Source organism: Eriocheir sinensis, chromosome 2 (genome assembly GCF_024679095.1).
Source record: "Eriocheir sinensis breed Jianghai 21 chromosome 2, ASM2467909v1, whole genome shotgun sequence".
Lineage (NCBI taxonomy): Eukaryota > Metazoa > Arthropoda > Malacostraca > Decapoda > Varunidae > Eriocheir > Eriocheir sinensis.
The window spans coordinates 296987-369075 of NC_066510.1; the positions used below are offsets into that span (position 1 = coordinate 296987).

The following is a 72089-nucleotide window of genomic DNA, read 5'->3' on the forward strand; positions in this document are numbered from 1 at the left end:
TGTCGATATGTGTGATAAATGAGATAACCTACACCCCTTGTATGTCGGTAAATGTGATAAATGAGATAACCTGAACCCCTTGTGTGTCGGTAAATGTGAGAAATGAGATAACCTGGACCCCTTGTATGTCGGTAAATGTGATAAATGAGATAACCTGAACCCCTTGTATGTCGGTAAATGAGAAATGAGATAACCTACACCCCTTGTACGTCGGTAAATGTGATAAATGAGGTAACTTGAACCCCTTGTATGTCGGTAAATGTGATAAATGAGATAACCTGAACCCCTTATATGTCGGTAAAGGTGATAAATGAGATAACCTACACCTCTTATAAGTCGGTAAATGTGATAAATGAGAGAACTTGCACCCCTTGTATCTCGGTAAATGTGATTAATGAGATACCCTAAACCCATTAAATGTCGGTAAATGTGATAAATGAGGTACCCTACACCCCTTGTATGTCGGTAAATGTGATAAATGAGGTACCCTACACCCCTTGTATGTCGGTAAATGTGATAAATGAGGTAACTTTTTGTTTTGTTTACATCTCAGCCTATAGCGCCAGTAGGCTTTCTTCAGAAGCCTGGTGGTCGGCCTAAGGTCGTCATGGCGCAGGCAATTTTTATAGTGGCGCTAGTTATGCTTGGCTCATGCTGCCCCCTGGAACTCATTTTTGATTCGCTTGTGGGGTTTCTTCTAGAAAGCGGGATGATAGGTGGTCTTCTGGACAGCCTGTGGGTAGTCTTAAGCCACGTGTATGTCGGTAAATGTGATAAATGAAGTAACCTGAAACCTTGTATGTCAGTATATATGATAAATGAGATAACCTACACTCTCTTCTGATTGATGATCATGTTTCTCGGATTCTCTCCATTTAATGGTAGGCTATCTTAATTATGGGGCCCACGTCATTCCTGAATTTGGTCATTTCCCATAAAAGCTGCCTTGCTGTCTTGCTGCCATCTTGCCTGGACAAACTACGATATCAACACTGTGTTTGTAAACATCGGGTTCTGCGCATGCGCAGATCAGGATGGGATGTCTTAGGATACGTGGATGGCAGATGACACAACACCGGCTCACTTAAAATCAAAACCTTAATGCTTATGTTCTTCTTGTAAGTAATTTATTTATGGACCAATATCTTTTATTCAGAAAGCTATTTAATCAGGAAGGATCGGAGACAATTAATGATCACTATCGCTCGTTTTTATTGAATAGTAAAAAAATTTTTTCCTAGATATCGATGATAAAATATTAAAAAAATGAAAAATGTTTGTCAAAAAATCTAGATCAACTTCAAACAAAAGATAAAATAGCGAACATAATTCCTTTTTCATACTTTCAGAAAACGAATAAAAAGAGTAGACTTCAATAAATGCCTAAAATGAGAAGTTAAGATAACATTTTTGTCTTTACCATGTCCTGTATACCTAAAGAAAGAGGAAAAATAAAGATATTTATAAGCAAATAATTAAGTTATTACTTATTTGAAATTATTACTTACAGAACGCCAAAAATAGGTGTTTCTTGTAATTATCATTTAAAAAAATAATAGTAATTATTATAAGTTTTAATGATCGGATGATCGGAATGGTGATCGGAATAGCAATACTTAAATAATGATCGGATGATCGGAATCGGATCAATTGCCCAAACTGATCGGATGATCGGGGATCGGAACAGCAAAAAAGTGATCGGTGCCCACCACTGAGATATATATATATATATATATATATATATATATATATATATATATATATATATATATATATATATATATGTTTATTTTTTTTATTTGAGACCCCGTGTTCTATCGTTTCTTCAAATATCTTTTAAACAAACACTTGGATCAATGTGACATTTTGGCACAGCTTGGTTGACACCGCTCGACTGCAGTGCAATGCCAAATGCGTTTAATTAAAGAGTTTACTCTTGGCTTTCAAGGACAAGTTGGCGAGAGCCGAGTAGGCATTCGGACACTGGATCTCAGTGAGGTTGTGACGTGTATAACAACCACTCTTCCTCCACGCCAGTCTTCCCCTCCCTCCCTCCTATACCGTATCCCCCCTTTCCTCTCTCTCTCTCTCTCCCTCTGCGTTGTATACATGAGATATGAAGTCATGGACATATTAATTGTCTATAAAGGCAGATAATCCGAAAGTATATGCCGAGTATATTTGGATGGTTTATGCAAACTATCATGGCCGCTGTCCTACTTTGACCGTTATACGGTGTTTGGTAGATAAGAGATAACGAGGTAACCCCCCCATAAAACACTTATGCAACAACCAATTACGGTGAACCAGCAATCACTACCGTTTGCAGAAAAATACACCCTATCATGCGTAGCAATATATACTTTCGAGTTATGTCATTATGGACGAGTAACATCGGTATGGCTTCATATCTCCTATACAACGAGAGAGAGAGAGAGAGAGAGAGAGAGAGAGAGAGAGAGAGAGAGAGAGAGAGAGAGAGAGAGAGAGAGAGAGATTGATTTGATTTGATAAATTTATTACGCCTCATGGCGACAAACAAAATAGAAGTTCAATATCCACAGATGTCTCGTAGGACACGTTGAGATACACACACACACACACACACACACACACGCACACACTAACACACACACACACACACACACACACACACACACACACACACACACACACACACACACACACACACACACACACACACACACACAATACAAGAGACTGAAAGATTCACATTTAATATCCCCCAAAATAAGGAAATCTTATGAGCATTAAGTCCAGATTATCATCCTGAAGTAGATATTTACAAACATTAGTTAAATCCTGTCCCTGCGGTAATAGGGCTTTCACTGTGGGGCAGGCAAGACAATAATGTTGAAGGGTGTTAGCGTTCACTTGGTCACATAGTTTGCATGTAGAATAGTGTGGCATATCCTCGACCTGGGAGATCTGCCACACTGGTCGATAACCCAACCTAATCCTCGCACTCACGACATTGTGTCTACGGACCATGAGGCCATGACGACGATATTTGTGTTTTGTGTCCATGAAGGCGTCGTAATGTCGGATGGATACACTGTCAGCACGCTCAGAGTTTCTGCGATTCACCACACGGGCGTTGACGTCTGACATCAGCGTATTCCTGTAGCACCGGAAGGAGAGCGGAACACGCACTGCAGGAAGGTTAAGGCCACACGCAGCCTTAGCGAGACCGTCCACATTATCATTGGCCGTGAGTCCAACATGAGACGGCACCCACAAAAAGGACACAAGCAACGCTCTGTCCCGTGCGGTGGCCAGCCGACGTAGGATATCTTGAACCACGTGATCGTAAGCGGGTCTCGGAGATGAAAGGGCGAGAAGGGCAGACTTGGAGTCGCAGATGATCACCCCACCAGTCCCCTGTCAGTAAGGAGGTAACAGCATCCAACAAGCCGTTCAGCTCACAGTAGGTGGAAGACGTCGAATTGGGTAAACGACGGCCAACCCACCCATCTCGGCGGCGCCACAGTGGGTAGAACACAGCACACGCCGCACTCCCGTCCGCCTGCAGTGAGCCGTCAACGTATAGATGGTGTGCAGCAGGAACCGAAGCAGACACACTGGCGATGGCCTCAAGGGACAACTGCTTCTGTAGGAGAGTATGGTCAGTTTTAGATGTACAAGTGAAGGAGATGCGTGGATTAGGTACTCGCCAGGGTGGCAAACCAGGAACAACCTCGACTGCAGGGACATCAATGGCGAGCCTTCGGAGATCAGCACATACCACGCGGACAAGTGTGCGTCCGCCTGGCCGAAGTGGAGGTCGGCGCGTGTTCGGGTCGAGTGCCGCTCGGATGACATGAGTGTAGTGAGGAGCAAGATGGGGAAGATGCAAACACTTGATGCTGAAGTACGTGACATTCATGTAGATCCTATCAACAAGTGGAGTCAAAGTTAGCTCTGACAGCATATTGACTATTCTGGTCGAAGTTGGGCAACCCAGGATAAACCGCATGACTTTGTTTTGAAATTTTTCAAGTGGTTGCAGTGATGCCCTGGAAAGCTGGCAGAGCGCAGGGGAAAGATAGTCGACAACTGATCGAAGAAACACTATGTAGATGATCTTGGCTACAGGGATAGAGACTCCTTTCATGTTGTTTGCAAGCCACTTGACAGGGATGAAGCGCTGCTCTAGTCTGTCCAGTAGCTCCTTAACGATGGGATGGATACGTTGTTGTGCAGGCATAGCTGGGGTGATGCGCACGGGTGAACCTAAGTAGGTATACTGTGTGCAATGAGGGACAATACTGCCTCCCACGGTGAAGACAGGGAGCGTCTGAGGGTTGCGTGTAGAGAAAATCCTACTCTTCTCAGGGGAAATAACGAGGCCACAAGCAGTTGAGGATGCATAGAATGCATGAAGGAAGTGCTGAAGATCCATGGGTGAGTAGGCGTGGATGCAGATGTCGTCAGCATAACAAGTAATTGCAATGCCAGGGCTGTCAGGAAGGAGAGAAAGAAGGCGATGCATGAGGACGTTGAAGAGAAATGGACTTAGTACGCCACCCTGTGGAGTACCCAAATCGAAGTTTTAGAGGTACTGCACGCGCCCTAAAGGACCCGAGCAGTTTTGTTGCTGAGGTAGCTGCGTATCCATCTCAACAAACTTCCTTTAACACCAAAGGCCACAAGCTGATCAAGTATGACTTCTCTACTCGCAATATCAAAAGCACTCTTAAGATCGATAAATGCTGCAACACTGGTGGGTGAAAGGCGGGAATAAAGCTCATACAGGCAGTGGTGCGTCCCCCGCTGAGGCAGGAAACCATACAGTCGCGGCGAAAGCTTGTTTTGCAGGCGGAACATCAGACGGTTAAGGAAGATCCGTTCAAGCACCTTACTGAAGCACGATGTCAGGGAAATGGGGCGGAATTTATCAGTACCGGGTTTGGGTATGGGCACTATGGTGCTAGAGGTCCACGCCCGAGGTACACAACCCTTCCGAAAACACGAGTTAAAAAGCTGCAGCAGGGGATCGCCAGGAACTTTCTGGAGAAGACGTAGGACAGAGTAAGTGATCCCGTCATCACCAGGTGCTGATGACGTACCTCGAGTCAGGGCACGCTGCAGCTCATCAGACGTGATGGGAACGTCATCCTCCTCATCTGTCCGCAACAGAGCGTCCACCAGGCGGAGAGAACGAAGGCTTGCCTGGGAGGAGAGTGCAGCTTGTACAGGTACTGGAAGGTTGCCAGGTCGTGATTGTGCAGACCAGGAGTCAATAAGGGACTCGGCATATTCCGTTGGACTGTGATGGAGAGCAGTGCAAGGCTTTTTCTTAACAATCTTGTTAATCTTGTGCCACATGGAACCCACGCTGGTGAGATGATTGATGCTATCAGTAAAGTTGTGCCACGAGTCAGTCTGGGCATGCTGTTGGAGAGTCATCAGCTCGTCTCGGGACGTCTGGTACTGGTGAAGATGGGCAGGGGTTGGGTCTCTCTGAAAAGCAAGGCCGTGCTCCACCGCCTTCCTTTCTGCCTGAAGCACACGCTCATCGAGTGGCCCGATACGAACCCCAAGTCGACGGGGGAGATGAGGCCGGGTGACATACCGGGTGTAAAAGTCATGGGTGGACTTCACCAGCGAGGAATACAACTCATCAGGGGAGCTGGTGTTAAATGTAGGAAGCATAGTAGTCATGTAGGAGATATGTTGGACAGTATTTTGGAGGTATCTGGATGCGGGTTCGGGCGTGAGAGGGAGGGGGTGTTGCTGGTACGGAGTATCGGAGGCCCAGAGCAACGTGGTCGGAGAACAGCACGGGGATGGAGAAACACTTGACACGTGGAGCTACCAGTCCTGACGTAAAGATGTGGTCCAGGGTACCTCCACGGGAGTGGGTGGCGCCGCCAGTATCCCATCGTGTGAGTCGGTATCGTCTGACGAAATCAAGGAGTCGAGGCCCATTCCGGTTCGGAGCTGGAGAAGAGTCACCAAGTTCAGGATGGCGGGCATTAAAATCACCCATGTACACAATGCCACCAAGTGTTGGAAGGGGCAAGGCCGCCAAGTTTATTCTTCCCGGGGCAGAATAGACATTACATAAACGAATCTTGCCGTGTCCCATCGCTACCTCCAGGAATTGAAAGGTCATGTCTGCTTCAACGGAGGTACGAAGCAGCTGGTGTGGTACTGAGGAGTGTACATATGTGACGAGACCGTTTCGAACTGGGTGGACGTAAGAAACGTAGCCAGTAAGTGAGGGAGCTTGTCTGTCACCAAGAAGAGGACCAACAAAGGCCTCCTGAATGAATATGACTGTCGGGGAGTGCTCGTTAACATATCCCTTCAAAGCTGAGAGTCTTGCCAGATCTCTTAAACCGCAGGCGTTCCAGGAGATGACATGAAGCTCAATATTACGTGCGAACTCTACCCTTCGGTACACGGAAGCCAGACGTGGAAGATGTGGTGGGGCGCGCACGAACACGCTGTGCCCCGCCCAGGGGGAAGGAAGGTGTCAACGACTCCATACCCTTCTTCTCTAGGTGGGAAATGATGGCGTCAAACTTCTCGGTGAGTGTGGTGACCGTAGCAATCATTGCCTGTTGCCCTTCAACAAGTGTGGTGAGTGTGGTGTCTGTGGAGACTTGTTTGGCGGCGAGATCAACAAGGCTAGTCTGGAGTGCATCACACCGCTCCGCGAGTGAATTGCAACGAGTCGTTAGAGCAGCAACAGCCTCACGAAGCTCACGAATCTGTGCTGACTCCGAGGAGACAGAAGCTTCATAATGCGAGGTTTGAGGCAACGAGGCTGGCGGAGGAGGAGGAGGAGGAGGCGAGGCTGCTGGTTGCCTCGCCGAGCGCTTGATACAGCCGTGCCATACATTAACTCCCTGCTTGTTACACCGAGGACACTTCCAGTTGATGTTCGTAGATGCGGGCAGGTCGGGTTGTTCGGTGGCTGCGGTGGCTGAAGGTGAGACAGGAGGCGGCTGAGGAGCGACGCGGTTTGAGCAGGTGCGAGAGTCGTGGTCACTAGCGCACCATGCACATTTCTCTGACGCACTGCAGTAGCGGGAGATGTGTCCGAATTCCCAGCATCGGAAACACAATGGGCGGTCGTCACTAATTCTGCGGATGCCACAGTCGGGGAGGCAGGGGAGGAAACTGAAGGAAAAGCTGGAGGGAGGCGGATCAGTCAGGCTCCAAGAGACAACAATGCGGTTGATAGGTAAACCGTCTTGACGAAAACGTCGGGCAGAGTGAACACCAGGGAGTTCCAGGGCGAGGGAGGGATCAACACCGACAGGGTACCGAGTTATCAGATAGTTGGGATATTTCCTGGGCCTCTCAGGGGAGTCTTGCACATCAAGAATGACAGAGACAAACTCACCCTTTGCTACTCGCTCCACGATGTCCTGGCGGCACCTTGCAATATAGACGAACCGTGATGTCACAGATGCCATCTTCACCTCGGCGATATCCCGCTCAAGCTGGAATGTTTTCTTGACCTCCGCAAGGCAACGAAGCTTAATCTCCACTGGTAAACGCTCCCTAAAAGCAAGCTTCACGTAATCAGCACGGGGAGCAAATGCTGGTAGGGGAGGTTTGATAGGAGCAGCAGCTGAGGTGCGTTGAGGAGGCGGCGGCAGCAGAGAGGTGGGTGTGGAGGGTTCACTGTGTTTTGGTGTCTTGGTAGCGGGTAGGTGTGTCTCGCTGTCACTGTCTGTTGTCTCACCCATAGACCGCTTGCCCGGGTTGGCACGACGGGAGCCGTCAAGTTTGGAAGCAGCTTCAACAGAATCACTTGACACTGACGAGGGTAGAAGTGGCCAGTGTTTCACGCTTGCGTCCTCGTCTTCACTGAGTGCAAGATCCATCTGCACGTCAGCAACAGTGCCGGGGCCAGAGTACTCCATGACGGCAACGATGAACTGTTGCAAGGGGCAAACAGCCACACGTCTTCACCCAACCGAAGGTTGGGTTAGACTGAGAGAGAGAGAGAGAGAGAGAGAGAGAGAGAGAGAGAGAGAGAGAGAGAGAGAGAGAGGAAAAGGGGGATACTGCATAGGAGGGAGGCAAGGAGGGAGGGAGGGGAAGACTGGAGTAGGGGAAGACTGGAGTGGAGGAAGAGTGGTTGTTATACACGTCACAAGTACGTTACATATCCCTTGACCGAATGCCTGCTCTGCTCTCGCCAACATCTAGAAAGCCAAGAGTAAACTTTTTAATTAAACACAGTTGGCATTGCACTGTAGTCATAAATTAGCGGACTGTCAAACAAGCTGTGCCAAAATGTCACACTGATCCAGTTGTTTGTTTATAAGATATTTGCGAAAAACGATATAACACGGGGTCTGAAATACACAGTAAATATGCTTATATATTTATTTCTTGCAATCGAAATTATAATAATTATGATTTTCAGACACCAACAAGTGAAATGAATGGAAAAGAGGTGCCCACTATGAACAAAGATGGAATTTCCCGCACTGCTTTGGCGCACTGGATGGAAAACACATCAGCGTTCAGGCACCACCGTCTTCTGATAGCGACTACTATAATTACAAGGGATTCTTCAGTATCATATTGTTTGCTATCGTTGACAGTTTGTACAACTTCCTATATGTAAATGTAGGTAGTCAGGGTAGACTATCAGACGCAGGTGTCTTTTCACACACTAGTTTCATTCAGGCCCTTCGCGATGGTACTTTGAACTTACCGTCCTCACATTCACTTCCAGGACGTGACATTGCTACACCTTATGTTTTTGTGGGCGATGACGCTTTTTCCTTATCACCAAACATTATGAAACCCTACCCAGGCGAAAACAGTCCATGCTCAAACGAGAGGATATTTAACTATCGCTTAACCAGAGCTAGACGAGTCGTTGAGAATGTGTTTGGAATTGTTTCGGCTGTGTTCAGAGTTCTACGTATACCAATCAATGCTGGTGCAACCTGATTCTGCTAAGAAAATCACATTAGCATGTGCACATTTATACAATTTCCTAAGACGCAGTACAGCATCCCAACAATTATACACTCCTCCACGTACTTTTGATTCAAGTGATATGGATTATGACACACTTATTCCGGGTTCATGGAAGCAAGATGAACTTCCATCTGTGGAATCAACCCTGTTACCACTGGAGGCAACACAGGAAAATAGCAACGTGGATGCTAGAAACGTTCGTAGGGAATTCACAGAATACTTCATCAGTGATGTGTGTCATTTTAGCTGGCAAAACAGATACTCCTAAAATATCTTACACTAGTTGTTCTAGTAATAATGTTTTTTTTTTTTCTGTAACCACAGTAATGTACTGTATATGGAACTGAATAAAATAACTTAAAACAATAATGAACATGTCTTACCTGCTGCATTCCAGCGTCATATGTCCTGCGTGGCGTGTTTGTCTGCCAGAAATAACATGTTGTTAAATGCAAACCAATGGCTCTTATAAAAATCATCAGCTCCATTGCCAGATTTTTTCTCTTGTGTTTTTTTCAAATCCCTTCTGAATTGTGTAACAAGGTTCTTTTTTTTTCAACCTCATCTCTCGGCACATCTAGAATTTCTGCCAACTCACGCCACGCATCTGCCCTATTAAATCTGTGTTTATAATGTACATGGGTGGGATCCCAGGGCAAGGTGCGCTCCCGGTAACATTCTATAAGATGTACCGTCTGGTCTCTTGTCCACTCCATGTTCTTGAATTCCTGTGGGGTAGCGTAGCACTGACGCCCATCGCTGTTGGTGTGGGTTTGTGTGGGTCTGGTCACATATCTCCACACCATTACCTCGTTCACACTAGGGCTACCAACATATCGCCCAACAGTTTTACCAACATGTCTTCAACAATTTGTTGTTGAATGACTTAATAACTTGTTGCCCAACATGTTCGTTTCGATGTTGCCAACATGTTTTGTCGCCAGTGTGGACGCACCTAAGGCGGGCCAGAACAGTCTCCCTATTGCGACTTCTTATGTGGGAATACGACCAGGGACGCACAGCCCTGGTTGTGACTTCCCCCATCTTTGTCGTGGGAATGACAGCCGCCCACCTGCGCTGCCACACTCTCTGGAGTGCAGACCGCACGGTGGGATGCAAATCCTTAAATGGAAGAGCGCACTGTGAGGGAGATCGAGAAGCAGCGTCCCGCGCCACCTCATTGGCCTCCTCATTACCACGCACAGAGACGTGGGCAGGTACCCACACTGAACCACCCGTCTTACCCCAACCCTCCCACCAAAGGAGCGTGTTGTCCACCGAGGGGAACTACACCCTGCCCCGCGTTGGACTCAACTTCCAGATGAAAGGACACGGGAAGTATACGGGACACCGCGCACGGCAAACACGTGGTTAGACAATACCCCTGCCCTTGGTGGTAAAAGGGTGGGCGCAGGCAACATCACCAGTAGGCCTCCTCTACCGGTGATGAGGGGGGGAGCACTTGATCCACGAGGTCAGCGGACATCGAGCCCTATTGAGGTAGGCAAGCCGCCGACCTCGCTTCAAGCCTCGTCACCACGACAAGGTCACCCCCCTTCGACGGACCGGATGATCGGACTTGACTGTTTTATACAAAGATGTCTTTTCTTTCCTTGTATAATATATTGTCAACGCAAATCGTTATGCTTGGGGCTTATATGAGCAGATCTGAGAGTTCTTTGTACATATGAATACTCATATATATTACTGAATAAATAATTTGAATATGTATCCCACGTAGCCAACGACATCATCATTTCCAATCAATCAGCTACGATGAGCATGAGCCTCATCAAAATTTATATTTTGTGGATGGACATACTAAATAAAACGGATTATAGTAGCATAAGTAGCATTATCACTAGCAGTGCAGCAGTAAAGGTGGCATTAGCAGTGATGTGGAAGTTGTAATAACTATAAAAGTAGGCTAATGATGAAAAGTGGTTAATCGTGCTGACGAAGTTGAATTTCGGCATACTGCTGCCGAACAGCTTCAGGAACCACCGCCCTGCCTACTCCTCAGACTCGTGGCTGCCCTCGCTGTTGGGCTGGGAACGCCTGGTGCTGGGGTCATGGATGCTAGCCATGCTTGTTGTGACTCAGAGCTATACGGGAAACCTCATGTCCCTGCTGGCGGTGCGCTACATCCCGATGCCGCTCCAGACGCTGCGTGCTCTGCTAGATGACGTCGCCACCACAATGATCTGGGAGCACGACACCGCTTACGTCGACAACTTCCGTGTGAGTTCCTACCTAACAGAATGAGTTTTCCTGTAATTATCCCCACTCGCCGACGTTTTTTCCTTTTTTTTTTTTTATATAAGGGAATAAATAATGCAGTTGTTATTTTTTACAATACTTTATATTTGATCGATTATAATATGAATGAAACAGTAATGCTATCTAATTAATTTATTATTATTTACTATATCAATTGTTATTCATTCCACGCTTATTAATTAATCACACGATGGTGTCATGATAACGGAAAGAAACAACTGCCATAGGACAACTATTATTAATAACATGCTAAAGCGTGGTATAGTCATATATACACTAAGACCCAGCCACATTTTCTGAGCCTTGTGCAAGCCTCTAACTACTAATTAATGGTGAGCATACAGCCGGGGGGGCGTCGCTTCACTCATTCGCCGCCTTTACTCCCGACGGTCTCCCCGAGCAAGTTCCCACGCAATTGCTCCATCCATCATGAGTCGTTCCCGGCAGGATCAATCGACTTACCCCATCCATGAGTTACGTGGACGTCCCTTTAACTTACTCCACTCAGGGTTGTCTCATACAGAAACAACCCTGTGAGCAGAATCGAGGTCCAGGAGGCGTACTACGTGCCCGAATAGCCGGGTTTGGCCTTCTTGGACTCAGCTAGAAGCAGTCCTCGATTCAGTTCCAGCAAAAATGTCATTCCAGCCATACTTCATGATCTTGCAAAGGCACTGGGTACCAAAGCATCGACACGCCTCTCCAAATCACTATTCGGTGTCCATGTCTCACAGCCATACCGTAAGCCTCGCAAATTCTACCGTTATGCTATCATTTCAGACAGCGGAAATGGGCATCATGCTGGAAGTGAAGCAAGCCGAGGCGGCGGGCAGGATCAAGTACGTTTTGGCGACGGAGTACCTCGAAACCTTGCAACAGTTAGTGCGACCAGGGACTCATGCTTTCGTAGGCGAGGACCTCACCGAGCGGGTGCTCATGGCTCAGCAGTTCTCACAGACAGGCAAGACAGTATAAGGCAGTGGTCTTCAAAGTATGGGTACCAGAGTTGGAAAAAAAATCATGAATTTTTTTTTGAAAAAAAAATCGATTTATTTTATTTAAATCGGATTTTTAAAAATTTAAATCGATTTTTTATTTAAATGATTTTGGGGGGCATTAATTCTTGTTTGTTTACACTGATTATTTCTTTCAGTCTTATGAGGCCATTTTCTTGTATTAAACTTGGCAATGTTAAATGAAACCAGTTTAATACACATTACCCATGATGAGTTTTCACATAAAAATCATAATTAGGACTAATAGTTTATTTTTTTTTTATGATTTTGAATATTTTTCTTGTAAGAGATGGCAATGATTCACTGGTGCCTGATTTGCTGCAGGACCAGTACAGGACAAGTAGACTTGATACTTTTCATCTACAACTGCTTCACATGTTCTTCTTATATATATATATATATATATATATATATATATATATATATATATATATATATATATATATATATATATAATATCATAGATGAGCTCAAGGAGGGCACTCAGAGCCAAAATAAGATGGCGCCACTACAAACCTTCGCCTGCGCCACAACGGGCTGGGTCTACCATCAGGCCCCCAACAGTGATAAAACCCTAACGGCGCAATAGGCATCGACGTAAATATATATATATATATATATATATATATATATATATATATATATATATATATATATATATATATATATATATATATATAATCTAAATCATTAGATATTTCACTTTTGATATAACACTTAAAACATTTTAAATATGGTATATTTAATTTTGATTTAAATTATGATTTTTTTACTCTGATTTAAATCGATTTAAATTACTTGATTTAAATCATTTGATTTATATCAAAACAACCCGGATGGGTATAGACGTTGGACATAAGACTGGATCATTACTGACAATATTTCATGGATCATTATAGATAACTATATTTTGCATAAATATAAAAGCCGCTTGGCGCTATTCTAGCAAATAGGTGGTAGAGGAACCGAAAAAGTGTCAAAATCGGATGGAAAGGTGTCTCGATACTCCCCGATTGAAAGCGTTTAAGTCACTACCAAGAGAAAATTCATAAAAAAAGATGTTCCGGAGTTTGCCGGCCAGAGATATGAAGTATTGGTGATAATGGTGAGTAGTAACAAATGTACGGAAGTGGGGATAGCCTCAGCAGGGGGGACTGGAAGTGGGGGTTGGGGGGTCAGCGGGGGGGTTACGGAAGAGGGGGTATCTGGACACCCCTACCCCCCTCCCATCTTCTCTTTTACACCAACCCCCTCACCCCCACCCCAACCCCACCCCTCTCGGGCTAGCGTACGGAAGCGGGAGGGTGACAGGAGTAGGGGTGCCCAGCAGGGAGGGGAGGGGGTGTGACGGGAGAGGGGGTACTTGAAGGGTTAAGATAAGATCGTGGGCCTCAAATGGCCACGAGATTATAATCACGGAAAAGGTTAAAGACATTAGGTTAATGACCAGGCTGGAATACGAATTTACTCTCTAATGCAAGTCCGAAAATAAAATAAAAAATCGCCATTGAACGTAAGACTCGATAAATTATTTAAGTTTTTTCTAGGTGTATTGTATCATTATCTTCTTATTTCTCATTTCTCAACTTGTTTCTTCTTATTTCTTTCCTCAACTTATATATATAATTTTTTTACTCCGGTTATTTGGTGCCATCTAACCATAAACACTGCAGCACCAAGTCTTTTTTTTCTGATTTTGCATTAATTAATGTCTTATATCTCATTTCTTAACTTCTTTCTTCTTATTTCTTTTCTCAACTTGCATTTCTTTATATTTTCTGCCTGCTCTTCGGTGTCATATGTCCTTAGACGTTGCCGCATCGAGTTTACCTTTTTCCCTAGATCAAGATAGCGCTCAAACGAAGGCAACCCAGAAATACCTCAGTGGGTCAGCGAAGGGAAGGGAGGGAGAGCGATGTGAGAGGGAGAGTGGTACGGAAGAGACGAGGGAAAAGACATAAAGTGAAAGAAAAGGATCATGCGTGTGTGTGTGTGTGTGTGTGTGTGTGTGTGTGTGTGTTCCATTCCCCTCTGATTCTTGAGAAATCTGCGGCTAGCTCGAAATTTTGTGGGCCAACTTTTTTAGCCGAATATATGTTCCGAAGCGGAATTTAGTGAGGATTCTTATGGTATCTTCAAATTCCTCATACGTCTATTAGTTCCCGAGTTACACCGAAAAAACTGTATATTTTTTTTCTCTCGTCAGATTAGCCTAACCAATAAAGATGACTCAAAGCTCCTCATCTATGTTCCCTAGAAAGATTGCCATATGTTACTATTAAGAAACTTATCCCAACAACTGCAAATTTGACGCATTTTCATCGAAAACTTAATTTTTAATAATTTTTTATTTACTTTTATGGCGCGTTTCGCGTCATCGCCCGCCAGAACCTTTTATCCTTGATGACACGAAATGCGTCATCGTGCGCGAGAGGGTAAAATAAGTCAGATTTATCTCAAATTCACTGTCTGGGCAGACAAATATTCGGAAAAGAGAAGGCAAACCAGTTTATATATATATATATATATATATATATATATATATATATATATATATATATATATATATATATATATATATATATATATATATATATATATATATATATATATATCCTTATGGATATCTTCTTGTTGATTTGGGTATAAATACTCCTGAATCCCTACAGTTTCGCTCAACTCTCCCTTCCATCATACCTTTGTCCCTCCTCTTCTCTCCTCCCTCCCTCCCTCCCTCCTCCCTTCTCTTTCCTTCCTCGTGTTATTAAATCATTCAGATTTCTCTCAAATTCACTGTATGGGCAGACAAATTTTCGGCAAAAACAAGTCAAACTCTGACTATACAGCATAGATATATATATATATATATATATATATATATATATATATATATATATATATATATATATATATATATATATATATACACACAAACTGGCAATATATATATATATATATATATATATATATATATATATATATATATATATATATATATATATATATATATATATATATATATATATATATATATATATATATATATATATATATATATATATATATATATATATATATATATATATATATATGCTGTATATTCACGTCCTTATGGATATCTTCTTGTTGATTTGGGTATAAATACTCCTGAATCCCTACAGTTTCGCTCAAACATTGTTGGAGAGCCTCCCAGGTGAACGCGTATTCCAATGGTGATCTCCAGGAAAAAGAAACGCTTACACGTTCTATACTCCCAACATAACGAACCCTATGGTTTAAGCTCTCAGCTACTTCTGATCTTACTCTCTTAAGCCTTTGCAGCTGCTTTCTTAAACTCTCGAAATCCGCCTTCCTGAAGTCAGGTATTAAGTGTTGTTTCTGCTGACTCTATCATCCTATTTAATATTAAATCTAATTTCCTTATAATCACTGTTACCCAATGAACCCCCAACCTCAATGTTGCTTATTATGTCCTCTTTATTATTTAACAACAAATCCAAAATATTTTCTTCCCTCGTTGGTGTTCTAATTAACTGCTTTTAAGGAAACTATCCTACGGCGGGAAATGAAAAAGAACCATGCAGCATGGAAAAACTGCATGGAAATTTGTGTGTCTGTGAGAACAAGACAACGTTTGCTGAGCATCCAATGATGATCACAAGACTAAGATTCCCACCTGCGGGATATACTGTGAAATTTATTAATAATGCTAAAGCATATGAGCCATCTTATTTAGCATTCTATGTCTTTGAGAGTATTCTCGTAAAGCCTTCTTCGAATGGGTGTAAAGAGACATCACTTTGCCATAGCGTATGCTTACATCATAGTGAATAGAAACGGAGAAACAGTAAAAAGCGGATCCTATTGTGGAAGTAATGCTGTAAACCATTTTAGCTGAACCCACACTGTTTTGCATATAGAACGAACTTACATTAGCTGAACTCACACTGTTTTGTATATAGAACGAACTTACATTAGCTGAACTCACACTGTTTTGTATATAGAACGAACTTACATTAGCTGAACTCAAACTGTTTTGTATATAGAACAAACTTACATTAGCTGAACTCACACTGTTTTGTATATAGAACGATCTTACATTAGCTGAACTCACACTGTTTTGTATATAGAACGAACTTACATTAGCTGAACTCACACTGTTTTGTATATAGAACGAACTTACATTAGCTGAACTCACACTGTTTTGTATATAGAACGAACTTACATTAGCTGAACTCACACTGTTTTGTATATAGAACGAACTTACATTAGCTGAACTCACACTGTTTTGTATATAGAACGGTCTTACATTAGCTGAACTCACACTGTTTTGTATATAGAACGAACTTACATTAGCTGAACTCACACTGTTTTGTATATAGAACGAACTTACATTAGCTGAACTCACACTGTTTTGAATATAGAACGAACTTACATTAGCTGAACCCGCACTGTTTTGTATATAGAACGAACTTACATTAGCTGAACTCACACTGTTGAATGAACTTACATTAGCTGAACTCACACTGTTTTGTATAAAGAACGAACTTACATTAGCTGAACTCACACTGTTTTGAATATAGAACGATCTTACATTAGCTGAACCCACACTCCTGGAAGAACTTAAAATTTTCTAAAGGCTACAATAAAATCAATATGACCGATGAAGATACGGCACGTCACAATGAAGGAACTCACTGTCTTCTCTGTAAATACGGGTTTTAAAAGGTAAAGGAGTAAAACATCATGACCATGAAAAATCAGGAAGCAATTACATTGAACCTTATTGTAATAGATGCAACCTTCAAATGAAAAAAATCACAAATTGCAGCGCACTCTCATTGCACATAATGCGGATTACGACATGACGTTAATCCCGCGTGAATTAACGCTACCTGACTTTGAAAATCAAACTAAGACCAAAACATTCAGTTCACAAATACCATGAAGTCATCATAAATGACTTGAGATTTACTGACGCGTATGTCTTTATGTCTGGTTCACTCGCGGCTTTAGCGAACCAATTCATCATCAATGGGAACGAACCGATATACACACAACAGATGTTGAAAGATGTGCCAGCACCTGCGTTACCATTATTGATCAAGGGAAAGCAGGTTTTTTGTTATGACTATATGGATTCGATGGACCAAAAATTTAGGGTAGGGGCAATGCAAATGCTGATGATTCCTCAACCGTATAGGAAATAATTACAAATTACGACTTTAAATATTTTTATTCTCTCTAGTTTTTGGTGGTATATAGTTACATCCATAATGCTTAAAGGGTCACATAATCCGAGTTGCTTAATATCTGACTCCTACCAAGAGGTGTGTCATTTGCAAATGGGTTTTACTTTTATTTTTTTAACGTCGCAGCCTATTGCGCCGGTAGGCTTGTTCCCGGTGGGGCCTGATGGTTGACCCAGCCCGTTCTGGCGCAGGCGAGTGTTTATAGTGGCCCCATCTTGTTTTGGACCATGCTGCTCCCCTGAACTCATCTTTGAGACTCTTTGGAGAGATAATCTAGAGTCCGGGTTGATGGGTGGTCTTCAGGGCAGCATGTGGGTAGTCTTAGGCCACTCGGCGGTGACTGAAAAAAAACTCAGTTGTGCGGCGGTTAGGATTCGAACCCGCGTCCCTCCTGGAGCTCCTGAACGCGGGGCCGGCACGCTAACCACTCAGCCACCGCCTAAGAAAACTTATGTTAACTATCGCCTGCTCCTTAGACATTTTTCTTTTCCATGATGATATCCATTGTATACGCTAAAAAAAAAAGATATACAAAGAGTTTAAGCAGGGTTTGCTAGTGTCTAATAGTGTACGCTATCGAGGTATGAACGAATTTTGATGGGTATATGGTATATAGTAAACCCTTACCAGGGGTATAACACATACCTTCAATACCCTCACACATGGAGTGTACTCAAGGCAAAATTTAAGATGTTAACGTCATGAAATCCTTCTCTATAAACTACACTCTAGACGATTCAGGTCATATTCCTCCCACTCCTCCCTCTCTGACACCATTATGCCTGTTATGAAGAATCGTAAGAGCGATGTTTTCTATATCCTCTCTGGACTTTACAATTCTCAGAAGGCTTATGGAGCCGATGGAGTGCCTCCATTTTTTTTAATAATGTATGCACTGTGTAGGTACTGTGAATTACCAATTGCTCTTGAAGCGCATGTTTTTTTAGAGAGAAAATGCTTCCATCTATTATATGTTCCTTTCAATGGAGATTAAAATGATAAATTGCGAGCCTAATGAGAGAAATATTACTTCAAACATGTGTTATCAAGATCCAAACTAATTTTGATGAGGCAGGAGTAGGTTACAGCTCTATTTTGTCAATTAACCCGTAAGCTGCGGGACAGTTTTTAAGAAAAAGACCCTCATGGCTTGTTATTACAGGGCAGTTGCAACGCGGCGGTACAACCGCCGCGGTGGCAATTTCAATGTTCGTCTATATAATCTGGTCCCATTTTCAGAAAAGAGGCCCCAGTAAAGTTGTTAAGGCATTTCTTGTTAAAATTTGATAGCCAATTGATCCTAAAGGATTTGGGCCTGCTGAATCCAAAAATCAAGGTTAGCAAACAGTATTTTGAATATTAACGGCCCAAAGTGACAAAAAAAAAAATGACCGGCATAAAATTCTAAATGCCAATAATGGCTCATCTTTCTGATAAAAAATCTTAACTCCTTTTTTTTCCCATGATTTATGACACTGAGGAACCCAAATAAATTGTAAAAAAATATTTGAAGGTACCCTTGATCACTTTCAGCGGCATTGCGCTTTTTTTTAAACCAAAATTACAAATCATTAAAATCGATAATTATATGTTTCATCTTGGTTTTTTGATTCATATTTTTATGCCAGCTTGTAGATATGCTTACCTCTAGCACACTCTTTTTTCCATTTGCAGGCAGTGTGCAGATACAGTTGTGAAACATCACAAGAATCATGCACCTCATTAATATTACTACAAGTACCTGTCCTGCCTTGACATAACGGAGATTAAAACAGTGTTTGGGTTTTATGGTGAAGGGAAAATGGAGCCAGTTTCTGATCTTAAAAGACCTGTGAAAGACTTGTTGTTAATGTGCATCATCTGTCAGGCCCAGAAGAAGGAAACACTTGTAAATGCTGAACCATAGGGACTTCAAACACTGCAAGACAGTGCCACCAAGAGGCACAAATTGAAGGACCAGAAGAACAAAGATGTTATAGATAGGATTTTTAATCTTACTGCATCAGAGTCTCCTACATGGCATAAATCCTGCTATTGTGCATTCACAGACAAAAGCAAGATATCAAGACTAGAAGCCTCCGGATCAAAAGCAAATCAAAGAGATAATTGTTCTAGTAGCTATGGTGCTTCAAAATTACGGAGTTCATCTGGACGACTTAATTGGGACCGGTGTTTATTCTGCCAATTTTCTTCCAAAGAAAGCCTCCATTCTATATGTACCTTCAACATAAGCCAAAAAGTAATGGAAGCTGCAAAATTTGACCTAATGGCTGCTGAGGGAAAATACCATTTGAAGTGCTACATACAGTTCCAGAGAAACACAATAAAGAATCAAAACACTGCTGAGTCATCTGCCTTAGCAATGGCATGGTTGAAGAATGAGCTATCTGCTGCTCAGGGTCACATTCTTGAAGTCAATGAAATTTGGTCTAGATATTGTCAGCTATGTTCAAGTTGTCAGCTATGGCTCCAGTGATCTATGGATGAAGTCAGGAACAGACAAGAAACCAAAGTTAATTCCGGTGAAAGATATCATACATAAACATCAATTGGACATTACAGGTGCTCAGCTACTCCTGGCATTCCACGCGATCACATGGTGTGACACAACGTCTTTTCTCTCTGGCCACAGCAAGAAGACAGTAGGGATGGGCAGGACCCGTTAATTTGAGTACCGGTAGTGCCCGTACCGAAAACCCGGGTACCGTTAGTACCGGTACCGATACTGGTACCCAAAGGAGTATTTTTTTTTAATCTTAATGACGTCTTATGAAATTCCTAAATATATTTTCTGTAAAGAAATCTCTCTCTCTCTCTCTCTCTCTCTCTCTCTCTCTCTCTCTCTCTCTCTCTCTCTCTCTACTTGCAACAATAAACTATCAATCAATCAATCAATCAATCAATCTCTCTCTCTCTCTCTCTCTCTCTCTCTCTCTCTCTCTCTCTCTCTCTCTCTCTCCTGAATGAAGCATGTATACGTAGTTATTATGGATGTACTCATAGTGGAGGAGGCGGTGGCTGAATGGTTAGCGTGACGGCCCCGCGTTCAGGAGTTCCAGGAGGGACGCGGGTTCGAATCCTGGCCGCCGCAAAGCTGAGGTTTTTCAGTCAATGCCGAGTGGCCTAAGACTATCCACATGCTGGCCTGAAGACCACCCATCAGCCTAGGCTCTAGATAACCTCTCCAAAGAGAGGCTCAAAGATGAGTTCCGGGGGGCAGCATGAACCAACACAAGATGGCGCCACTATAATCACTCGCCTGCGCCAGAACGGGCTGGGCCGACCATCAAGCCCCACCGGGAAGAAGCCTTGGGCCGACCATCAGGCCCCACCGGGAAGAAGCTTACCGGCGCAATAGTCCGCAAAAAAAAACAATAAAAAAAAAAAATATATAATAAATAATATATATATATATATATATATATATATATATATATATATATATATATATATATATATATTTATTTATTTATTTATTTTAGCATCCTAAAAAAAAAGAATCGGACATGAAGAATTATCCAATAAATAAATCCAATAATAAAATAATGGAGACGGGAGCTATGATGGAAACGAAAAGCAGGGCAAAATGGTGTGAACTTGGGAAGACGGTCAGCGAGGCAGTGACTCAGCAGCCAGCACAACATTCAAGGCTTAATTTGTCTCCACAGGGCCCATACCGCATGGCGACTGGCTAGCTTCGCGCGCCGCCGAGGGTCACCAAGATCCAACCGGTACAGGCACTAGTGGCAATGGTCAGTGCCGAGTGATCATGAGTCTTCTCAGCACTGGACACCGGTACCAAGTGCCGACTGAATCGATTATTCTCGGCACTTGATACCGGTACCGTGTGCCGACTGAATCGATTCTTCTGGGCACTTGGTACCGGTGCCGAGTGCCGACTGAATCGATTCTTCTCGGCACTTGGTACCGGTACCCAGTGCCGAGAAGACTCGTGATCACTCGGCACTGACCATTGCCACCAGTGCCGGTGCCGGTTGGATCTGAGTGACCCTCGGCGGCGCGTGGTCTCGCCAGTCGCCATGCGGTATGGCCCCTGAGGAGACAAATTTAGCCTTGAATGTTGTGCTGGCTGCTGAGTTACTGCCTCCTCGACTGTCTTCCCAAGTTCCCACCATTTTGTCATGCTTTTCGTTTCCATCATAGCTCCCGTCACCATTATTTTGTTATTTGATTTATTTATTGGATAATTCTTCATGTCCGATTTTTTTTTTAGTATGCATTATTGTTATTAGACTATGAGTACATCCATAATAACTACGCATACATGCTATTTTTTTTCGAAAAAAATATTCACTTCATTCAGGGGAGAGAGAGAGAGAGAGAGAGAGAGAGAGAGGAAAAAGTCCACTGTGTGTGTGTGTGTGTGTGTGTGTGTGTGTGTGTGTGTGTGTGTGTGTGTGTGTGTGTGTACGAAGTGTGATGGCAGCTGCCCCCGCCTTTCCGCAGACTGCTGTGACGTGCAACCTATGTCTTGGACAGAAGTGTATGTGTATGTGGGTGCGTGCGTGTGTGTATTGCGTTGGGGGTGGGAACTAAGGTCCCGTGTTGATGGCAGCCGCATTTCCGCGGACTACGGTCATGCTGATCCTCTGCCGGAGCCAGCAGGTCTCACGCGGCTCTCCCGTCAGCTCCGTCATCCTGCGTCCTATTTCTTGGAGCAGCTTGGCGAATGCGGGGCCCAGGGTACCCATGGTCTCTATCGCTAACGGCGCGAAGCGATAGCGCTGGGCGAGTTCGGCGTACCGATGTCGTTTTTGTCGTTCTGCCGATCGGGCGGCTGCTCCTGGATTGGTGGCGCTCTCCATAATGTGTGTGCTCCGGAAAGTGTTCGTGCATGTTACGTCCCATAGCAAGGATCGGCCGCCGCTGAATGGGTACATTGTGACCCCGTCCGGTTTTCGCCCGTCACCCGATCTAGTCCGCGTGGCTCCAGCAGTGTGGGTACTCCGGCTGTGGTCAGGCTGCGGCGGACGATATCGTTGAGAGCGGCGTGGCGAGGTAGTCTGCCTGGGTCGCGGTGGCAGGAGAGCTGATGATGGCCGAGGTTGTCCGCCATGTGACCACATCTGCACTGGTGTGGCAGACAGGCCGGCGCTCCGAGGCGGAGAGCCACACCGACGCGCACTGCTTCGTCGGGGAGTAGCAAGCCAAGGCTCTCCGCGGGAATGGCTCGACACCATTCCCGCGGATCTAGGCCTAGATCTGCTGCCGTCAGGGTTAGGAAGAGGAGGGAAAGAAGTGAAGTTGGAGAAGATATTTTTGGCTAGATGCCAGAAGTCTCTGGAAAAATTAGAAAAAGGAAGGTTTTTGACATTTACTATGGGTGAAAGAGCTTTTGGTAAGTTGAAGGATAGATCTTGCACGATTCCGGGCGGAAATGTAAAGATCATGGTTAGCAGGAGTGAGAAGGCTCTGGTACCTTTTGAATAGTGTATGCTTTAGGTGAACTAATTATTTATTCATCTTCAAACACTTATTTTATTTTATTTTAGTCGTTGTTACTTAAAACCTCCGGAATTGTTCACACGCTCACTATTTTTGTTTGTTTTTTGCAGGCCGATGTGACTTCTACACGTCGCGAGAGTCCTTCATGTCCTTCCTTTACTGCATGATCGGCCCCAAGCACAGCCCCCTCGTGCAGAGCATCAGCAAACGGTGAGATACTTTACGAACCGTAGAGGAGATTTCTTTAAAGTTAGTGTCCGCAGTACAAAATCCGCGAACGTCTATGATAGCTTAATATTTTGGACTTTTTCATCATTAATAGATAATTAGATGTCACTGAGTGAGAGCCACACAAGAGTGTACACGTCCTGACCTCACGGGTCAATATATGTCACATGGCGCTCTCCGCAGCGGCCACAGGGTCAGCCTGTTGACTTTTTTTTTTTTACAACAAAGGAGACAGCTCAAGGGCACAACAAAAAAACAATAATAAAGAAAGCCCGTTACTCGCTGCTCCCAAAAAAGAATCAAAAGAGGTGGCCGAAAGAAAGGTCAATTTCGGGAGGAGAGGTGTCCTGACACCCTCCTTTTGAAAGAGGAAATACAGATGAGGGAAGATTGTTCCAGAGTTTACCAGCGTGAGGGATGAAAGAGTGAAGATGCTGGTTAACTCTTGCATAAGGGGTTTGGACAGTATAGGAATGAGCATGAATACAAAGTCGTGTGCAGCGGGGCCGCGGGAGGGGGGGGAGGCATGCAGTTAGCAAGTTCAGAAGAGCAGTCAGCGTGGAAATATCGATAGAAGATAGAAAAAGAGGCAACATCGCGGCGGAATTTAAGAGGTAGAAGACTATCAGTAGGAGGAGGAGAGCTGATGAGACGAAGAGCCTTAGACTCCACTCTGTCTAGAAGAGCTGTGTGAGTGGAGCCTCCCCACACGTGAGATGCATACTCCATACGAGGGCGGACAAGGCCCCTGTATATGGATAGCAACTGCTCGGGGGAGAAGAACTGGCGGAGACGATACAGAACGCCCAACCTCGAGGAAGCTGATTTAGCGAGAGAGGAGATATGAAGTTTCCAGTTGAGATTTTGAGTTAAGGATAGACCGAGGATGTTTAGTGTTGAAGACGGTGACAGCTGAGTGTTGTCGAAGAATATGGGATAGGTGTTTGGAAGATTGTGTCGAGTTGATAGGTGGAGAAATTGAGTTTTTGAGGCATTGAAGGACACAAGGTTCCTTCTTGCCCCAATCGGAAATGATAGCAAGGTCTGAGGTTAAGCGTTCTGCAGCCTCCAGTCTGGATTCGTGTATTTCCTGTTGAGAGAGTCTTCTATTGAAAGAAGTTGAATAATGCAGAGTGGAGTCGTCGGCGTATGAGGGGACAGGACAGTTTGTCATGGAAAGAAGATCATTGATGAATAACAGGAAGAGAGTGGGTGATAGGACAGAGCCCTGTGGAACGCCACTGTTGATAGGTTTAGGGGAAGAGCAGTGACCGTCTACTACCGCAGAGATAGAACGGCCGTAAAGGAAACTGGAGATAAAGGAACAGAGAAATGGATAGAATCCGAAGGAGGGCAGTTTAGAAAGCAAAGACTGGTGCCAGACTCTATTGAAGGCTTTCATCTCCTTGGCTCCCCAATCCCTCCCCTTTTTCCATTTTTCAAGGAACTCATTATTCCAAAGAACACTCGTGAGGTGTTGAGACGTTATACAGACAACATTATACGGACAGACATTTAGTGCAGTGTGTTAGTGGTGCCACGAAGGGTAGAGGGGTGTGTGTGTCGCCACCGCCCCGTCATCTGTCCCGGTCCTGCCAACACGCTCAGGCTCTGAAAGACACATTCTCAGTCACCCAGCAGCAAGGGAAGGTCATTTCAAGTAGCAGTGCAGTATGGTAGCATCGTCACTCGGGAAGAGCAAGTTGCACGCCACTTTTATCAAGGCTCTGTACTTGTTCCCACAGTTGCGACATCCAGCCGGGTAGCAACCATCACCGGTGTCTCGCCGGCCCAGGAGCTTAGCACCTCATTACTAAGCCTGGGTACCTGAGTGACCTCCCAGATACTGCCCACCTGCATTCCCACCATCAACTGTCACCTGAACCCAGCGTCTGATCTGAGGATTAACACCTTACCGTCCTCTGGAAGAGACCGCCCCTCATCTCCTCCCGACATCACCAACATCGTTGTATTCAGCAAAATATATCTCCTCTTTCTCTGTAGGCACACCGCAGACGTTGTTGTTGTGCCGCCATCCTGCTATAGTCCATCGACTCTAACTTGAGCCCTGTGGCTTGGCCTAGAGAAACCCCCATTTTTTACAGACCTAGCGATGACCTGCGCATGGCGATCTGTCTCACTGTTAGTCTGTACGTTATCTATTTATGGAATATATACATATTCATAATACGACTGCATGGTGTTATGAATGGCTTGGGATTAGAAGGAAAGACAACGACTTAGTAAACCTTCCATATCACTTGGCAACGTGGATCATGCGACGATGTCGCCTGACGGACCTTGGCAACAGGTGCCAGGCCGCACCATTCAGCGTTACGCCATAATGGACAACAAGTAGATCTTACTCTCGCGCACTGCACAGCCATGCAAAAGAGAGAGAGAGAGAGAGAACGAGGTAGCGACCCTCCCTGAGGAGAGTAATGGATTGATGTGGCACCAACGCGGTCTCGTGAGGAATACCTGAGTTGCGCCCATTGGCTCAAGTTAAAATCGATAGACTATAACAGCTGTTTGCTAGGAGGTAAAAGTGCTCCCTGCCGCTGTTACCCTAACAGTGTTGTTAAGGCCTTAACAAGCTTTGTGAATATCTGTTAGCGCTTAACAGAAAAATGTTAAGGCTAACAGGAATTTGTTAGTCTCAACAGCTGTTTGCTAGTTGTAACAAGTTGTGCGTATACGGGGCTGTGATGAATGAACTACACACACACACACACACACACACACACACACACACACACACACACGCGTCATGGAGGTGGGCGGAGCTTATGAGCCAGCCGGCGAATCAGCGATGAGTGCGGCGCGGGGTTACAAAACCATTCCTACCTTCCTAAATATCCCTCCGGGCAGCATTATTCGGAACTGTATACTGGCTCGGCCCCATACCCACAACCAGCTGCAGAACGCTTAACCTCAGGCCTTACTATCCTTTCAGATTGGGGTAAAAGGAACCTTGTGTCCTTCAATGCCTCAAAAACCCAATTTATCCACTATCAACTCGATAGAATCTTCCAAACACCTATCCCCTATTCTTCGACAACATTCAGCTGCCACCATCTTTAACACTAAACATCCTCGGTCTATCCGTAACTCAAAATCTTAAATGGAAACTTCACATCTCCTCTCCTCGAGGCTGGGCGTTCTGTATCGGCTCCGTCAGTTCTTCTCCCCTGCATAGTTGCTATCCATATACAGGGGCCTTGTCCGTCCCCGTATGGAGTATGCCTCTCAGGTGGGTGTGTGTGTGTGTGGGGGGGGGGGGGGGGGGGCTCCACTCATACAGGTCTGTTGGACAGAGTGGAGTCTAAGGCTCTTCGTCTCATCAGCTCTCCTCCTCTAACTGATAGTCTTCTACCTCTTAAATTCCGCCGCCATGTTGCGCCTCTTTTTATCTTTTTTTTTTTTTTTTTTTTTTTTTACAACAAAGGAGGCAGCTCAAGGGCATAAAAAACTAAAACAATAATAAAAAAAAGCCCGCTACTCGCTGCTCCTAAAAAAGAAACAAAAGAGGTGTCCAAAAGCAAGGTCAAATTCGGGAGGAGAGATGTCCTGATACCCTCCTCTTGAAAGAGTTCAAGTCGTAGGCAGGAGGAAATACAGATGAAGGAAGATTGTTCCAGAGTTTACCAGCGTGAGGGATGAAAGAGTGAAGATGCTGGTTAACTCTTGCATAAGGGGTTTGGACAGTATAGGGATGAGCATGAGTAGAAAGTCGTGTGCAGCGGGGCCGCGGGAGTGGGGGAGGCATGCAGTTAGCAAGTTCAGAAGAGCAGTCAGCGTGGAAATATCGATAGAAGATAGAAAGAGAGGCAACATCGCGGCGGAATTTAAGAGGTAGAAGACTATCAGTATGAGGAGGAGAGCTGATGAGACGAAGAGCCTTAGCCTCCACTCTGTCCAGAAGAGCTGTGTGAGTGGAGCCCCCCCACCCATGAGATGCATACTCCATACGAGGGCGGACAAGGCTCCTGTATATGGACAGCAACTGTGCGGGGGAAAATAACTGGCGGAGACGGTACAGAACGCTCAGCCTCGAGGAAGCTGATTTAGTAAGAGATGAGATATGAAGTTTCCAGTTGAGATTTTGAGTTAAGGATAGACCGAGGATGTTTAGTGTTGAGGAAGGTAATAGCTGGGTGTTGTCAAAGAATAGGGGATAGTTGTTTGGAAGATTGCGTCGAGTGGATAGGTGGAGAAACTGTGTTTTTGAGGCGTTGAAGGACACCAGGTTCCTCTTGCCTCAATCGGAAATAATAGTAAGGTCTGAGGCTAAGCGTTCTGCAGCCTCCAGCCTTGAGTCGTTAAGTTCCTGTAGGGTGGGTCTTCTATTAAAAGAAGTTGAGTAATGCAGAATGGAATCATCGGCGTAGGAATGGATAGGACAGTTCGTTTTAGAAAGAAGATCATCAATGAACAACAGAAAGAGTGTGGGAGATAGGACAGAACCCTGTGGGACACCACTGTTAATAGATTTAGGGGAAGAACAGTGACCGTCCACCACAGTAGAAATAGAACGGTCAGAAAGGAAACTGGAGATAAAGGTACAGAGAGAAGGATAGAAACCGTAAGAGGGTAGTTTGGAAAGCAAAGATTTGTGCCAGACCCTATCAAAAGCTTTTGATATGTCCAGCGCAATAGCAAAGGTTTCACCGAAACGGCTAAGAGAGGATGACCAAGTGTCAGTTAAGAAGGCTAGGAGATCACCAGTAGAACGCCCCTTGCGGAACCCATACTGGCGATCAGATAGAAGGTCAGAAGTGGAAAGGTGCTTTTGAATCTTCTGGTTAAGGATTGATTCAAAAACTTTAGATAGACAAGAAAGTAAAGCTATAGGACGGTAGTTTGAGGGATTGGAACGGTCACCCTTCTTAGGCACAGGCTGTATGAAAGCATACTTCCAGCAGGAAGGAAAGGTAGATGTTGACAGGCAGAGGCGAAAGAGTTTGACCAGGCAGGGTGACAGCACGGAGGCACAGTTTTTAAGAACAATAGGAGGCACTCCATCAGTTCTATCGTTATTTTCACGCTGACTGCTCTTCTGAACTTCCTAACTGCATGCCTCCCCCCCTTCCGCGGCCACGCTGCACACGACTTTCTTCTAAAGCTCATCCCTTTACTCTAAGTCTATATACACCAAGTCAAGTAATACGCAGGTTTGTGGGAGGAGACACTTCCGAGGTGTGGTTTATGCGTGACACTGCTTGGAGCCAAACTAGAGAATGTAGAAACAGGGATTTAGAGAAAACGAGGAAAGGCGGACTAATTTAAATCAATCACTTCAACATGCCCTCCCTCACACCCCACACCGCCGTTTGTAGTCATTGAAATTACAGTCACGCAATAGCACAATAAAAATACATATTTTTTCGTCAGTGGCTTGCCTAAACGCGCTGTGAAAGAGGGCGATAATGCACATCCAGAGTGCACACACGGCCCCAACTTTAGTCACCCCTGAACTGGCGGGTATTTTTTTTTTTTTTTTTTTTTTTTTTTTTACAGCAAAGGAGACAGCTCAAGGGCACAAAAAAGTAAACATTAATAAAAAAAAGCCCGCTACTCGCTGCTCCTAAAAAGAATCCAAAGAGGTGGCCGAAAGATAAGTCAGTTTCGGGAGGAGAGGTGTCCTGATACCCTCCTCTTGAAAGAGTTCAAGTCGTAGGCAGGAGGAAATACAGATGAAGGAAGATTGTTCCAGAGTTTACCAGCGTGAGGGATGAAAGAGTGAAGATGCTGGTTAACTCTTGCATAAGGGGTTTGGACAGTATAGGGATGAGCATGAGTAGAAAGTCGAGTGCAGCTGGGCCGCGTGAGGGGGGGAGGCATGCAGTTAGCAAGTTCAGAAGAGCAGTCAGCGTGGAAATATCGATAGAAGATAGAAAGAGAGGCAACATTGCGGCGGAATTTAAGATGTAGAAGACTATCAGTATGAGGAGGAGAGCTGATGAGACGAAGAGCCTTTGCCTCCACTCTGTCCAGAAGAGCTGTGTGAGTGGAGCCCCCCCACACATGAGATGCATACTCCATACGAGGGCGGACAAGGCCCCTGTATATGGACAGCAACTGTGCAGGGGAGAAGAACTGGCGGAGACGGTACAGAACGCCCAGCCTCGAGGAAGCTGATTTAGTAAGAGATGAGATATGAAGTTTCCAGTTGAGATTTTGAGTTAAGGATAGACCGAGGATGTTTAGTGTTGAGGAAGGTGATAGCTGGGTGTTGTCAAAGAATAGGGGATAGTTGTTTGGAAGATTGTGTCGAGTGGATAGGTGGAGAAACTGTGTTTTTGAGGCGTTGAAGGACACCAGGTTCTTCTTGCCCCAATCGGAAATAATAGTAAGGTCTGAGGCTAAGCGTTCTGCAGCCTCCAGCCTTGAGTCGTTAAGTTCCTGAAGGGTGGGTCTTCTATTAAAAGAAGTTGAATAATGCAGAGTGGAATCATCGGCGTAGGAATGGATAGGACAGTTCGTTTTGGAAAGAAGATCATCAATGAACAACAGAAAAGAGTGGAGATAGGACAGAACCCTGTGGGACACCACTGTTAATAGATTTAGGGAAGAACAGTGACCGTCTACCACGGCAGAAATAGAACAGTCAGAAAGGAAACTGGAGATAAAGGTACAGAGAGAAGGATAGAAACCGTAGGAGGGTAGTTTAGAAAGCAAAGATTTGTGCCAGACCCTATCAAAAGCTTTTGATATGTCCAGCGCAATAGCAAAAGTTTCACCGAAACGGCTAAGAGAGGATGACCAAGAGCCAGTTAAGAAGGCTAGGAGATCACCAGTAGAACGCCCCTTGCGGAACCCATACTGGCGATCAGATAGAAGGTCAGAAGTGGAAAGGTGCTTTTGAATCTTACGGTTAAGGATTGATTCAAAAGCTTTAGATAGACAAGAAAGTAAAGCAATAGGACGGTAGTTTGAGGGATTGGAGCGGTCACCCTTCTTAGGTACAGGCTGTATGAAGGCATACTTCCAGCAAGAAGGAAAGGTAGATGTTGACAGGCAGAGGCGAAAGAGTTTGACCAGGCAGGGTGACAGCACGGAGGCACAGTTTTTAAGGACAATAGGAGGCACTCCATCAGGTCCATAAGCCTTCTGAGGATTGAGGCCAGAGAGGGCATAGAAAACATCATTTTGAAGAATCTTTATAACAGGCATAAAGGAGTCAGAGGGGGATGAGTAGGAGGAATATGCCCAGAATCGTCCAGAGGAGTTTTTAGAAAAAGTTTGAGAGAAGAGTTCAGCCTTAGAGATAGATGAGACGGCAGTGTTGCCGTCAGGACTGAGGAGGAGGAAAGATGAAGAAGTGAAGTTGGAGGAGATGTTTTTGGCTAGATGCCAGAAGTCACGGGAAGAGTTAGAGAAAGCAAGGTTTTGACATTTTCTATTAATGAAAGAATTTTTGGTTAGTCGGAGAATAGATTTGGCACGATTTCGGGCAGAAATGTAAAGTTCATAATTAGCATTAGTTTGAAGGCTCTGGTATCTAATTGGCTCCAAGTGACGTCATCCCGCCGCTCCGCCCCAAAACCGCCTCCTGCGCGTACCGGTCGCAGTTTTGAAGCAGAGTGACTTGACTTGGTATATATAGACTTAGCCTTTACTGTCCAAATCCCTTACGCACGAGTTAACCAGCATCTTCACTCATTCATCCCTCACGCTGGTAAACTCTGGAACAATCTTTCTTCATCTGTATTTCCTCCTCCCTACGACTAAACTCTTTCAAGAGGAGGGTATCAGAACACCTCTCCTCCCGAAAGTGACCCCTCTTTCGGTCACCTCTTTGGATTCTTTTTAGGAGCAGCGAGTAGCGGGCTTTTTTTTATATTATTGTTTCCTTTTTTTTTGTGCCCTTGAGCTGTCTCCTTTGTTGTAAAAAAAAAAAAAAAAGATGTCTGCCAGACCGAGCCAGTCACGACGCAGGAAGAGCTTGGACAATGACGACATAAATAGTTTCTATTTAACAAATATATGAAATCGATATATTGTTGCCTTAATAATAACAACAGAGTGGGTAGCAATAGTATAAAAAAAAAGCGGTAGTTGAAAAAACTTTTAATGCATTTTCTTAAGCTTGCAGCCAAAGACATCGCTGTTTATATGATAATGAAGGATGCAAAGTTGCCATGTACACTCGGACACAGTAATAGTGTAACCTCCAGATTGAGCAAGGAAGTTATGCCGCTTCGGACCCCCCACCCCTACCACACCACTCCACCAATAGCTTTTTATTCCATGCCGATTTTTTCATAGAATTATTATGCTACTGTAAAAAAAAATGTCACCTGACAAGAAAATTCTCCTGAAGATGATGGTATCAATAGATAATTGATAACTAAGAAAAGGAAGGGAGGTAAGAAAACTTTTATACAAAATTATAGGCGATGGACGAGTGGCTTCGTAGCGTAAAAGCACATAATATAGCCTATTATTACAGTTTAATAAGTTCATTATATAAACTTGCTTATCTCCCTTCCTTCTTAACGTATCGATAATCTGTTGACACCATCATATCCAGGAGTATTTTTTTAAATCAAGTGGCACGGTTTGTTTTTACAGTAGCTTAATAATTCTATGGAAAATTGGCATGAAATAAAAAGTGGTATAAACCTTTATAACCCGTCTTTGACTTCAACTCGCATTGTTTCCTTTATTTTTAGTCAGTTTGAGTTGTTTTCAATACAGTCATAATCTGCAATCTTTCTCCTGTCCAATGATGAAAAAGGCAAGTATGTATTAGCGACATGAGTTGGCTACGAAGCATAAAAGCAAAATTTGTAGTATGGCGAGGTCTGTTTCCATGATCGCGTCTCTCTCTCTCTCTCTCTCTCTCTCTCTCTCTCTCTCTCTCTCTCTCTCTCTCTCTTGCTGCATGCGGACATTCCAGTCTATATCAAAATCATACATGCTACTATGCTCATAACCATATAAAATGTCAATGTAGAGCTGTTGATCCAAAATCATTGCACAGCACGACAAGTACTACTGCATTGACTAATTATATACAGTAGTAGAGAGCAAGAATGATAATTGAATCATCTTTGGTATAGTAGCGGCGCATTGCATATTATCTCATAGCAAAAGTGGTACATGGCAACTTAACATCCTTCATCATTTTAACAGAGATGTCTTTGGTTTCAAGCTTAAGAAAATTCTTTAAAAATATTTTTCAAATACTCCTTATTGGAGTATTGTTACTCATAGTGTTGTTAATCGTAAGGCAACTAAATATTGATTTCATATATTTGTAAAATTGAAACTGATTATGATGTCATTGTCCAAGCCCTTCCTGCTTCGTGACTGGCTCGGTCTGGCTGACACATCTGACTGTTGAATGTCTGATTGTGGGTATGGGGCCGAGCCAGTATACAGTACCGAATAATGCCTCCGGGCAAGCCTCCATGGAGGCCCCCTTCCCATTCTGAGTACCTCATGGCATGATCTGTCGGCTTTCTCAAGCAACGAACTCTGTGCCCTTGGCCTCCTCCAAATAGGGTTGACTCACAAAAAGAACACGATTGGAAGGGTCGGCTTCTGGGTAGCGTGCCACAGGCATATAGCCAGAGATGGCGCTGATGGACTATGCAATTATATATGTCGCCATACTGTAACACAAAGAGCACAAGCGACATGATGATCCCGAGCTTTGTCCTTCTGCACAGGAAATGACAACGCCATATACTAGTGCTGAACGAGGCCAGAACACCGTGAGCCAAGGCGATCCGTCGCCGTCGTTGTTCTGAACTACGTTACCATGGTTCGTTAATTTTTTTGAGACACCAGTGTCCTCGACACACGCATGAATGGACTATTGTTTCATCTAGCAAGTCCACCAACATCAGTACCTTGGTCTTGGCCCAGGAGCCATGCTGGACTCTTAAGCCAAGACAGGTGTTTGATGGCTTACTAGATAAAGCAGTAATGTCTGGGCTGGGAAGTGTCACTAAGTCTTACGGCGGTGTTATGGACCCGATCAGCACGAGTTTATGGCGTTATCGATACCTGTGCAAAAGGACAGAGATATGGATAATGCTAGTAAGCATTCCTGGCGGTACCTGGGGTTGGCCACAGTTTGTTATGGAACATTAAAGTGTTTTATAGCAGCGTCATTTTGCTTGGCCCATGCTGTCCCCCGGAACTCATCTTGGATCCTCTTTATTGATTTTATATATAGAGAGTATAGGATGATAAGGTATCTTCAGAACAGCATGTAGGTAGTCTTAAGCCATCCGTCAATGACTAAAAATTGTCATCTTGTTACGGCGAGCGGGACTTAATCTCGCATTCTCCGGGACACCGCGCCCTTACGCCGATGTAGACATCATTTTATTCCAGTTTTCGATTAATATAAACTAATATTCGTGTTTGGATCGTTCTCAGTATTACCTGGATCACAGAGGCGGGACTCTATCACCACTGGATGAACAGCGTCACATCTAACTCCACCATGTGTCAGCGGCCTCCTACCAAGATCACCGTCAGGACCTCCCTTTCGCTGAGGAACGTATGGGTACGTATTCATTTGTAAACTTTTTTTTTTTTACAATTGACATCATGATAGCACGAAACTGTGTACAAATTTGTTCCGTATATAATTCATACCAGACAGGGTACTTCGTTAACCACTTTCGATAATGCATGTTGGTATTGAAAAGGTATTAGAAAACATCTGGTCTAAATAATGAAAGGGATTTGCCAACAAAAGTGGGCTGGTCTCGGAAACAGAATACCCCTGAGTACCCCTTCAGAAAGCCTACCGGTGACCGTAAAATACACAAATTAAATGATGAGAAGTCAGTACGATGAAAACTATGACACACACTGTGCAGGGAATTGAGGAGCAGGTGAAGAAGCCCTGATGTAACTACTGTTCCTCTTCCCTGGGCATGTGGGCCTGCTTAGTTAAGTTGGGTTCACACATAGCCGATTTAGAGTCCCGTTCGGTCCCGATCAGTGAAAACGGCACTAAACGTGCGGCATTGTGGCCATGGTCGACGGTAAACGTTGGCGGGTGCGTGGGGTCGTCACCGAGCGGCGGCTGGCGGATAGCCATGGGTAACAGAGAGGATAAGGTGCCGACAATCGTTAGGGACAACTAGACTTTGCTGTCCAAGCTTGTCAGGACGATTAGAGGAAAGACATTTCCTATATATAAGCCCGTCCAGCTTTACAAACTGAAATTCAGCACCATTCCTCACGTGATCAAACACTCCGGAACTAACCTTGGCCCTCACGTCCCTGAGGGTAGGACAGGAGGCTTGAAATTGGCCGAAGGCCTCCGGAGTCACAGACAAAGGCTGGAGAGCGGGAACAACAGGGGGATGTAAGCGTTTCATCCTACTAGCCCGGGTCTGATTGACACATACTTGAGGGTGAATTAGAGGAGGCTCGGGAAGAGTGTCGCCAGCAAGCAGGCTGTAACTCGTGGCAGACGTCCCATCAGCACAGGCAATAGGTGGAGCGACACAGGAGTCGGCAGAGGTCATCGGGGCGTAGTTGGCATCTGGTGGTAGGCTATCAGGATCCTTAGCAGCTTTAGCTCTCGGTATATTACCAATTAGAACCGTCGCGAACTTAATGGGGGCCCGCACGACGTTGGTCTATCCTACGAAATACGGATACTTCATGTAGCACTGCAGGATAGGGAACCCATCTGTCCGCCCCAGGTAATCCCCGACCAAGGCTTTCTTGCTGTTGGTGCCGTCGGCATCGGGTAGAACTTCCTCGGACACAACCACATAGGAGCACCCGGTGTCTCTGATGATGGAGGAGGTTCAGGCTCCACTAACCGTCCTGGTAACCTTGTAGGTGTTGATGTTGCTGTCTTCCATGCAGAATCCCACCTTGTGTGGTTGAGGGCTGGCGCTGTCCTGAAAATCCCTGGGATTCTTGCGACAGTTAGGACGGACGTGACCTTCCTCCACACAGTTGTAACAGCGTACAGTAGCCTTCTTTCCTTTTTCGGCCAAACTAGGGGAAGAAGCTCGGGAAGACTGCGTGTCGGTAGGAGAAGACATGACATTCTTCTTACGAGAGGAGTAAGGCCAGAAGTAGGAGTTATGGGCGGCAGCATTGTTGTCAGCAACCCGAGCAGCTTCGGACAAGGTCTTGGGCAGCCGCTCCTTGACTAACAGGCGAACGTCCGGGAAGAGGAAAGAGAGAAACTGGTCCAGCAGCATTAAATCCATCAAGTAGTCGTAGGTGGCTTGTACATCGGAGGCTTCTACCCAGGACTTGAAAAGACGCTTTAATTGTGTTGAAAACTGCGCTCCTGAACTAGCACGATATCCATCCGGAGTTTTGTGAAACCCGGTCAGGAACGCTTTCTTAAGGAGTGGATAAGAGTTAGTAGTCTCAGGTGGTAAAGATATGTAAATATCAGGTGCCTTGCCGGTGAGTAAACAGCCTAACATAACGGCATAAGTGGCCTCATTCACACCGAGGAGATCTGCGACCCTCTCGAAGCAGGTCAAGTACGTGGCTATGTTTTCTCCGTCTTTATACTGTGGGAGACGTGGTCTACTCACGGCTTCTTCCAAACGACCCTTGGTAGGTGTTCCTTGGGCGGCGATCCGTGCTAACTCTATTTCCTTGTCAGCTTTTATCTTCATCTTCCTTTCTTCGGCTTCTGCTTTCATCTTCCTTTCTTCGGCTTCTGCTTTCATCTGTCGCTCTAGGGCACGTTCTTCCCGTTGAATGCCTCCTGTTGCAAAACAAACTTCCCCACATCGTCGCCAGAGAGACCCAGGCTTTGAGCTTGAGCCTTCAAGGCCTCTAAGTCACTGAGGGGCATGTTGGCAAGGAAAGGCAAGTAGGTGGAAAAAAAATCAAAGGCGCCCTTGGCACTAGAAGAACGCCTATTCAACAAATTCCGACACCAAAAAAAAATAAAAATGGTACACTTGAACTCAATACACAAAACATCAAAAGTTAATAAGTCAGACCCGAACACCACAAAAAAAATAATAATAATATGGTCACATTAGACTCAAACAACAAAACAATAAAAAGGAAATACCAGCACCGCAAACGAAGAGAACCCTTGACATCTACATCAAAGATAACTTGAGTGGATGAAGGTCAACTTGAGCAACACAGAAAATTGGACTTGGCGTCCTACCAATCCACTCGCACAACCGAACGGTCGACAAAAAACACGGTGGAAAGGCAAATTTTGCTTCCGGGCCTCAGACAGCAAGGGCACGCTACAGGCGACTTAACGACCATCCACTCCTAGAGAAACTATATATATATATATATATATATATATATATATATATATATATATATATATATATATATATATATATATATATATATATATATATATATATATATATATATTATTATTATTTTTTTTTTTTATAGTACCTTAAATTCTGGCGAGGTCGCCACTTATGTAAGGGCGGCAGATAGGGCGAGAGAGCCACGTTCTCGCTTCCGCGGCCCTTGTTAGCCCCGGAATAAGGTACCTAGTCCCCCCAAGGAGTGAAATGCAAACAACACAACACTTGTAAGACATCTAGTGTATTGTCCTTAAAAACTGTGCCTCCGTGCTGTCACCCTGCCTGGTCAAACTCTTTCGCCTCTGCCTGTTAACATCTACCTTTCCTTCTTGCTGGAAGTATGCCTTCATACAGCCTGTGCCTAAGAAGGGTGACCGCTCCAATCCCTCAAACTACCGTCCTATAGCTTTACTTTCTTGTCTATCTAAAGCTTTTGAATCAATCCTTAACCGGAAGATTCAAAAGCACCTTTCCACTTCTGACCTTCTATCTGATCGCCAGTATGGGTTCCACAAAGGGCGTTCTACTGGTGATCTCCTAGCCTTCTTAACTGACTCTTGGTCATCCTCTCTTAGCCGTTTCGGTGAAACTTTTGCTATTGCGCTGGACATATCAAAAGCTTTTGATAGGGTCTGGCACAAATCTTTGCTTTCTAAACTACCCTCCTACGGTTTCTATCCTTCTCTCTGTACCTTTATCTCCAGTTTCCTTTCTGACCGTTCTATTTCTGCCGTGGTAGACGGTCATTGTTCTTCCCCTAAATCTATTAACAGTGGTGTCCCACAGGGTTCTGTCCTATCTCCCACTCTTTTTCTGTTGTTCATTGATGATCTTCTTTCCAAAACGAACTGTCCTATCCATTCCTACGCCGATGATTCCACTCTGCATTACTCAACTTCTTTTAATAGAAGACCCACCCTTCAGGAACTTAACGACTCAAGGCTGGAGGCTGCAGAACGCTTAGCCTCAGACCTTACTATTATTTCCGATTGGGGCAAGAAGAACCTGGTGTCCTTCAACGCCTCAAAAACACAGTTTCTCCACCTATCCACTCGACACAATCTTCCAAACAACTATCCCCTATTTTTTGACAACACCCAGCTATCACCTTCCTCAACACTTAACATCCTCGGTCTATCCTTAACTCAAAATCTCAACTGGAAACTTCATATCTCATCTCTTACTAAATCAGCTTCCTCGAGGCTGGGCGTTCTGTACCGTCTCCGCCAGTTCTTCTCCCTTGCACAGTTGCTGTCCATATACAGGGGCCTTGTCCGCCCTCGTATGGAGTATGCATCTCATGTGTGGGGGGGCTCCACTCACACAGCTCTTCTGGACAGAGTGGAGGCTAAGGCTCTTCGTCTCATCAGCTCTCCTCCTCATTCTGATAGTCTTCTACCTCTTAAATTCCGCCGCAATGTTGCCTCTCTTTCTATCTTCTATCGATATTTCCACGCTGACTGCTCTTCTGAACTTGCTAACTGCATGCCTCCCCCCCTCCCGCGGCCCCGCTGCACTCGACTTTCGACTCATGCTCATCCCTATACTGTCCAAACCCCTTATGCAAGAGTTAACCAGCATCTTCACTCTTTCTTCCCTCACGCTGGTAAACTCTGGAACAATCTTCCTTCATCTGTATTTCCTCCTGCCTACGACTTGAACTCTTTCAAGAGGAGGGTATCAGGACACCTCTCCTCCTGTATTTGATCTTCCTTTTGGCCACCTCTTTTGTTTTACTTTAGGAGCAGCGAGTAGCGGGCTTTTTTTTTTATTATTGTTTTCTTTTTTTGTGTGCCCTTGAGCTGCCTCCTTTGTTGTAAAAAAAAAAAAAAAAAAAAAAAAAAACCCAAACACACACGGCATACATATACATATAACTCCCCCGGCCCGTACGGTCGCTTAGCTAGCTTGAATCATCCCCCACAAACTAATACGTGCACTCACTGGCATCGACAATGGCGATTAACTTAAAGATGTGGGGAAAGCACTACCCTAGCTAAGACGTACCTGGGGAGTGGGGACTCAGGTTTGTACTCCCAAAAGATGGCAACAGGAGAAGACTGGAGAGAGTTAAAGGGTGCCCCACGCCGTTCGACTTCCCAGGGAACGAGCAGCAGAAAGAAGAGCGAGATGGTACCGGTGTTGAGTCTGGCTGTGTTCCCCTCGTAGATGCGCTGGCTGGGTCAGAGGCAACTTCTCATCGGCTTCAATGAAGCAACCGGCTGAAGCTCTGAACACCCCCGATTCCGGTAGAGCAGGGGTTCCCAACCTTTTTGTTCCTCTGTACCCCTTGGGCATTTTTATAGGTTCCCGTGTACCCCTAAAAATTTAGGATAAAAAACGATGAAATTGTAATATTTTGATATTATTTTATAATGAAATATGTATGTGTAGACTGATGATATAATTTAAATAACAGTTTTGCTTACCAAAATGAGGAAATTGAAAACAAAAAATAACATGACATTGGGCAATTTGAATGCAGATTACAACACCATGTAATGTACAGTAGTGGTTATTCTCTCGGACCCAATGTACCCCCTGAAAAGTGCAAATGTACTACTGGGGGTACATGTACCCCAGGTTGGGACTCCCTGCTCTAACCCTTCTACTTATTCTACTCTGTCAATCTGTTCTCTCCGTTGGGCTCCTCCGATCACAACCTTATTTCTGTATCCTGTCCTATCGCTCCTGTACATCCTCTGGACCCACCGAGGAGGCGATGCTTCTGGCATTTTGCTTCAGCTCGGTGGGACAACCTGAGAATGTGCTTCTCCGATTTCCCGTGAAATGATTACTGCTTCCAGAAGAGAGACCCATCTGTGTGTGCCCAGAGCATCACAGAGGTGATTGTCTCTGGAATGGAGGCATACATTCCACGTACTTTCTCTACTCCTTATGCTAAAAAGCCTTGGTTTAAGCACGCTTGTTCTCGTGCTGTCAAGGATAGTGATGCAGCTCACAAAAGATACCAGAGCCTTCTAACTCCCGCTAACCATGCATTTCCGCCCGGAATCGTGCCAAATCTATTCTTCGACTTGCCAAAACCTTTTTCATCCATAGCAAATGTCAAAACCTTGCTCTTTCTAATTCTTCCCGTGACCTCTGGCACCTAGCCAAAAATATCTTCTCCAATTTCACTTCTTCATCTTTCCCTCTTAACCCACGATCGCTGTCTCATCTGTCTCTAAGGCTGAATTCTTCGCTCACACTTTCTGTAACAACTCCATTCTGGACGATTCTCTGGCATATTCCTCCTACTCATCCCCCCTCTGACTCCTTTATGCCTGTTATTAACATTTTTAGGAATGATGTTTTGTATGCCCTCTCTGGCCTCAACTCTCAGAAGGCTTATGATATGAACCTGATGGAGTGCCTCCTATTGTTCTTAAAAAACTGTGCCTCAGTGCTGACACCCTGCATGGTCAAACTCTTTCGCCTCTGCTTATCAACATCTACCTTTCCTTCCTGCTGGAAGTATGCCTTCATACAGCCTGTGCCTAAGAAGGGTGACCGTTGCAATCCCTCAAACTACCGCCCTATAGCTTTACGTTCCTGTTTACCTAAAGCTTTTGAATCAATCCTTAACCGGAAGATTCAAAAGCATCTTTCCACTTCTAACCTTCTATCTGATCGTCAGTATCAATTCCGCAAGGGGCGTTCTACTGGCGATCTTCTTGCTCTCTTAACTGATTCTTGATCATACTCTCTTAGCCGTTTCGGTGAAACTTTCTCAGTTGCGCTAGACATATCGAAAGCTTTCGATAGAGTCTGGCACAAGTCTTTGCTTTCTAAACTGCCCTTTTACGGTTTATATCCTTCTCTCTGTTCCTTTATCTCCAGTTTCCTTTCCGGCCGTTCTATCTCCGCTGTAGTAGACGGTCACTGTTCTTCCCCTAAACCTATCAACAGTGGTGTTCCATAGTGCTCTGTCCTATCAGCCACTCTCTTCCTGTTATTCATCAATGATCTTCTTTTCATAACAAACTGTTCTATCCACTCATAGGCTGACGACTCCACTCTGCATTATTCAACTTCTTTCAACAGAAAACTCTCTAAACATGAATGACAAGACTCCAGACTGGAGGCTGCAGAGCGCTTAACCTCAGACCTTGCTATCATTTCCGATTGGAGTAAAAGGAACCTTGTGTACCTCAATGCCTCAAAAATCCAATTTATCCACCTATCAACTCGACACAATCTTCTAAACACCTTTCCCCTATTCTTGAACAACACTGAACTGTCACCTGCTTCAACACTAAACATCCTCGGTCTATCCTTAACTCATAAAATTAACTGGAAACTTCACATCTTTCTCATTAAATCAGCTTCCTCGAGGTTGGGCGTTCTGTATCGTCTCCGCCAGTTATTCTCCCCCGCACAGTTGCTATCCATATACAGGGCCTTGTCCGCCCTAGTATGGAGTATGCATCTCACGTTTTTTTGTTTTGTTTTTTTTATACGTCGCGGCCTATAGCGCCGGTAGGCTTTTTCCCGGTGGGGCCTGATGGTCGGCCCAAGGCTTCTTCCCGGTGGGTCCTGATGGTCGGCACAGCCCGTTCTGGCGCAGGCGAGTGTTTATAGTGGCGCCATCTTGCATTGCCTCATGCTGCCCTCCCGGGGCTCATCTTTAATCCTAGAATCTAGAGTCCGGGTTGATAGGTGGTCTTCTGGACAGCATGTGGGTACTTTTAAGCCACTCGGCGGCGGCTGAAAAATCCCAGCTTGGTGGCACCGGGCGGGGATTGAACTCGCGTCCTCCTGAACGCGGTGGTGTTACTCTGTCGATTCAGCCATAGCGTGGAGGGGCTCCACTCACACAGCTCTCTAGGCTCTTTGTCTCATGAGCTCTCCTGCTCTTACTGATAGTCTTGTACCTCTTAAATTCCGCCGCCATGCTGCCTCTCTTTCTATCTTCTATCGATATTTTCATGCTGACTGCTCTTCCGAACTTGCTAACTGCATGCCTCCCCCCTTTCCGCTGCCTTGCCGCACACGACTTTCTATTCAAGCTCATTATCCCTTTACTGTCGAAATCCCTTACACACGAGGGAACCAGCATCTTCACTCTTTCATCCCTCACGCCGGTTGACTCTGGAACAATCTTCCTTCACCTGTATTTCCTCTTGCCTACGACTTGAACTCTCTCAAGAGGAGGGTATCATGACACCTCTCGTCCCGAAATTGATATCTATTTCAGCCACTCCTCTTGACTCTTTGTAGGAGCATTGAGTTGCGGGCTTTTTTTTTTTTTGCATTAGTTTCTTTTTTTTTACCTCGCACTGCTTCCTCTACTGTAATATATATATATATATATATATATATATATATATATATATATATATATATATATATATATATATATATATATATATATATATATATATATATATATATATATATATATATATATATATATATATATATATATATATATATATATATATATATATATATATATATATATATATATATATATATATATATATATATATATATATATATATATATATATATATATATATATATATATATATATATATATATATATATATATAAAAAATAGTGACGGTTGAATGATCGAAAAGACGAAATACCCTAAGAGTCCCAGTATACTATTTCCAAAGGTTATAATATTCGTATTGATCTGAGAGTCAGTTCACCTAAAAATGACCAAATGAGAGAATTCCTGCAAGACACATGAATGATGAGAAATTTTCAATCATCCAGCAATTATGTTTGAAATGGAACATAAATGATTGAGCGTTTTGAAAACAATGAACATACGTGCGTGAAAAATCCTAATAATGAAGTGATGAAGCGCTCAAGGCGATATGAGAACACAGGGATTATTGGTGAAGAAGCCTAAAATATCATTATTACCCGGCACACGGGAAAGAGTGTCTCCGTATTTTCAGGACGATTAATAAATGTGGAAGAGCGGCAATATGTCCTATAAATATAGGTTTAATGATATTGGCAACAACTATTTGTTAATAAGAGTAGTGGTAATGGAGACAAGTCGGATAAATTTACAGTGAATGTTGTAGGCATAACTCTATAAATAGGAGTCGGGGCTAAGCGGCATACATTTAGATAGCTTCTGCGTCTACAAATGAAAGATAAAAGAGGCAAGAAAAGATCTGTATATATTGACAGATTATGATTAACTGATTTCCAGTAGCTATAACGTGTACACCGACTAACTTCATGTACTCCATATATACAAAACCTATGTAGCTGGTCGGCGAGGCAGCTATTGTCTTCGGCACTTGTGATGTCACACAACAGTTCTTGGGGAAACTATATAATGACAGCTTGTACATAATTTGAATATCAATATCCCGCCGTTAATTTCTTCCTAGTAATATTTTTTCAACAGTAATATTTGTAATAACTTTACTATACTAATTAAAATGACAAACGTGCAGACGTCATATGGGCCCGAGATCCATGCTGGCTGATAGCCCTGCACACATAAGCCTTTCTCTTTTTCTTGTGTAAGTATAGTGCTATAAAGGCGTTCATACCCCGCAGGGAATGTTTGCCTTGTTTGCTTCGGGCAGTACACTGGGTTTGCTGCTGTTTGTAATGGAGATCATCGCTGGCCGCTGCCTACAGCACTCCATGGCTGCGCCCTTCACTTCGGCATAACATCATGGTCGTCGGTTCCCAGCCCCGTGACACGCTGTAATCATTTTTATGCAACACTATTAAATATGCAGCCTTCACTCGTGTATTATTTGAACATTTTAATCAACTATCTTTACCTATTAAATCCCCGAAGGTAAGGTAAAGCAAGCAGCATTCTAACATCCGCGTTGCGTCTGTGCTCATCTCCGTCTCTTCGGCCCATCCGCTCTTATCTTTACCATGGAACACACAGAAGGGATGATATTTTTTGGAAGCCAGTTTATTTATTTTGTCTTCTAAACAAAGTCAAGGTAAAGTAACAAGTATTTGAAGCTGACGTTAAATTATGGGGATTTCGTTTACAAAAAAAATTAAATTTAGTTGTTGAGTTACATCAAAAAGTGACTGAAGGTACTTGCTACTGTTATCTTGAGGACTGTGACTGGGTGATATCCGGGTCGGGCGCTTAGATGAATAGTTTCCCATCTTGGAGCTCGCCGGTTCGAGTTCCGGAGCCGGAAACACTTTCCTGGGCTGGACTAATTTCTCGTGAGGTCATGTGGAGATATATGAAAGGTGAAAGTCAGTTCGGTATGATGAGACGAAGAGCCTCTGACCCCCTCTGTGAAAAGAGCTGTGTATGTGTCGGCCCCCCCTACCCGCCCCCCAAAAAACATGAAAAAAAAAGCATAGAAGTTGCATACTCAAAAAACAAGGAGGAACAAGTTTTTATTTACAGTAAAGGAGGCAACTCAGGACATTTAGATCATTTAAGAGTTTGGTTTCATGGTTGGATTTTAAGATTTTAGTATAAAAAATTACAAAAAGTAACAGACACAGGCATTGGGAGCTTGGGCATCTTGCCTTGAAAAAGAAGCCAAAAACAAAAAAGGAATTTTAAATATTTCAAATAGAGTTTTAAGCAAAGACAAAAATGAGGTACTGAAGTTGGGTTTCTAATTTGTGTTACATGTCAAGAAATCAAAATGCATCAATCACTTTGTAGCTTATGAGAGGTTGATCTCTAACTTAGCTTATAATCGCAATGACTCTGTAGGTACCAATCATTTAGCTGCATAAGCTTTAATCATCCATATTCTAGTAACCAAGGATCAAACACACACAACATTATATGCTAAAGGGTTTAAATTTAAAAGATGGCAGTAATATTATAATTACCTGGCCGGATAGCATTATTGGAACTGTATACTGGCTTGGTCCCATACCCCAAACCAGCCAATCAACAGTCAGACGTGACAGCCAGACTGAGCCAGTCACGACACAGGAAGGGCTTGGACAATGACGTCATAAACAGTTTATATGTTACAAATATATGAAATCAATATATTGTTGCGTTATTATTAACAAGTGTGTGAGTAGCAATAGTATAAAAAGGAGTTTTTGAAAAATAATTTGTATGCATTTTCTTAAGCTTGAAGCCAAAGACATCTGTTAAAATAATGATGAAGAATGCAAAGTTGCCATGTACACTCGGACACAATAATAGTGTGCTCATAACCATATAAAATGTCAATGTAGAGTTATTGATTCAAAATCATTGCATAGCACGCCAAAAATTACTGCCTTGATTAATTATATACAGTAGTAGTAGGCTGGTGGCCGAAGTGATAGCGTACTGGACCCACATTCGCCGCGTGATGGACGACGCGGGTTCGAATCCTCACGCTACCACTCGGATTTTTCAGTCACCGCCGCGTGGCTTAAAACTACCCACATGCTGTCCTGAAGACAACCCATCAACCCGGACTCTAGAGGAAGCCGTCCAAGCGAATCAAGAACGAGTTCCGGGGGGCAGCATGAGCCAATGCAAGATGGCGCCACTATAAACACTCGCCTGCGCCAGAACGGGCTGGGCCGACCATCAGGCCCCACCTGGAAGAAGCCTTGGGCCGACCATCAGGCCCCACCGGGAAGATGCCTACCGGCGCAATAGGCAACAACGTAAAAAAAAAAAAAAATAAATAAAATAAAAAGGCAAGACTGATAACTGTCATCGTCTTTGGTGGAGTAGCGGCGCACTGCATACCTTGTAGCAGTCACCCCTACAAGCGGACGCGCGCTCTACCCCCGGTGACTGAGAGAAAATGTGGTGCGGCAGCATAGAATTTGTTATTGGCTATATGTTTATTCGTTGTGTCATTATTTATGTTTACAGTTAAGGGGTGACCCAACCCCTAACACAAAAATATTCATAAAAAAACAAAGTTTCAGGTCTTTCGACTTGAAACTTTCAGGATATATTTAAAACATGAATACACATAATATATGAGCAAACGAATGTTGTTCATGATGGCGTCATGATGATATGACATAATGACGTCATCATACTTTAAAATGTCCTGGAGACCCCATTTTATATAGTAGGAACTTGAGTTTTGAATTGAATATAGTCTAATATAATACAAATATCGTAACATTTCGGGTTTTTTCTAAAATTATTCTTATGTAATGAAATACTATGAACAAAAGATGGACGCCTCGATTGGCGCGCGTTTTTCAGCCATTTTTCGTGTTTGTTTTCCTCTGACGTGGTCAATTTTCAATACATTTCAAATATCGAAATGTTATCATGTGCCTAAAACCATCGGAAATAAGTATCCCAAATATGAAGTAAATCCATAATGTTTTAGATTTTTTTTTATGAATATTTGAATATGAAAAAAAGGTTTTAAGATAGGGGCGTTTAAAGTTTTTCAACACCCGTATATTTTTTTTTTATTTATTTCCAAATTTCTTTTTCTTTCAGTGTACTCGTATACCTTCATTTTTTCTTTTTTTTTTTTTTTTACAGCAAAGGAGACAGCTCAAGGGCACAAAAAAGTAAACATTAATAAAAAAAAAAGCCCGCTACTCGCTGCTCCTAAAAAGAATCCAAAGACATATTAATATATTAACATATAGTGATGCATTGTGCCAAAGATCAACATATTATTCAAAGGTTTACCACTGATTGGAGCCACTTACTTGCTATAAATTTTATATCGAGGTCACCTGTCATCTTCACTAAGCTTCCCATATTTTTTCTATTGTACCTTTACCGGCAAAATGCCTCACTACTGGGGTGTCCTAAGAATATCAAATCACTGGAAAGTTTTTTTTCATCAGCGAATTTCAGCGGCTTCAGTTATGATTTTTTATTTTTTATCCCTTCATTAATTTATCTAACTTGGGGTGACTGATGGCTGGAGAGATTGTAAGACATCACCGCCATACGCAAGATCAATCCTCTGTAGTGCTCATTTGATGAAAAAATCCGAAAAAATGAGCAACTTTTGGCAAAAATGAGCTTTATACACGAATATTCATGGATCATATTGCCGCGCCCCTTTTTAAAGGGCTACGTCTCTTGTCCTTTTAAACCCCGTAATAGTGAGCTACCGTTGCCAAACAAGTTTCCACATATTCTTAGATGGTTATAGATAAAAAAATATGGATGAAATGCACTTTTCAATTTTTCAAGGTTTTTCACTCTCAGTAAGGGTTGGGTCCGCCCTTAATTGTTAATTTTCAACTGTTCATCAAAACTCAGCTACACTCTTCACACATACATACACCACACACACCAACACATCAATGTCATTTACACTACAGAACATCTACAAAATTACATATTATACACACAACACCATTTTTCATGTGTTTTATAGTTTTTATAACTAGTGTGTACTGTGTAAAAATCAATCTTGACGGATAATGGTTTCTCCTTTGCCTGTGACCAATTAGCAATTGAACACTCGACTACCACCAACAATTGGTGACCCGGAGTCCAAGGTGGCTTATAACTTGTGCCGTAATAAGGGCACAGTTCTCCCAGAGCGGTGGACCTGGGACACCTGATCCATTCGTCTACCCTCTACTGGGGCAAGAAGTCTCACCTCCATCCTTGGGGTTCGTGAGATTGAGCCTCAGATCGGGAGAAACATTACACCCTTGAGTGTAGCAGCCACCTTGAGTGTTTTCCCCCACCCTCCCCGGCACCCTCTGTGCCCCCCTCCAGGCACCCTCTGTGCCCAGGGGCTTCGTGGTGCAGTGTTTAGCACACTTGGCTCACAACCGAGAAAGCCCGGGTTCGATTCCCGGGCGGATTGGAGAAATTTGGGCGGCTTTTCCGATACCCCTACGCCCCTGTCCACCCAGCAGTGAATGGGTACCAGGTATTAATTGGGGGTTGTGTCCCGTCTCCTGGGATTTGTTCCCTGCTCCTATAATTCCTTCCCCTCCTGTCTCTCTCCGGCATATGACCACAGATGTTGCGCCGGCTAAACGAAACTTTCCAACTTTTCACTCTGTGCCCCCCTCCAGGCACCCTCTGTGTCCCCCCCCCCCCCAGGCACCTACCTTCTGTGCCCCCTGAGCTGCTTTCAGCGTCACACCACGCGCCCCTCTGGCGTTCCTCTCAGCGCTCGACCCCCCACCCCAACCCCACCACCTTGCCACAACCCTGGTACGGCGAGTGAGCACGTGTAAACCGGGTGACACTACCCACTGAGACACGCAAATACAGTGTGACACCACCCACTGAGACACGCAAACACAGTGTAACGCTACACACTGAGGCACGCAAACACAGTGTGACACTTCCCACTGAGACACGCAAACACAGTGTGACACTACCCACAGAGACACGCAAACACAGTGTGACACTACCCACTGAGACACGCAAACACAGTGTGACACTACCCACAGAGACACGCAAACACAGTGTGACACTACCTACTGAGACACGCAAACACAGTGTGACACTACCCACAGAGACACGCAAACACAGTGTGACACTACCCACAGAGACACGCAAACACAATGTGACACTACTCACTTGACTACTCACTGCCCTGTGGATTACTCACCGCCCTATGGATTACTTACCGCCCTGTGGATTACTTACTGCCCTGTGGATTACTTACTGCCCTTTTGGATTACTCTACTCTCCTGTGGATTACTTACCTACAGTGCATAGTGTTCCCACCTGTGTTCAGTGTAGTGAGTTCACATTAACAGTTACAGTGTCACTATGTTACCTGCTATATGTGCAGTGTTGTGTTACAGTGCCTTCTTGAACACTGTGGTTCGCTCCCTGAGCCACTGTGGCCCCTGGCACGAGCCAGCGCCCCTCACTCGTCACGAACTGCTGTGGCCCCTCTTACCCTCAGCGCTGCTCCACCTTCACGACTGCCGCTCTAATACCAAGTTCCTCATCGACACCGGCGTTGACGTTAGTATTATCCCAGCGACCGCCACTCAGCGAACCCTACCTCCATTCTTGCACCTTTACGCCGCTAACGGTACCAAGATACCTGTCTACACATGACGCACCATGCAGTGGACCTTTACCTACGACGTTCCTTCGAATGGACCTTCTACGTCGGGAACGTCTCGCAGGCAATCCTCGGAGCACACTTCCTAAGGCACTTCAACCTCTTAGTGGACGTCAAAGGACGGAGGTTGGTTGACCCGCTTACCTCCATCTCCTCTGCTGCACGACCAGCACCAGGCGACAGCTCGCAACTCGCCGTCGTTCACAAGGACCAGCAGTTCGCTGCCCTGCTCAAGTCGTTCCCCACGCTGACACAGCCCTACTCAGCCAGCGTGCCCGTCAAACAACACGTTACGCATCACATCGAGACGACAGGACCATCAGTACACGCCAAGCCCCGTCGCTTAGCTCCAGAACGCTACCGCCAAGGCAAGGCCGAGTTCGAGTCTCTGTTGCGTCAAGGTATTGTGCGGCCCAGCAGCAGCAACTGGTCATCAGCCCTCCACGTCGTCCCCAAGAAGAACGGTGACATACGTCCCTGTGGAGACTACCGTGCCCTCAACTCACGCACCAAGATGGACAGATACCCGGTGCCAAACACTCAGGAATTATCGTTCCAGCTTGCTGGTTCCACCATCCCTTCACGTGTGGACCTCGTCAAGGCCTTTCACCAGATTACAGTTCATCTTGACGACATACCGAAGATTGCCGTCATCACGCCCTTCGGTCTTTTTGAGTAAGTCAGGGTGCCTTTTGGACTCATGAACGGGGCCCAGACTCTCCAACTCATCGCTAGCCCGGATGAAGCCTCGCAGAGACAACACCTTCACCAAGTCCTCACCCGCTTGCAAGACTACGGCGTACTGATCAATGTGGACAAGTCTGAGCTCGGTGTTACTTCCCTCACCTTCCTTGGCCACACTGGTACTTCAGAAGGTATCGCTCCACTCCACTCGAGGACTGAAGCCATCCAGCAGTTCCCGAAGCCGTCCACTCAAGGAATTACTCGGTATGGTTAACTTCTTCAACCGCTTCTTCCCGCACTGCACCCTCATGCTCCAGCCGCTCTACGCCATGGTGAAGCCCCGCAAGCGTGGCCAGTCTGTCACTCTTGTCTGACTCCGGACGCTGATGCCGCCTTCCTCGCGGCTAAGAAGGCCCTCAGCAACACAGTCATGCTGTCCTTTCCTGCCCATGACGTGGAGATCTCTATAGCGACAGACGCCTCCGACACTGGGACTGGTGCTGTCCTACAACAGCTCTTCGACAACGCCTGGAAGCCGATTGCCTTCTTATCTCGTAAGCTCACCAAGCCTGAAACCAAGTACAGTGCGTACGACCTGAATTTCTCGCAATCTTCAAGGCTCTCAGCGTTTCCGCGACTTCGTTGAAGGCCGTCGTTTCCATGTGTTCACCGACCACAAGCCCTTTACTACTGCCTTCCTTAGAAACAAAGACTCACACCACGTCAACTTCGCCACAAGGATTATTATTTCGCAGTTCACTACCGACATCCGGTACATCAAAGGAGCACACACTGCTCCAGCGGACGCCCTCTCCCGCAACATTACCGTTGTGACGTCCTCTTCATTTGATTGCGCCTCCATAGCCGCCGATCAGTCCGGCGACGCAAAGCTGGAGAAACTACTGGACAACCCGGCACTACAAATGAAGAGAATCACACTCCAAGGCACCAAGGTCGCTCTCTACGCTAACGTCTCCACGGCCGCTGTCCGTCCCTACCTGCCACGGCGACACCGCTACCAGGCCTTCCGTCAGCTTCACGACCTCTCTCACTGTGGCATCCGAGCCTCGCAGCGCCTGATGATGTCTCGTTTCATCTGGGAGGGAATCAACAAAGACGTCAGACTGTGAACCCACACCTGCACTGAGTGTCAAACCTCCAAGGTGACGCGACATACCCACTCTCCGCCCGGCACTTTCACGCCCGTCACGGAGAGGTTCGACCACGTCCACATGACCTTGTCGGTCCCCTGTCTCCCTCCGCAGGTCAGCGCTACATCCTCACCTGCGTGGATCGTTTCACACTCTGGCCCGAGGCCGCCCCCATCGCTGACATCACTACGGACACCGTCGCCTACGCCTTCATCGCTACTTGGGTCTCCAGGTTCGGCGTCCCTCTCAGCCTCACCTCAGACCGCGGCGGTCAGTTCGAGGGTAACGTGTGGAACTAGGTTCTGAGTCTCCTCGGCATACATAACTTCGCTATCACCCGCAGGCCAACGGCATGGTCGAGCGCTTCCATCGCCAGCTGAAATCCTCCCTCATGGCCTCCACCCAACGCGACAACTGGTCCCTGGCTTTTCCCTTGGTCCTCCTCGGCATCAGGTCCTCCCTGAAGGAAGACTTGCACCACTCCTCGGCTGAACTAGTCTACGGCACCAACATCCGACTCCCAGCCGAACTTCTTGCGCCCACACCTGACACCACCCTGCGGCGTCCAGGACTTCGCCGCCCGCCTTAAAGGTGTCATGAGGAGCCTTCAGCCGGTGCAGCCTCGCTCTTCCCCCTTCGTAAGCCACGACCTCGACACTTGCACCCACGTCTTCGTGCGCGTGGATGCAGTCCGGCGGCCTCTGCAGGAGCCCTACCAAGGACCCTACCGCGTCCTGAGACGGACCAGAAAGACTGTCACGGTCAACAGACACGGTTCGCAGGACACGGTCTCGATAGAGAGTCAAGCAGGCATACCTGTTGGCCCCAGACCAGGCGCCTCAGATCTGTCACCTAGTCATCACCATCCGTGCCAGAACGCCCCCGCACCAGGAAGATTACGTTCCTCCTTCCTTGTCACTAGGGGGTAGTATTGTAGCAGTCACCCCACAAGCGGACGCGCGCTCTACCCCGGTGACTGAGATAAAATGTGCGGCAGCACAGACTTTGTTATTGTTAATATGTTTCTTTGTTGTGTCGTTATTTATGTTTACAATCAATTGTTAAGGGAGCGTCTGGGGGTATTTGTGATGAATATTTTTAATTCCTCGAAATTCACTTTATGGGCTCATCATACCAGGGATACAATGGGGTGTCACGTGGCGAGGTTAGTTTTTTAAAATTTAAATCCTCGCGCGGTCTGGCGGCCCTTTAAATATCTGGTAGTGTTGCCATACAGAGCGCTTTACGCGCCAAAATATGCATACATGAGTCAGTGCTTTTATGTCCGTAATTTTTGCAATAGAGGATATTTTTTTACACAGGGTTAGAGTTACATTGACATTCATTACCAATACATTGTCATCGGAGAGCAGAATCGATGGGCGATCGATAAATTTAGTTTTCCTTCGTTTTCTCAAAACACGGTCACACGCGCATTTATTTGATATTTCTAAGTTATTTATGGACCTAGCACAAACATAAAGATAGCGTTGGAAAGAGAAAAAAAATTAGCGATAAATGCTAGTGATCAGAATCTGGATAAACATCATCAAAATTTTTATATAAATTTTCTAAGTTTAAACTTTGAAGAAACAAAAAAAACAAAACAAAAAAAAGAAAATGGAAAAGTAATCTCTAGGAATACACTTATTTTGTATGCCCGTTCCAGTGGTGTTTTTATTTTTGAGCTATCTAAACTCTAAATATGCTTTTTTTCAATTTCAAAATTTTGAAATTTTTGAAAAAAAATTCATAAATTTTTTTTTTCAACAAATCTTCACCAAAACTGTACATGATGTTCCTACTCAAGGCCTGTGAGAAAATGGTGATCCTCTGATAATATCTTAGAACATGGCAGACGCTCCCCTTAATTTTGAATTAGCAATAGGAAGCAAAGAGTGCAAATCAATGGTAAAAGATCTGACTGGGGATGTGTTACGAGTGGGGTCCCACAAGGTTCGGTATTAGGTCCACTTTTGTTTATTATTTATATCAATGACTTAGACACAGGAATTAGTAGTGATGGTAGTAAATTTGCAGATGATACCAAGATCGGTAGAGTAATTGAGTCGGATCAGGACGCTAATATTCTCCAAGGTGAACTCAACAGATTATATGACTGGGCGGATAAATGGCAGATGGAGTTCAATGTAGGGAAGTGCAGTATTCTGAGTGTAGGTAGGAACAACCCCTCACATAACTATTGCTTAAATGACACTCATAAGTAGGTCTGGGTGCGAGAGGGATTTAGGGGTCTTAGTGAGCTCTGATCTCCGTCCAAGGGCACAATGCATTCAAGCTAGAAATCGAGCTAATAGGGTACTGGGATTTATTTCAAGGAGCGTAAGCAACAGAAGCCCCGAAGTCTTCCTCAAACTATATTTAGCATTAGTTAGACCTCATCTTGACTATGCGGTTCAGTTCTGGTCACCCTACTATAGAATGGATATCAAAATGTTAGAATCGGTGCAGAGGAGGATGACTAAGATGATTCAGGGGTTGAGAAACTTGCCATACGAGGAAAGACTCAAACAGTTAAACTTGCATTCTCTAGAAAGGCGAAGGGTGCGTGGAGACATGATCGAGGTTTATAAATGGATGAAGGGCTTTAATAAGGGAGACATTCATAAGGTTTTGTTGGTAAGAGAACCGGGTAGGACACGAAGTAACGGGTTTAAACTGGATAAATTCAGATTCAACAGGGACATAGGCAAAAATTGGTTTACTAACAGGGTGGTGGATGAGTGGAATAGGCTTAGCAGTCATGTGGTGAGTGCCAATACAATTGTCACATTCAAAAATAGACTAGATAAATTCATGGACAGCGATATTAGGTGGGGTTAGATACACGGGAGCTTAGGGTCAAAGGAACTGCCTCGTACAGGCCTACCGGCCTCTTGCAGACTCCTGCGTTCTTATCTTATGTTATGTTCTAACTGTTTATCAAAATCCGGCTACACTCTTCACACACACGTTATACACCACACACACCAACACACCAGTGTCATTTACACTACACAACATCTACAAAAATACATATTATACAAACAAACATTTTTCATGTGTTTTATAGTTTTTATAACTAGTGTGTACTGTGTATTAAAATCAACCTTGACGGGTAATGATTTCTCCTTTGCCTGTGACCAATTAGCAATTGAACTCGACTACCACCAACAACTTTACACCGAAAGGGGTACATGGCACATTTGCATCCTTGATCATCATTTTAACAGAGACGTCTTTGGCTTCAAGCTTAAGAAAAGTCTTTTAAAAGTATTTTTCAACTACTCCTTTTTGGACTGTTGATACTCACACACTGTTGTTAATAAGGCAACAATATATTGATTTCATATATTTGTTACATAAACTGTTTATAACGTCATTGTTCAAGCCCTTCCTGCGTCGTGACTGGTTTGGTCTGGCTTACACATCTGACTGTTGATTGGCTGATTGTGGGTATGTGACCGAGCCAGTATACATTTCCGAAAAATGCGTCCGGCATGGGTATAGGTCGAGCGAGGCGTTCCGATGCTATAAGGAAGTCGATGGGGTTATAGTAGTCTTCCTTTCAGGGTTCTTTAGCGCACACGTCGCGTAATACTTGCTTTCTTCATCACTGGATAGTTGAAAAATTCAGATTTGACTTTTGAGCACCACATTTTCCGAGTCAGTGGTAACTATTTCAGCGGGGACTCGCCCGCTACAGCATTCCCCTCCCAGTGACTTCAGAGAAGGAACGAAATCTTCCTGGTGCGGGGATGTTGTGACACAGACGGTGTTGCTTCGACGACGGAGAGTTGGGGCGCCTGGTCTGGGGCCAGCAGGTATCCCGGCTTAACTCTATCTATGGAGACCGCGTCCTGAGAACCATGCTTGTCGATCGTGACAGTCTTTCTGGTCCATCTTAGGACGCGGTAGGGCCCTTGGTAGGGCTGCTGCAAGGGCCGCCGGACGGCATCCACGCGCACGAAGACGTGGGTGCAAGTGTCGAGGTTTTGGTTGACGAAGGTCTTCTTCGGGGAAGAGTGAGGCTGCACCGGCTGAAGGCTCCTCATGGCACCTTTGAGGCGGGCGACGAAGTCCTGGACGCCGCAGTGGGCGGTGTCAGGTGTGGGCGCTAGAAGTTCGCCTGGGAGCCGGAGGTTGGTGCCGTAAACTAGTTCAGCCGAGGAGTGGTGCAGGTCTTCCTTCAGGGAGGACCTGATGCCGAGGAGGACCAAGGGAAGAGCCAGGGACCAGTTGTCGCGTTGGGTGGAGGCCATGAGGGAGGACTTCAGCTGCCGATGGAAGCGCTCGACCATGCCGTTAGCCTGCGGGTGATAGCTTGACGTTCTGTAGCGGCGGATGCCGAGGAGGGTCATAACTTTGTTCCACACGTTAGCCTCGAACTGGCCGCCGCGGTCTGAGGTGAGGCTGAGAGGGACGCCGAACCTGGAGACCCAAGTAGCGATGAAGGCGTGGGCGACGGCGTCCGTAGTGATGTCAGCGATGGGGGCGGCCTCGGGCCAGCGTGTGAAACGATCCACGCAGGTGAGGATGTAGCGGTGGCCTGCGGAGGGTGGCAGGGGACCGACAAGGTCTATGTGGACGTGGTCGAACCTCTCCGTGACGGGCGTGAAGGTGCCGGGTGGAGAGTGAGTATGTCGCGTCACCTTGGAGGCTTGGCAGTCGGTGCAGGTTTTGGTCCACAGTCTGACGTCTTTGTTAATTCCCTCCCAGATGAAGCGGGACGTCATCAGGCGCTGCGAGGCTCGGATGCCAGGGTGAGAGAGGTCGTGAAGCTGACGGAAGGCCTGGTAGCGGTGTCGCTGTGGCAGGTAGGGACGGACGGTGGCCGTGGAGACGTCAGCGTAGAGAGTGACCTTGGTGCCTGGGAGTGTGATTTTCTTCATTTGAAGCGCCGGGTTGTGATCGGCGGCTATGGCGGCGTAATCGAGTGAAGAGGACGTCACAGCGGTAATGTTGCGGGAGATGACGTCAGCTGGAGCGTTGTCTGCACCTTTGATGTACCGGATGTCGGTGGTGAACTGCAAAATGTAGTCCATGTGGCGAAGTTGACGTGGTGTGTAGGAGTCTTTTTTTCTTCAGGAAGGTAGTGGTGAGGGGCTTGTGGTCGGTGAACACGTGGAAACGACGGCCTTCAATGAAGTAGCGGAAACGCTTGACAGCCTTGAAGATGGCGAGAAGTTCCCGGTCGTAAGCGCTGTACTTGGCTTCAGACTTGGTGAGCTTACGGGAGAAGAAGGCAATCGGCTTCCAGGGGTTGTCGACGAATTGTTGTAGGACAGCACCAGTCCCAGTGTCGGAGGCGTCTGTTGCTATGGAGATCTCCGCGTCATGGGCAGGGAAGGACAGCATGACTGTGTCGCTGAGGGCCTTCTTAGCAGCGAGAAAGGCGGCGTCAGCGTCCGGAGTCCAGACGAGAGTGACAGACCGGCCACGCTTGCAGGGCTTCATCATGGCGTAGAGACTGGAGCATAAGGGAGCAGTGTGGGACGAAGCGGTTGTAGAAGTTAACCATACCCAGGAATTCCTTGAGTTGGCGCTGGGTGAACAGCTTCGGGAACTGCTGGATGGCTTCAGTCCTCGAGTTAAGTGGAGCGATGCCCTCTGGAGTAACAGTGTGGCCAAGGAAGGTGAGGGAAGTAACACCGAGCTGAGACTTGTCCACGTTGATCTGTACTCCGTAGTCTTGAAAGCGGGTGAGGACTTGGTGAAGGTGTTGTTTGTGAGAGGCTTCATCCGGGCTAGCGATGAGTAGATCGTCTATGTAGGCGAAGAAGAAGTCTTTGGTTTGTCATCAGGATGGACTGGAATCTGGTGAAAGGCCTTAATGAGGTCGAAACGTGAGAAGATAGTGGAACGAGAATTCCTGGATGTTTGGCACCGGGTATATGTCCATCTTAGTGCGTGAGTTAAGGGCACGGTAGTCTCCACAAGGATGTATGTCGCCGTTCTTCTCGGGGACGACGAGGGCTGATGACCAGTTGCTGCTGCTGGGCCGTACAATACCATGACGCAACAGAGACTCGAACTGGGCCTTGACTTGACGGTAGCGTTCAAGAGCAAAGCGGCGGGCCTTGGCGTGTACTGGTGGTCCTGTCGTTTTGATGTGATGAGTGACGTGGTGTTTGACGGGCACGCTGGCTGAATAGGGCTGTGTCAGCGTGGGGAAGGACTTGAGCAGGGCAGCGAACTGGTGGTCCTTGTGAACGACGGCGAGTTGCGAGCTGTCGCCTGGTGCTGGTTGTGCATTGGAGGAGATGGAGGTGAGCGGGTCAACCAACCTCCGTCCTTTGACGTCCACTAAGAGATTGAAGTGCCTTAGGAAGTCTGCTCCGAGGATTGCCTGCGAGACGCTCCCGACGTAGACGGTCCATTCGAAGGAACGTCGTAGGTAAAGGTCCATTTGCAAGGTGCGTCGCGTGTAGACAGGTATTTTGGTACCGTTGGCGGCGTACAGGTGCAAGAGTGGAGGTAGAGTTCGCTGACTGGCGGTTGCTGGGATAATACTGACGTCAGCGCCGGTGTCAATCAGGAAGTTGGTGTTGGAACGGCAGTCGTGAAGGTGGAGCAGCGCTGAGGGTTGGTGACGAGCACTATGCTGCACTAATGCTCGCCCTTGGAGTTTGACGCCTTGTAAGTGCACGGGGTGGTACACCTCGTGGCCTTCTCGCCGAAGTTATGGTGGTACCAACAGAGTCCTGGGCTCCTCGAACGGGAGCGGCGCTGGCGTCGGTGAGGAGTGGGGGAGCGAGAGCGGTGGCGGTCTAGCTGCTTCTCAAGAGAGGTGACCTTCGTCGCGAGCAGGGAGACTTGTTTGATGAGTTCGTCAAGTCGAGTGGTGTCCTGGAAAGCGATGGAAGACACTGAAGAAGCTAGAGGTCCAGGTAGAGTCGCCATGAATTCGTCTGCTAACTTGGCGATGGCGTCAGGCTTCAGGTCGTCCTTAACGCTGAAGAGGCTGCGCTGGACAGCAGGGGGCAGACGTTGGTAAAACAGCTGTTTGAACAAGTCGGGGTCGAAAGACTGGTACTTGTCGTCGAGCAGCTGCTTCATGCGGCGTAGGAGGTCTGTCGGTTTCTCGTTACCCAACTCTTCCTTGGAGAGAAGTTCTCGGAGGCGGGTGGCGACAGAAGACTGGAGGCGTTGGAGTAGGGCAGTCTTCAGGTCTTCATAGGCATGGTCGGAGTTGGAGGCTGAGGCGATGACGTCGGAGACTTGTGGGAGGACGTCGGCGGGCAGGAGGCTAACAGCGTGAGTGAATTGAGTAAGGCTGTTAGTAATTTGAATCCGCACTCTAAAATCGCGAACTACATGGACGGGTCCTGTGAGCAGAAGGGCGGCGCTTTGAAGGACACCGCCGCAGCAGCGGAAGAGTTGGCGTCGTCAGTCATGATGAAGGTGAACGGTGTGGAGCAGATTGACAAAGGAGCTGGCGTAAAACGGGCCAGAGGCCACGGCAGTCCGAGAGAGCGTCGAGGGAACTGCCTGTGAAGGCACTAGCTGCAAGCGTGCCAGCGGCCTCGGCAGTCCGTGAGAGCGTCGAATGAACTGCGTGTGAAGGCGCTGGCCCGTGCCAGGGCCTCAGTGGCTCGGGAGCGAACCAGTGTCCAAGAAGGCACTGTAACACACCACCGTACGCTAAGTAGGTAACACTGTGACACTAACTGTTGGTGGGGACTTGCTACACTGAACTGTTGGATACATTGCACTGTACATGAGGATCCACAGGAGATGGGTAATCCAAAACGGCGGTGATAATCCAAAATGCGATGAGTAATCCAGGGGGCAGCTAGTAATCCCAGTGGGGTGTCACACTGTGTTTGCGTGGCGTGTGTTTGCGTGTACACTTGGTCTGGTGTGGAATGTTCGCGTGTACACTGTGTCTTGTGTGACACTGCGTGTCTCAGTAATGTGTCGCACTGTTTGAGTGGTCACTGAGTCTTGTGTAAGTGTCACGCGGTGTGCGTCTCAGTCCCCGTACCAGCGGGAAGGTAAGGAGGAAAAGGGGTGGGGTGGTGGTGGTGGGGGGTGGTTGGGTGAGCGCACATAAGGTGCCTGAAAGGGGCACAGAAGGCGCCTGGGGGAGGGCGGGGCGGAAACCCTGAAGGTGGCAACTACGTCATAAGGCGTAATGTTTCTCCTGACCTGGGGCTCAACCTCACGAACACCGAACGGTTTGAGGTTCATTGCCCCAGGAAAGGGTGGACGAATGGGTCAGTTACCCTGGCTCAGGTCCTCCACTCTGGAGAGAGTGCCCTAAAAACGGCACCGGTTTAAAGCCACCTTGAACCATAGCAACACTGCAGGGTCACCAACTGTTGGCGGTAGTGAGTGTTCTGAGTGCTAATCGGTTTACGGATAGAGAAAGGCAATATCCGTCAGGGTTACTTTATTGACAAAAACATACACAGGTCATTGACATGGACAAGACACATAAAAGAGATGGTTGAGTGTATATGCGTGTGTATGAATGTTTAGTTTAAGTGACATATAAATGTTGGTGTGTGTAGTAAACAATGTGTAGAAGGAATGTAGAGCGGGACGAGGATTGACAGTAGGAGATAAACGAGTAACAAGAAATGTTAACAATGAAGACGCGACACAATAGACAGGAAGACGAGGACATCAAAACACTAATGATAAAAACAGAGTAACAGAGTCTATGCTGTAGCACCACATTTTCCGAGTCACTGGTAACTATTTCAGCGGGGACTCTCCCGCTACAAATCTGCAATCTTTCTCCTGTGCAGTGATGAAGAAACCAAGTATGTATTACGCGATGTGAGTGGACTACAGGGCATAACAGTAAAGTTTGTAGTGTGGCGAGGTCTGTTTCCCTGATGTGTGGAGAAAGGCTGCCTCAGACGGCTGTCCAATCATCGACGAGCTTACAAAAGCAGCCTAGGAACCAGTAGCAACTCGCTTGCAAGCTACAAAAAGAGTATAGCACAGCCCTGTGTGGTTTCAGGTCGTCGCTTCACGCGCCTCACGGCGACGTTGCTCTATGTCTACACTACAGTTAATTAACATTATCTGTTTCTGAGCCTCTTTGTGGCTTGACGCCTTCGGCATGCTGGTGTAACAGTGTAGTGTGTAGTAAACAGCTTGCAGTAGACAAAATGAGGGAGGTAAATGGTCTCCTCTAAAGGGAGCAGGAATGATGGAAGGATGAGTAGCGAGGAGCGACAACGAGCCTCTTCCTCTGTTCCTGCGCATCTAAGCTTGTGAGAGGGAGTTCCATCGCGAGAGCCATCACGTGCACACGTGCGGAACTCTTCCCTTGTGCCGGCCTAAGTGAGACTCGGGTCGTGACTACGAGGGTGATCAGAAAAAATAGTTGCCTGTAACACGAAAACCTTGAGGGCTGGGAGGGAGCGGAGCTAGAGGAGTGGAGTGTTGCCTGTCATGACTTGTTTGAATTTATCACCGCTTCTCTGGCTTGTCTTGTCTTGTTGTAATGTGCGAATGCGTCAGTCTTGGTTTGCTCTCTGACCGGAAACAATGGATTTATCGAAAGAAGGCTATAGGTTCACTAGGTGGAAACTGGGGAAGAAGGCAACAGAGATTTGAGGGGAATTGTTGCAAGTTTATCCTGAATCACTTCATCACTTGAAACTGTTTCGCGCTGGATTCGCGCTTTTGCAGCCGAAAAAACTGAACTGAAAGATGAACATTGCTCAGAACGCCCTCGGACATCTGTGACCGAAGCAAACATGGTCCTTGCGCGGTCCATCATTGACGAAGATCCAACTGCAACTCTTCGCTTCTTATCCTTGGAGCTTGGCGTCACTTATGGGAGTGCACATGCCATTGTACATGAACACTTAGGGCTGAGGAAGAACTGTGCTCGATGGATACCCCATTTGCTGACGGAATATCAGAAGATCGAACAGGTGCGGATTTGTCGTCTCTTGTTAGCGGAATTTGAGCCAAATGGCACGGAACGGTTTTCGGTTGTTGCCACTTGAGATGAGTGTTGGATTCCTTCCTTCACCAACCGAGACAAGCATTCCAACATGGTGTGGTTGGATGATGAAGAGCATCGACCACGAAAATGCTGCACCCCACAAAGCTCGACTCACTCTGCAGTACCTGGAGCAACAAGGCATCTCTCTTCCCCACCATCCACCCTACTCACCTGACCTTGCTCGCTGCGACTTTTGGTTATTCACAAAGATTAAAGCTGCGATCACTGGGAAGCAATTTCAACCCATCCAAGATCTGGCTTCGAGGTATACCGGCTTCTGAGTTCCGTGACTGCTTCATGAAATGGCGGAGGATGATGGAACGCTGCATAAAGGCAGGAGGGGAGTACTTTGAAAGAATGTAAGCCCCGGTTTTGATTTTCCTTCATACCATCAAAATATGTGATGTCACTGTCATTACTTTCTGATCAGCCCCTATATCGTCAAGGCAGTGGCAGTGCAGTAGCCACTATGGCCGGTCAATCGGACGGGCAACCTGCTCCTACGGGCTACACCGAAGTAGTGGAGGTAGCGGACACAGAGACGGAAGAAGGACAACCCCACTTTAAGCGGCAACGTACATCTCGACATCGGCCGTGACCCAGGAGAACCTCAGCCCCAACCCTGACAACTTCCCCACCCCTCCACCGTACGAAACAGCCTCCTTATTACTGCGGACCAAGACTAGGGTCCAAGTCTTCAATAACCCCAGGAAGGTAACCCATGCCCTCACCTCTTCCCCCTTGGGTAAATATGTTCTGGAGGGGAAAGCACGTTCCCTGGGAAACGGCTCGGCCTTAGTTGTCGTTATCAACGAGCACAACATCCTTGAGGTGCCGGATTGATTGATTATTGCGGCGTTCTCTCTTGGCGCCGCAACTGCGGGGTCATATGGCGCCGAATTTAATACATAATAAAATACATTATAAAACTATGTAAAATCGATTGAAAATTAAAATAAAATTATAAAAAACAAAATAAATAAAAAGTCAATAAATCGTACACGATTGATTATTGATAATTGAGGCGTTGTGTCTTGGCGCCGCAACTGCGAGGTCATATGGCGCCGGATCTAGTGCAAAATGACTTGTATTTTAAAAAACAACACCAATAAAACTATATAAAACCACTTAAAAATTAAAAACGTTATAAAAAAAATACACTAATAGAACTATCTAAAACCAGTTAAAAATAAATTACAAGACAAAACCACTTTAGAAAATTAATGAAACCAACAGAAGGTTAAGGACGCCAGCTTCCTGTAGGAAGTCATAGACGTCATGTCCCGGGGAGAGTGCCTTCTCCTCCAGCACCAGTGAGAGAGAGAAACTCCCATCTCCGCCCCGACACAGGGGGAGGTACCGCTCTCGCAGGTCCCCCAGGCTGGGGCACTCGACCAGCAAGTGCCGAACAGTCAGGGGGACCAGTCATCACAGAAGGGCTGAACTCCCCGGGACATGAGGAAACCATGTGTGTATCGAGTTGTTGTAACCCGCAATCCCGGGTCACACAGGGGCGACGACACACTGTTTGCACTAGTAACACTTGACTTAAAATACTGGTACTTTAGGAGTATTTAAAGGAGTTCGTAAATGGGGTGATGAAACGGTGTCGCCTTTCTTATATGTATTTTATTCTACCTTAATACTACTTAATATTACAGAGGGTAAAAATATTGTTTAAACCAGCGACTGGCTTACTAGACTCAATGAGTCTTCAGGTTTTCTTTCACTATTGGTTACTGACGTTAACACTGGTAGAATATTGAGTAAAAACTCACACAATAAAGTATCATAGAAATATAATCCTAAGTAAAACTAAGATAATAGAACACAATAGATATGTTAGATACGCTTTCCTCTATGGTAATTCTTCACTCCATACTCACAGTAGCAACGATGAATGTTCTACCCATGTTGTCTAGGGAAGGACAACTGAGTGTCCAGCAACGAACAGAGTGCTGGTTGATCTGAGGTCAAGCCTGGAGAAATGCTTCTTATATAGGCAGACATACATACAGACATCGCGAGGGTAATACGTCAGGCGTGTGAGTCATACATCAAACTCACACCGAGCTCATACAATAATCTACCTAACCGACATGCTTAATTCACGCGGTGACGCAGCTTTGTTTTCATAACATTTTGTTCCGCGGTTGATCGTGTTTTGGCCGCGGTTGATTGTGTTTGGCTTAGAGAGATAAGCGGGTGCGTTAATGGGCAATTACAATTGTGTATAGGTTGGTAAATGAACAGTGCGTGTGGGGACAATCATGTCTTGGAGTCCGTGTTGTGTTTTAGCGGTCGATACCGCTGTTGTCATCGGAAAATATTGCCGGTGAAGATGATGACACTGGAGCGAGTGGTGTCGCAGCCCTCGGGGCACCACATACCCCCCCCCGTTAAAATCACGCCACGTCCTCGTGGCACGAAGCGTTCCGCCCGGCGGACGACCATGGAGGGCCAAGACGGGGATGGCGGGATCGTGGGGGAGGAGGCCTGCGCGAGAGGGGACCTGAAGAGACAGAAGAAGGCCAACCCACCGGCGACGAAGACGACGCCGAGGAGGAGCAGCCACCCCCACCAAGGGAGGAAGGGGTCGAAGGCGGGGACCGGAGACGGATTCCTGGAGCGCGTGAAGTGCAGGAGGAGGTCCAGCGGGGGCCAGAGACGACCCGGGCGACGGCGGCGGGAGGGAAGGGTCCAAGGGAGTCTTGGCCAGGAGCGATGAGACCACGTCACGTCCGATGTGGAAGGGGCGCGATGAACCGTCAGCGGGGCGTCACCGTCCATAGTAGCAGAGGCAGGGAGGCTGAAGGCGTCGGAGGGGCACTACAGCCCATACCGAGGCTGAGGGGACCCGTGCCGTTGATGGTCTGCCTGTATTTGGAGACCGGGCTGTCCGGGCAGACCATGGTGACCACCTGGGGAGTATCGGTAGCGAAGACCCAGCCCGCAGGAGACGGATGAAGACCGGGGGGAAGACTCTGAGGAGAGACTTAGAACACAGCGAGAGGGCGTCTGGGCGATCGAGAAAGAGAGCGATCTCGCAGCGCTGGACAGAAGTCGAGTAGACAGGGGCGACAGGGGGACATACATAGAGCAGGTGGTGTTTAGTACAGCGGTCCAAGGAGTCTAAGAGCATATAGTGAGTGCGGTCTTCAGAAACCGCAAGGTAAGTGGAAAGCGTGTCGGTGTGCAGAAAATATGGCGTGCCATCAAGATGAAAAGGCAACGCGTCCATTTTAAACACATCGAACACGTCAGAGGATCCCTTTCATGGGGATTTGTAAGTAGAAGTGAAGGGTTCCTGAGGAAAGCGTACCTTTAGAAATAACCCTAGAGACATCTCTATACAATGCTAAATATTCATGTGCTGCGGGAAAAGTAAGCCTGGGTAATGGAGTGACGCATTGCTGAGCACACGAAATAGTACATCATTTGGAAGGAGGAGAGGGGAAACCTGCGTTTGGGACAGCTGCTGAAGGCCAAGCTTGAGATTCAGAGTATCATGATTTAGGTCACTAAGTGCCAACTGAATGAGAAGGATAGTCTCCAAAATACGCATTTCCCCTTCAATTTGCAAGGTTTTAGGAGAACTGACGGATAATAGCTGAGGCCAAAGCCGAGGCGGACTCTAGACGGGAGATGGCAGAATGAACATGACGGAGGTCCCGAACTGTGGCGTTGAGGACTTCCTGATGGAGGTTAAGTTGACGTCTCTCTTCTGTGGACAGAGTGTAGAGCTGGGAGAGCTTCCGTGTATCACATCTATTTGGGCCTGAGTGGCCGTACCGAAAAGGAGGTTTGCTACCGAGCCAAGGAAATCCACGGCCCCCGCTTCTGGCGAGTCCGAAATGGGCTTCCATCTCTACCACTCATAGCCGACAGAAAGCTGTTAAGATCTTTGAATAACTTCTCAAACTCAATGTGAAAAGAGTCTAGAGTGCGCCTGAGTAGACCAACAGTAGGGAACGATTGATTCATATGTTCAATCGACCATGAAACTTCCGCTGTTAGATTTGCCACGTTGATGAGAGGACGTTGGATGTCGTCCGTCTTGATGACGACGGGGACAACATAGTACCGTCCTGTCAACAGCATCTTAAAGACTGGGGAGAAGACGAGGCCGGGACGAATGGGTTACTCCTGGAGGGATCAAGGAAGACAAGGAGAGGGCAACACCCAGGAACTGTAATTATAGGGGCATCAGTTCGTTGGTCGTTGGCGATACTCAAGAGGGCGGTCCATCACATTGGGGAGAGAAGGGGGTACCGTATTGGAGCGTAATGAGCGACTGACACAGGGCTCTGAAGGAGCTGAGGGAACCAATGAGGGACCTCTGAAGCATCTGAGGAGACAGGAGCCGGTGAGGAGAGCTCGGAAGGAGCTGGAAAGGACAATGGCAGCGGCTCCTCGGGGAATAAGTCATGGGAGTGGGTCCACTTCTACTACGTGATCAGGGAGAGGGTATGCACGCCTGACATTAGGAGAGTCATGGAAGCCAAGAGAGTCCTCGTGAACGACCTGAACATTATTTGTGTGAACTGTCTTGATCGTACCACCTCTAACATGACGCAGTCGTAAGACTACAGGGCTTATTTTTTCTAGCACCCTAAAAGGTCCATTAAACAAGGGCTGGAGCTTTTGGTTCGCCCTTTGTACATACATGCCTTAAGTAGACCTGATCTCCTACTACCACCTGTTTGGGTTTGGATTTCCTAAACATTCTTTCTGACTCCTGCCATCCTATATCTATATTGGTCTGACATAGTTTATAGGTACGCTGCGCGACACTAGAAGTAAATGCTTTATAGCTGTCAACATCATAACAAGGTTGGAGTTTATTCTCAAGCACTTCAAAAGGAACATTTGGGTCCCGAGAGAAAAGCAAGAAAAATGGTGAATCTTTCAGAACACGATGGTAGGCAGTGTTGTAGGCGTGTGTTGCAACCGGAAGCATTTGGTCCCAGATACCGCGATTGTCCTCGCACAAAGTTCTCAAGATATTTATTAAGGTGCCATTAGGCCTTTCTATCACACCGTTTGCAGACGGGTGATAAGGAGTTGTTCTTAGATGATCAATCTGTAATAACTGAGTCAACTCTCGTAAGAGAGTGTTGACGAACTCCTTTCCTTGATCCGTGACTAGAATCGGCGGGATGCTGTACACAGACTACGTTCTTAGAACGCAGCTGCCACTTCCTTGGCTGCCTTCGTACGAAGGGGGGTTGCTACCAAGAAGCGTGACAGGACGTCTATCACTGTCAGTACATACCTATAGCCTTCGTCTGAAACAGACAAAGGTCCGACAATATCCATATGGACTCTGTCAAACGGTTGGCCAACCTCTGGATACCTCATAAGTGGAGCTGGCGGGGATCCCCTCTTCTTAAACCGACAACAGACAGGACAAGATCTGACATATTGCTCCACGTCCGCCTTCATTCCCGGCCAGTACGCAAACTTGCGACAGCGTGCCAACGTAACCTTAGTGCCTCCATGCCCTGCAGGTAGCATGGAATGCGCCAAAGCTAACGCGTTAGGAATGTAGCTTGGTGGAACGATAACCAGTCTTTTCTGCTTGTTGTATTCATCGCAAACATCGCGGTAGAGAATGCCGTTCTCTACACACACTTCACTAGAGGCAGTTTTTTGAAGTGCCTCTTAGCTGCATTTAACGTTACATTGCTCCTCTCTGCAACCTTTGTCTCATCTTTCTCATGTACGTTACCACCGGTGGTTTGTTCAAAAGCATGCTTCAATTCTCTCAGTTCAGGATCGCGATCCTGGTGCTCCATGAGTCCAGCAAGACTCCAATGGAGAAACTTATCCTGTTTGTCATGTCCTCCGGAGAGGCGACAGACATGTCCTGTCCACCCGTAAGGGTGACAGACATAATTCGAGCATCCAATTCGCCTTCTATCACGTCGCTCTCCTGATTCCTAATCCTTGACAAAAAATCTGCTACCATGTTGCTGGAGCCTGGGAGATAATCAATACTAAAGTCAAATTCTCCTAGAAGTGTCTGCCAGCGTGCAATCCTGCTGCTAGGTACTGTGCTTTTAACAGCCAAGTCAGTGGTCTATGGTCCGACAGGATGTGTATCCTATAACCCAAGATAAGGGGTCGGTTAGTACTGAGGCCATAGATGACTGCTAAAGCTTCTCTCTCTACCGCTGAGTAGTTACGTTCTGCTCCATTCAGGGTTCTACTAAAATATGCTATGGGACGTAAACTACCATTTTCATCCTTTTGTTGCAACACACCACCTATTGCCTTATCTGACGCATCTGTGGTGAGATTGAAGGGCTTCCGGAAATCCGGAAAGGCTAAAACAATGTCAGTCGTTAGACTGTTCTTTAGTGTGCTAAATGCATGCAATGCCTCTTCATTCCACTCAGATGTGTCTTATCATTCTTGGTTACTTTCCTCCCTTTGAGTAAATTATTAGGGGATGCTATCTTGGCAAAGTCTTTAATGAATTTCCTATAAAAGTTAACCAATCCCAGGAAACCTTGAAGTTCTTTGACTGTTTTCGGAGGAGTGAGTTGTTGCACCGCCTGTACCTTTGAGGGCTGAGGCTTCAAGCCAGAAGCACTAACAATGTGACCCAGATAATCTACTTGCTCTTTGAAAAAGGAACACTTATCTAGTCTTAAGGACAGGTGAGCCTTCTGCAGTCTGTCCAAGACGGCATGGAGGTTCTTTAGGTGATGGTCCATGTCTTTCCCTTGTACTATCAAATCATCAAGGTATACATACAATTCTTCCTGTCAGACCTATGAGAACTTGATTCATGATCCGTTGATAGGCTGCAGGTGCTGTTTCTAATCCAAAGGGGACTGTAGTGAATTCATAGAGGCCATAAGGTGTCGTGAAGGCTGTCAAGTGTTTAGATTCCTCTGCCAATGGGACTTGGTGGTAGCCCTGGCGCAAATCAAGGAGGTGAATACTTTACTTTCCCCTAACTGTTGCAAAATGAGGTTAATGTTAGGGAGTGGATGTTTGTCATCAATCAATTCATCGTTCAGAGCGCGGAAGTCGAGACAAAGTCTGACTCCACCATCCTTTTTAGCAACAGGGACTAGAGGTGCGCTGTAGGGTGACGCACTAGGGCGTATAATACCCTGGGCCTCAAGGTCCTTGAGCTGAATCTCTATTTCTTTATGATATTTTACTGGTATTGGGTATGGCTTTTTATATATAGGCTTGTCATTTTTTAGCCTTAAAGTGTGAACATAATAGGGGGTAATAGTGAGTGGCTCGTTTTTTAGAGCAAACACATCAGGATACTTGCGGGTTAAGCCTTCAGACAGCAATTTTCCCGTTGTGAGGGTAAAATAGCTCGTCTATCAGCTTATCGAGTACCATCTGCTTACTTGACTGGGTGACAGGCGGCTTTGTAGCTGTTTTTGTGACAGCCGCTACACATTCATTAGTCGATGATTGATAGTATTCTGAGTGACAAGAATAAATGTGTCCCATCACTTCACCTGTTGGCATCTCAATAGTTTTCTTCAGTTGGGTTAGCATAGGGAATGATGAATTTACCTTTGGTTTGTTTGACGTTAGGAGTTAAGGTTACTAACCCGGGAAATAAAAATGAAGAAGGGATATCATTGGACCTTGGGAGAAATAAGGCTTGCTGGGCTCTGCCAATCTCTGCCTCCAGAGTGACATACCCTGCCGTGCCTGGTAGCAAGGACGCCACGTTAATAGCGTATGCTTTCACTGGTACTTCCTCCATCTCGTCTAAAGTAGGTTTATGATCTTCTGGGTACGGGCTCATATCGTCCGCAGCCAGGGAATGTACTTCCACTGGGTAGGCGCCCACCATTACACTAAACTGCCCAGGTGTGTCCAGCGGTGCAGCTACCACATTTTGTCTCCACATAAATTCTAGGCCCAACAAAACTGCTGTTGGTAACACTATACCTTGTGATATTACTACAAATTTTTCTATAATTTCTCCGTGCCCAAAGTCTACTACTACTTCGGCTATTCCTTTATTAGGGATTGGAGTCCGATCTACCCCTTGTATGGAGAGAGGTTCTGTAACTATCATCTTCCCGCCTACCTTCCTAAATAAATCTTCTTCTATTAGGGACGCTCCTGCTCCTGTGTCTAGCATTGCGTAAACCATCTCCTTGTGTGCATTAGTGCCTACGCACAATCTCAACGTGAGGGCGTTGGTAGGGCCGTGGACTGCCGCCGCTACTCTGGGGTCGTTTTTTTTTTTGTTCTTCTCGTGGTCAGGGTTGACCCAGGAGCTACGGGGTGAGGGACCGTGTACTCCGGGCGCCAGGCAGCGTGGGCGAGACAGGCTGACGCCTGTTTCGAGTGGGCTGGTACTGAGGGTACCGAGAGCCCGTTGGTGGGTGGTAGGCACCCCTATACTGCCTTCCATATGTGCAATCGCGAGCCATGTGTCCTACATACCCACAAGCATAACATGTGGGTGGCGTGGGCGCGTTCCCATATGGGCGTGTAGGTGGCGCGGCGTGCCGTCCTCCCCTTTGGGGTATCGGGTAACGTGACTGGCCTGGAGGGCGTGGAGGACGGGCTTGTGAGACATATTTGGGTCCGGATGCCTGGGTGGAACAGACGTTCAGCACTTTTATTTCTTTGGCGATATCGGCATCGGATAGCTTCGACTCTGGATAAGCTTTAATATACTCATACCCTTTCTTTAATACCTTCTGTGGGTCCCCCTTTTCTTCCTCCGTTAGGATGAGTAAGAGGGCCGGAGGAAAGCCTCTGAGCCGTAAAGCGGTTATCTCAGTTAGCAAACTGGCATTGTCAGGCTTGAGAGCGATCAACTCGTCTCTCAATGTCTCCAGGCGGATGAGGAAGGTGCGGATGTTTTCTCCTGTCCGCCGTTTTGCCTCTCCCAATTCTTTCTGGAGGACCGAAAAGGTCCTTACTGTGGGAAACACACGTAGGAAGTCTTCCTTTACTTTTTCCCAATCCTGTCCACATCTAGTGATACAACCGAGGAGATGATCGCGCGCTGCTCCCAGGGCATATTGTTTGGCTAACTCAATCTTTCCGGTAGTGTCCCAATTTGCCTGTGTCCGGCTATCAATATCCTCTATCCATTTCTTTGCTAGCTTATGGCATGGGAGGTTTGGTGCTTTGCTACTTTTTCTTCTCCACCACAAAATATAAGAGTCCCTGCACTCTACTAAAATCATTCAAGGTATGACGGCTAAGTAGCGTGACAAGATCATCATGGGCAAGGGTGATCGATTTTCCATCTCCTTTTTTGGGGGGAGGGTTCTTGCCTTCGTCTGGCATTTTTAACTCTAAAGTCTTATTCCCGTAATTCCAAGAATAACTGTCTTCTCCCTCGCTTTCGGATGTGGACATACACCAGTACAATACCAATATAAACCAATATAAATCGCAAGTTTCACCACAAGTTTCACCACCCCACACCTGACACCAATGTTGTAACCCGCAATCCCGGGTCACACAGGGGCGACGACACACTGTTTGCACTAGTAACACTTGACTTAAAATACTGGTACTTTAGGAGTATTTAAAGGAGTTCGTAAATGGGGTGATGAAACGGTGTCGCCTTTCTTATATGTATTTTATTCTACCTTAATACTACTTAATATTACAGAGGGTAAAAATATTGTTTAAACCAGCGACTGGCTTACTAGACTCAATGAGTCTTCAGGTTTTCTTTCACTATTGGTTACTGACGTTAACACTGGTAGAATATTGAGTAAAAACTCACACAATAAAGTATCATAGAAATATAATCCTAAGTAAAACTAAGATAATAGAACACAATAGATATGTTAGATACGCTTTCCTCTATGGTAATTCTTCACTCCATACTCACAGTAGCAACGATGAATGTTCTACCCATGTTGTCTAGGGAAGGACAACTGAGTGTCCAGCAACGAACAGAGTGCTGTTTGATCTGAGGTCAAGCCTGGAGAAATGCTTCTTATATAGGCAGACATACATACAGACATCGCGAGGGTAATACGTCAGGCGTGTGAGTCATACATCAAACTCACACCGAGCTCATACAATAATCTACCTAACCGACATGCTTAATTCACGCGGTGACGCAGCTTTGTTTTCATAACATTTTGTTCCGCGGTTGATCGTGTTTTGGCCGCGGTTGATTGTGTTTGGCTTAGAGAGATAAGCGGGTGCGTTAATGGGCAATTACAATTGTGTATAGGTTGGTAAATGAACAGTGCGTGTGGGGACAATCATGTCTTGGAGTCCGTGTTGTGTTTTAGCGGTCGATACCGCTGTTGTCATCGGAAAATATTGCCGGTGAAGATGATGACACTGGAGCGAGTGGTGTCGCAGCCCTCGGGGCACCACAGAGTGTGACCCACCCCAAGGCGGGTCAGAGTAGTCTCCTTTTTACGATTCCTAATATGGTAAAACGACCAGGGACGCACGACCCTGGTCGTGACTTCCCCCATCTTGTCGTGGCAATCACAGCCGCCCACCTGCGCTGCCACACACTCTTGAGTGCAGACCGCACGGTGGGATGCAAATCCCTAAGTGGAAGAGGGCACTGTGAGGGAGGACGAGAAGCAGCGGCCCGCACCACCTCATCGGCCTCCTCATTACCAGGCACAGAGACGTGAGCAGGTACCCAGCAAAAAAATATTTGGTGGCCACGTCTTTTGGCCAGAACCAACCAGCTAAAAATATCTAAAACTATAGGGTGGGTGCTTCTAGAATCTTCCATTGAAGACAGGGCTGCCTATGAGTCAGTGTATACGGTGTAAATACTGACAGGCAAAGTGAAGACTGTGCGAATTGCTAAAAGAATAGCAGATAGTTCTGCGGTAAAAATTGAGGCTAAGGCAGGTAAAGTTCCGGAACGGGAAAAGTCCGACGCCAGCCTCGGATTTGGAGCCGTCCGTATATACTGGTACAGAATTGGCGTGAATAGCTGTGTGGAACAGGAAAAGCTGTCGAGCAGTTGCTGTCGAGATGCTTGCTTTGTTGAAGTTGAAGTACCGGCAGAAATGTGTGTTTGGGAACTCCCACGGTGCGATGGGGAGTGCCTGATACACTGCTATAGGGAAATGTGGTAGTGAGAGGTCCCAAATGACATTCCGGACACGGAAACCAAAGGGGCGAGGCAGGAGAGGTTTGGTGTATGCAGGGTTGTTAGGTTAGCGTTGTAGTCTGTACCAGTACTTAATCAGAAGTCCATATCTCTGCAAGTCTAAGGGTGGCACTCTTGCGTCAACTAAAAGACTTGATATGGGGGATGATCTAAAAGCACCTGTTGACAGTCGGACTGCCGCGTGATGGACTACATCAAGTGTGCGGAGGCGGGCGGTTGTTGCCGATCTGTATACTTCGCAGCCGTAGGACAGTCTCGACCCGATGAGTGCCTGGTGGAGGCGTAGGAGTATTGTGCGGTTAGCGCCCCATGATGTGCATGAAAGAACACAAAAGAGATCAAGGGATCTCATGCACTTTGTTTTTAAGGCTCTTAGGTGTGGAAGCCATGTGAGGCGCCTGTCAAAGGTGAGTCACAGGAATTTGTGTTCTTCCGCAACAGGGGGACGTGAGCCGTACATGATGAGATCAGGGTCTGGATGGTGGCCTCTCAGGCGGCAAGTGCATGGCAACCGACTTGGAAAGTGAGAATCGGAAGCCATGGTTGTCCGCCCATTTGGATGTCCTGTCGATGGCATGTTGCAGTCTTCGCTCCGCGGTGGACATCCGAGACGCTGAGTACCAGATCACCAGGTCGTCGACGTAGGGGGAGGACGACACCCCCTCTGGGAG

The 72089-nt window shown here is 46.0% G+C and overlaps 1 protein-coding gene across 1 annotated transcript; it reads left to right on the plus strand.

Annotated features, from left to right (window-relative positions):
- Nucleotides 1–9665: 9665 nt before the first annotated feature.
- Nucleotides 9666–49173, plus strand: LOC126998049 (uncharacterized). Its single transcript, XM_050859368.1, has 8 exons — nucleotides 9666–9744; nucleotides 11003–11220; nucleotides 12040–12220; nucleotides 23104–23203; nucleotides 33620–33749; nucleotides 47482–47642; nucleotides 48226–48391; nucleotides 49108–49173. Exons 1-8 carry the CDS (start codon nucleotides 9666–9668, stop codon nucleotides 49171–49173), a joined length of 1101 nt encoding a protein of 366 aa, XP_050715325.1.
- Nucleotides 49174–72089: the final 22916 nt, after the last annotated feature.

What these genes read in the sequence shown, in the direction of transcription:
- LOC126998049 (XM_050859368.1), top strand. Translation starts at nt 9,666, where the DNA reads ATGTACCGTCTGGTCTCTTGTCCACTCCATGTTCTTGAATTCCTGTGG. An exon ending in TCAGCAGTTCTCACAGACAG is followed by an intron (nt 12,221 to 23,103) that starts GCAAGACAGTAT and finishes TGTTTTTTGCAG; the next exon opens with GCCGATGTGACTTCTACACG. An exon ending in GGTACGGCGAGTGAGCACGT is followed by an intron (nt 47,643 to 48,225) that starts GTAAACCGGGTG and finishes GTTGTGTTACAG; the next exon opens with TGCCTTCTTGAACACTGTGG.